The sequence below is a fragment of the Pinus tabuliformis genome, chromosome 7 (genome assembly GCF_031772625.1).
Source record: "Pinus tabuliformis cultivar Carrire ecotype Pingquan chromosome 7, CPIR1, whole genome shotgun sequence".
Classification (NCBI taxonomy): domain Eukaryota; kingdom Viridiplantae; phylum Streptophyta; class Pinopsida; order Pinales; family Pinaceae; genus Pinus; species Pinus tabuliformis.
The window spans coordinates 424,200,394-424,272,482 of record NC_142293.1 but is presented as its reverse complement, the minus strand read 5'-3'; the positions used below and the strand labels follow the sequence as shown (position 1 = coordinate 424,272,482).

General features: G+C 39.6%; 2 protein-coding genes across 2 annotated transcripts; one reads left to right on the top strand and one right to left on the bottom strand.

Annotated features, from left to right (window-relative positions):
* The first annotated feature begins 21,046 nt into the window (after positions 1-21,046).
* Positions 21,047-22,598, top strand: LOC149247766 (receptor-like serine/threonine-protein kinase At1g78530). Its single transcript, XM_089445480.1, has 4 exons — positions 21,047-21,383; positions 21,533-21,819; positions 21,901-22,141; positions 22,258-22,598. Exons 1-4 carry the CDS (start codon positions 21,047-21,049, stop codon positions 22,596-22,598), a joined length of 1,206 nt encoding a protein of 401 aa, XP_089301606.1.
* Positions 22,599-42,650: 20,052 nt separating this feature from the next.
* On the bottom strand, positions 42,651-43,259 carry LOC149247765 (polycomb group protein EMBRYONIC FLOWER 2-like). Its single transcript, XM_089445471.1, has one exon. It carries the CDS (start codon positions 43,257-43,259, stop codon positions 42,651-42,653), a length of 609 nt encoding a protein of 202 aa, XP_089301597.1.
* Between the last annotated feature and the right edge of the window lie 28,830 nt (positions 43,260-72,089).

Here is a 72,089-nt window from a genome sequence, read left to right as displayed (position 1 = left end):
CAGAATTACACGTGGATAAAATGAAAACCAGGTCCACAGGATTAGTGGTGCATGATCTCAGGGAGAGCTATGCATATGTGCTATTTAAGTAGTTCACAATTTATGATATTTCAAATGATTATTATTTTGGAGATGATTTTTGCTACTAATGTTGTATATGGTAGAGTAATTTTGTTTAGGAAAAGATATGACATGTTTAGGGGGAGCTATAGTTGATTTCGTCCAATTCAAAGTCAACATTTCACATTTTGCACATGCTTCTTATAAATGACAATTATGTATGTACACAGTTCCTAACTTAGACGGTCACGTATTATTCTTTGTGGTGAAAAAGGAGTGCAATAGATTCTGATATGAGATATGTACTTCATTGATGATTTCAGAATTTCATGAAAAGAACATGTAAAAACCATATGTGAAAATCCTTAAAGAAAATGAAACATAAAGGATACCCTAAAGACAATGCACAAAAAAGTTTGATAATGGATTTCATCCAATGTGGACTACATCTTCGGGCCTTACCTCAATAGTAGGGATGCCTCTTCATTCATATCAACAAAAATAAGGAGGACTACATGGAAAAATGCATCATTATACTTCCAATCCTAGGAGTGAGCTAAAAATACACCACTCAGATCTAGAAACATGTTTCATGAGTGAAATCCTCTCAAAATTTTGAGTAATTTAAATTTAAACTTGACTATATTCTATCACTTGCAAATTTGGCCCCTTAGATAATCTTTTAGATTCCACAACATATTCACCTATTGGGATATTTTTGAAATATACCATAAATTATTCATCTGCAATATTTTGTCTCAAAAGGAAGGCCCACAACAGGGTTGTGCCTCTTATTTAGGGTTGCGCCCATCTAAGTTCCTTCGATCACATGGTCCCATTGGTCTCTCCCTCTACCGAATGCATTAAGAATGGTTTAAATATTTGTTGGTTGCAGAGTTACCAAGGCATATGCCTTGCCATACTGGCAAGTGGTTGTGGCTTGTTGCTGGAAACTTGGGGTTAAACCCCATGCTCGGCCCACTCCATTTATTTTATGTAGTATTTGTTACAACAATTCTATTGTTTCATACCATATGCTTTATAACCATATGGTATATGGTATATATATGTTACACCGTTTCATAACCATTCGATGCATTGACCGTCCCATTTGATAATTAACCTGCCATATATCTATGGGTTGGCCTAACCCTTGTGGGCTGCAAATTGGTGCCACATGGTGCCCACCCATTGTCCCACATGTGCACCTAGTCTCCCATGTCCTGCCGACAGATATGCCTAGTCATATCCAAATAATTGACATGTGGCACTCCCTGATTAGCCTAGGAGATTTTGTACTTGCTAACAAGGCTAACACCACGGGGGCTTCACTGGGGGAGCAATATCATACCACGTGGGTTCATATTGGGGGATATATATTGAAGAAAAAATGATATAATATATTGGGGGATATATAGGGGGTAAAGGATTTTTATATTGGAAAATATAAAAAATGGAGCTTAAAGTTAATGAAAAAAATATAAAGGGGTATAAAAAATGTTAATGAAAAAATGGATACCTACAATATTTATTGAAAGTAACAGTTTTTTAAACTAGGAAGCTGTATTGGGTTCATATTGTAGGGGCTTAAATAATGTTATTTTTAGAGGGATTTCCCAATATGCAGTCAAATTAAGGGTATTGTTTAATATGCCATGAACACACGTGATATGTCAGAGGTTCACTGAGTGAATCCCCCATGGCTAACACATGGCATCCTATGAGAATGCCATGTGGCACCTTGTCAATGGCCTACAAGTTTTTTAGCTTTTTGACTTAAACTTCAAATGGTCATAAATTTTACATATGGTGTTAGATTGAGGTGTTGTTCACGTCGTTGGAAATCTCCTACCGAGCTCTACATTTTGATGTTGGTTTCACTATGATATGAGGACTTTGAAATTTTGGGCTCTTAGGATCCTCTTGGATCATTTCTCCCCATTGATAATATTTTCAGACCAAAAGCCTCATTATTCAAGAGGCAGGTGATGAAATTTCTCCCTCACTTTCTCCTTTTCATCCACCCTGCCTTATTAGGATGCATGCCTTTGAAACCCACTCGAAGGTACTCCACATCTCCCTGTCATGAAGTCTTGGTCCTTTTCTCTAAGATGATGCCTTCAGCTAACTTATACAATCACTCTGTTGCAAAATCATCCATGGATGGAACTTGACCACTCTCTTTAAGATCCATGATCATGGTTGGTTCACAGAGTTTCAAGTTTTCAACATTAACCACAAAATCTGTCTACATATGTGATAGAATATCAAGGTAATAAGGATTATTTCCAATCTTGTCCATGATGGTGAAAGGACCATATCTGATTGGTCTCAATTTCTTTCCTTCTCCCTTTATCTTGTCCTTGCTAATATGGATCCATACTCTATCTCCAACTAGGAACTGATGATCAACTTAGCCTTCGTCATGTTGAGATTTGTGTCAAGCCTAACTCTTCTCCAAGTGTTCCTGCATTTCTTGATGGATGATTTGGATCCATTGAATGAACTTCTGTGTGTTTTATTGATCACTTCATTCACTGGAATCCTCATCCTTCCCAAATACAAAATCTAAGGGATGTTTTGACAGGTATCCAAATCATGTCTCAAACAATGAGCTTTGAGTTGATGAGTGCATGGCCCTGTTTTATGCACGCTTCACATAATTAATCTGCTCATCCCACAACTTGGGATATTTTCTATAATAACCTCAAAGCAAGTGAACCACCATTCTATTGATAGCCTCTGTCCATTTGTTAGTTTGTCGATGGAATTCCATGCTCCTCTTTAGCATGGTGTCCATCTTATTATTAATGTTTTGGTTACTATTATAGTTTGTAAGGTTATATAGTATTTTTATTTATTTCTTTGGATATTTTTATCTTCTAGCCATAGCTAGAAATTTCCATTGGTACTTAAATTAGGTTAATGTAGTGAAGTATGCCTTTCATTTTTCACTTTTCTTCATCAATTCTTAGATAGTGCAATCTAATCTATGAATGCTTTGCGAGTCTTACACAAAGTTTCCATATTTCCATACATGTTTGTGTATTGGCTAATTGTATACAAATGTTGAGGATTGTGTTTTGGTTATTTATTTAATTCACAATTTTGTGGTTGCTTGTTTGCTTGATGTGTTTGTTATAGTAAGTTTTATGCTTTAATGTTTATTTAGCATAATTATATTAAAAAGGATCATAAATAGGTTATGTTTCATTGGTATTAATTTTATTTTTAATTGATGGTATTAATTTATATTATGAATTACTTTTATTTTTTATGTGTCTATGGTAATTGAGGTCCATGTGTATGGAAGGATTAATAATTTTTTTGAATAAAAATAGAAATTGTTTTGTTTTTTAATGCATAAAAAACATACTTATGCATCATGGATTTTTAAATTCAATTCTTATTTTTAATACATATTTTTGGATGGATGAAGACTTACTATGGCATTATTATGCAAGAATTTTTGTATGTATATTTTAATATCTTAGGTAATCTAATTAAATTTATGTCATATATCCTTGAAAGTATAAATAGTGCATTATTGTTCAGTGAGAAAGTAAAAATCTCTGATTTCAGAATTCAACTGCAAAATCCAATCTCAATTCTAGTTCTAGTACATATTTTTGGTTGGAAGAAGGGTGAGCATTTTCATGCCAAAAGTTTTGTGCTAGTCCTTTAAGTAATCCAATTAATTTCATGTCAGAACAAGATAGTCCACTAATGCATGTCCATGAATCTACTTGGCAACTTGTGTCAAGGCCCATGAAGGATATGTTAGGTAATTTGCAAACATGAAAGTTTTATTTTTTATTTTTTTAGAGAGAATGAGGTTGGGAATAGTTACCGCATTTTTTTATCCCACAAAAGAATGTAGGATCTTAAGCCCTATATAAGCCCCATGTTGGTCCTAAAACCCCTTATTGAACACTATATATTGAGTTATTACATTTCTACTATTATATTGGTAGGTTTGTATCCTTTCTATTCTATATGTATACTAAGGAGACCTAGTCATAGTTTTGCATTATACATTATATTAATTGTAAAAGGAGGTTTCCCCTCTGAAGTGAATTGTAATTGTTGGTTTCTTACCATTTTAAGGCACAAAATCATAACATTTGGCATCAACACATACAAAAATATGGTTTTGTTGCTATAAATAGGTCATCATTGAATTTTTTTTATCACTCTTTCCTATGATGTTTTATATGGTGAAATTTTCACGATATTGAGGAATGATCTCAAGGCACATTTAGTTAAAATTTTAGATTTTGGTTTTCTATATTTTCTTAGATATAGGTGATGGAAGTTAGGGTTATTGATTAATCTTGAAATCTATTTCAAATGAGACATCTCAACATTTTTCGGTATATAATTTTTTTGGGATGCCTTAGAATGTGAAATTTCTAGTGATTAAGAAGGGATCATAAGGTATGGCTAGTAAAAATTTTAGAATCTAGTTTTCCATAACTTATGAAATATACCGTATGGTATTTGAGGTTTGTTAATGGTCTTGAAATTAGTTTCAAATGGGTGATCATGGCATATTGTCTATAATTATTTTCTAGGGAACCTCAAACTGTAAAATTTTAACAAATTTTACAATACATATTGAAGTACCTTAGGTAAAAATTTGATAATCAGATTTGAAGGATTCAATAAATGGCTGGTCATCCAAGTTTTCTCTTGGGAAGGTGCCAAAAAGTAACAAGATTTTGGAAATTTACCATAACTTTCGCTTTTCACATTAAATTCTAGTCAGACCTATTGATTTGTAGAGGACATATTAGAGTATTACAAGCTTTTATTGTTCAATTCAGTTAATATACAACATATTTTCGAGTCATATGACAGGTTTTTAGTGATTCAAAATTTTTATCTCTTTTAAAGAAGACTTTTATATTTTGTGTTTTCAAGTCATATGACAGTTTTTTAGTGTTTCAAAATATTTTATCTCTTTTTAAAGAAGGTTTTTATATTTTGTGTCTTTTTGTCATGGGAACACAAGTTGACATATTTTCATTAAATTTTTGTATGTATTAGGTAAGTACATACCAATATCGAGGATTGTGTTTTGATTACTTATCTGCATTATAAGTTTGTGGCAGCTTACTTGATGTGTTAATTATACTAAATTTTATGGTTTATTTTTTAATTAGGATAATTATATTTAAAATGATCATTTCTTTTCCTTGGAAAAAGTCATGGTTGTATCCACTAGAACACATCCTTAATATTTTCCCTAATCAGGAGGCATGGTGTTGGGGTGATCGTTTTGGAGGATTTAGTCAATGAGGTCACCTTCATCAGGTTGCCTACCTCTTATAATAACATCAAGGATACAAATTGGATGGGATGTGGTATGATACACTTCATGTTCCTCCTCCTCTTCCGACCATACGGGTAAGTCATGCTCTAAGGATGGTTGAGAAGGAGGGTACAATACCAATTTTTTGGACAAATTCCCATTCTTAATGGTCATGTTCCTAGCTCTGCAACTTATGTAAGCATCATCATTGGCTAGCCATGGTCTTCCAAAGATGAGATGAATTTGGTCTTGGGCTGAAGAACTAGGAAGTTAGCAAGATTCTCCCAGGAATCAATAGAGACCATTACATCCTCAACAACTCCCTTAGGAGCCATTGTGGACCTATCTACAAGTTGCAACACTGTGGTGGTCTTTATCAAAGATCCTTGGAGGTTTAGTTTGAGCATGGTTTCCTTAGTCATCACATTGATGGCAGCCCCAAGATCAATCAAGGTCCGTGATGAGCCCCAAAAATGTACAATTATTTGGGCTCATTCAACCTTCTAATTTGGCTTAGTCCACCATTCTCATTTGTTTATTGCATGTTTTTGATTATTTTTATGTTAATAGAGTGGATTTGGTTAGTCATTATGCCAACAAGTCTAATGGGTGCTTTGTGTAGCCTTTTTGGTCAACTTGGAGACAAAATTGAAGGTCTTAATGAGCACTTGGCAGCCAAATTCGTGGGAGAACAAGCTAGAGGATTTGTAGGAAGGTGTCCCCCTCATTTATGGGCCCTTACCTCGAATTCTCCACCATCAGCTCGGAGTTCAAAGGCCACCAAATCAATGAGCACAAGGGCAGCCAAGCAAGTCAAGTAGAACTGCTGTTAACTACAAGTCTTGGGCAGCCAAGTCCCTAAACTTTAGGAGGACTGTTGGGTCCTCAAATTGTATAAATAAGAAGGCTTAGGGCCTCATTTGGGTTAGCTAGTGGGTAGTCATTTTGTAGCTAGTGGTTAGTCACTTGTCTCAACCAGTAGTTAGTCATTTTGTAGTTCGATTTTTAGGCCATGGATTAGCTTTGCTTTCAGCTCATGTTCAAGCTCTCCTTGTGGACAGTTTTGATGTAACTCTTCATTATTGTTTAATAAAGATGGATCCAGCTTGGCACCAGCTCTAAATCTATCTTGGGAGGCTGTAGCTCTTGGGGTTGGGCCCATCTCAAGCGCCCAGTACCTCCCTTGTTTATCTTTATATGTGTTTGCTGCGTTCTTCAATTGAAATCTGCTCTTTAGATCTTGCTTTGTTATTTTGGTTGTTTTTGATGGTTAAAGTAGATTTTTATGGTTAGAATTGATTGATAGGAGTTTGTCATGCATTTAGATATTTTTGAATGTTCTTACTCACGTGATGTACATGGTTCTCTTTCCAAACAAAGCTGTTGTTTATTCATTTCATTGACAGTTGGATTAAGTTAGCTAGGACTTGGTTTGTTTGCAAGGATTCATTGATTCGTTTGAATGAGCATTATGCAGGGCATCTCTATCACCTTCATCACTTCCTCTTTCATCTGAGCCTCGTCCAGATCAGCTCCTCCATCACCAAGTTTGTTTCCTCATCTCCCATCTGCTCTTTTGCCACGTAATCCTACCTTCTTGCTTTTCCATTGCCTAAACCTTCGTTGATGCAAGTCAGCCTTCCACATCATCTCACCACTCCATCCATCAGTTCCTGGGTCACTTCAGACCCCCATCCTACCTCCATAACCATCCATGCATCTTCCATCAACCATCCATCCTCAAACATCCCAATTCGAAACATCCTGTAGAAGAATTGCAGAACTTCCTGTAGAAATCCCTGAGTTTCCTGTAGAATCCCCTGCAGACATCCTGTAGAAGCCTGCAAACTCGGTTGCCGAGCACCTGAACGTTGTGGACTTCTATGGACTGATGCTAGGGATCCTCTGGGACCTCTCCTAGCCCCCCTGACCTTTCCCATGCTTTCCTTCCCTTCGAACCGCTCCTGCACAGTCAAACCCTAATCAAAAGCACCATCACAATAAATCCAACCACTTAATGAAAAAATACAAAAACATGTCTTTTCAGATGCAAGTAGCTTAGATTCATGCATTTCAACTCACTGCAAGTAATGGCATCATTGGTAGAAGTTTCATTCACATTTTTTGCATTGTAAGGGTCAAGCTAGTCAAATTAGGGTTTCTTAGGGTTTCCATGCTTTGTTGGCTTTCAGTTTCCTTTTTGCAAAGTAGGTTAGCTTCCTTCGAGATAGCTTTCGTCCATCACTCATAAAAGCTTCTTCTGAGAGCATATAGAAGTTGGCTTGAGCCCTAGCGGACTTGTGCCAGCTGACCAAGTGACAGCTGCGACAAGAGCTAGTACTTGTGCATACAACACCGTCGCTTCCAAGTTTGTACGAACTACCGGGTTGATAAAATTAGAGATAGGGAGCTCCAGGAATTGTAGCATTATTGCTACAATACTGGGGCCCACCATCTTTTTGGTGCCGTTGCCGGGGAAGTGGCAGAGTATTGGTGATTGTTGCTATTCTTCTATTTTCTACTACAACCTTCTACTAAGTAGTTTATTTCATTTCCATTATGCAATTTCATTTATGCAAAAGTAGATTAGCATTTCTTGCTTTCATAGATTAGCATTTCAATTCCGCAATTTCATTTTTGCAAGCGTAGATTAGAATTTCAATTTCGCAAGCGTAGCCTAGCATTTCATTCCTGCAATTTCATTTGAGCAAAATAGATTAGTCATTTCCTGCTTTCATTTCAATTCTGCATTTTCATTTTAGCAAGATAGTTAGTTGCAGTTCAATTTATTTCAATTTTGCAAGTAGAAGTAGAAAAAAAGCAAAAATCAACCAAAAAGATTTCATTTCATGCTTTGTAGGAGTAGAGATAAGTTAGAAAAATGATTGCACAACACCCCCACTGCTTCACACAGCCAACGTTCTTCTTCGATGGCTGTGATGAAAGAACCCCTGGGTGGACATTAAGACATATCTGAAGAACCTCTAGGGGAGAAGAAGAAGAAACATTCCTCTGAAGCAAATGGCTACAAGCAGAAATGTTGGGAGCAGTCCCTTGTCCAAAGATGAATTTGCAAATCAGATCGAATATTTCAAGAGTGATATGAGGCAGTTTCTTGCCATGCAACTGGATACCTTGCGGATCCAAAAGAAGCAAGAAGAAGCCAAGAGGGCTTTGGCCATTTTTTGTCCTAGGTGCACTAGAAAGCATCCTAGGAACGAATGTCCAATGCACCCTCTAGAAGTGTGTTTCATCTGTGAAGAATACCATCCTACAGATCAGTGCCCTTCCTTGCCCAGAATCAAAGCTACATATCAAAGAGCCAAGGGAACCACTGAATCACTCTGTTATATGAACCAAAGGAGGCCACATGGACCCATACCCTACCAGCAGGAACTACAAGGGACACCCGAGACATATTATGACCCTTACCAAGCCACATTCATGCCTTCTTGGGGTCCCCCTGCTCATCCTTCCTGGTTCACACCTCCTCCTTATTCCTTCACAGATCCATATTATGCCCAACCAGCTGCTCATTCGTTTCACTCTTATGCTCAGCCACAGCCTCAGTGGAATGCACCTTATTAGGAGTGGAGGCCCCAGTACAACTCTCATCCCGCTCATTTTCCTCCACCACCTGCTCATCCACAACCATCGCCTCCTCCTCCACCAAGGCAACCCCAAATGCCTACCCAACCACAATGCCATCCATCTCCATCTCAATTTCACACCTCCACTCAACTACCCGTACCATTTACAAAACCACACAATGGAGCAGCTCAACCCCATTGCAAATCTGAGGCACAACATGTGCAAATGACTCCTCTTGAGCTCAATGATGTTCACCAAACCTTAGGAAGAGTGTTGCAAAACAAAGATTCTATTGAAGGACCAAAGGAAAAAGAAGATTCCAAAGAGGAGATCAAGGAACCATGGGCTGCACTTGGTGAAGAGAAGAGATCAGAATCAGAGATCGAGAGAGTTCCCTCATGGTTGCCATCAAATCCTCCATGTACTCAAGAGAAAGATCAACAAAAAGAGGAAGATCAGAGGGTCATGATAGAAGGTGACATGAAGAATGATCCAAATCAGCAAGATGACCAAGGATATCAAATCTATATTGAGATATGGTTTCAGAAGGTCACTAAGTTGCAACAATACTCTCCTCCTCAGCTATGTTTTGTACTTTCAAAGTCAGATCATTTTGTCTCTGAAAGTTGGATAGTTGTCACAACATGCATTCCAAGCCTTTACATCATCTTGTCTCTAATCTCGATGTGCACATGGCTCCATTGGAAGTATTCTTATACTTGAAAATGATTTTGTTTTTCAAGTAGGGTAGGGTAGAAAAAAAAAGAAAAAAAAAAAAAAGAAAAAAAGACAAAAAATGAAAATAAGAGAAAAATAAAAATCTAAGGTGAAAACCTCCTTGGAGGCGCCTTAGATTGGCTCATTGATTGAAAACCTCCATGAGGCGGTCAATGGGTTGGAAAAAAGAGAAAATAAAAATGGAATAAGATCTTTGGGTGAAAACCTCCCTTGGAGGCGCCCAAGGCAGGCAATTAGGGTGAAAACCTCCATGAGGCGCCCTAGTTGTTTTTCAAAAAAAAAGAGAAAAAAGAAAAAGAAAAATAAAGCTAATCTCCATTGAATAATTTCATGTTGCAGCAATGACATTGCAGGTTAAAGAAGGACGTTTCATGACAAGAGGAGCACTCAAATCAAGGTCAAAGGACTTTTTCTTGTGCCTTCTACAGGAAGCTCTGTATTTCTACAAGAAACATCCTGTAGAACCTTTGGACGAACCAAATCCAATTTCAAAAGTGAATCTGATGGTGGGAATCTGTTGATCAGGCCTACAAGCACTTGTGTGTCCATCCCGTGCCTTTATCCATCATTTTTTTCACCTCCTTGTGCTTCTCATTGTGCTTCTACAGGAACTTCCTATAGAAATTGTGGGAAACTAGGCATGCATTTCAAAAGGTGGTTTGGCAAGCATGGTAGCTTCCTCAAGGGTTCAGAAGTCCTCATGCAGTCTTCCAACTCCTCCTCCATCATCTCTATACCTGCATCACAACCAAAATTCATTTTGTCATCCCATGCAACCAAAATGCAAAGTGCCTTGAAGCAAAAACACATAGAGCAGAATTTGTTTTTGCCATAACTTGAAAACCATGCATCCATTTGACAAACCATTTTATGGGGAATTGTACAAGGTTGATGACAACATGCCTGAGCAGTTTCATGCAATTCCGGTGCACGGTTTCCAAGAAATTAGCCTCCATCACCATCAGCTATTTTTGCATTTTCTCCATATCCGTGCATCTGTTTTAAAACCTGTTTCATGGGGAGATGCACATGGGTGATAGTAACCTACCCAAGCAGTTTCAGCCGATTCCGATTCACAGTTTCCGAGAAATTGAGCTCTAAAATCTTCAGCCATTTTCCATTTTTCTCGAAATCCGTGCATCCATTGATCACGAATTTGCTATGGGAGATGCATAATGATGGTAGGAACATGCTCACCAAGTTTCAGATCAAACCGATCTACCGTTTGGGAGAAATGGCAAAAAGAAGTTTTGGTTTTGTGACCATGCAGCAGCAACAGCTTGAACGGGCAAAGTTGAACATGGAAACGATTGCATGCAGCTCAGATCCGGCCAGAGGAAACCTGCACAAGGAAAAGAAATCAAAAATCATTAGCCAAGCCTCATGCAATCAAAGGATCAGAGCATGCAGCAGTAAGAAGCTTCACAGGCAGCCGTTTGACTTTAGGTACGTGACTAAACCTTGTTCATCTGTTTGCATAGATCTAATCTAAAGCATTGCATGAATGAATGAGATGGTGAGATTCAGTTAGAAAGGTAGCAAGTATGATTGCACTCATCCAGGGATCATCAACGCATCATGCATGGATCGGTCATTCACGTGGAAGTTAGAAAACACAGTTAATGGTAGACGTGTTGAACTCCAGTGAACATGATGTCAATTAATTAACAGAGAGAAGAAGACATGTATCATTGCAGTTTGAAAAATCTAGCGCACATGTTTTTGCCACCTCATCACAAATCACGGAGAAATTAAAGACGGCTTGGCTGAAACTCATGAACTGCTGTTCATCTGCACTTTCCACGTCCTCAACTAAAGTGTGCACAATCAGTTAATTGGTTCTCTATCATCAACTCATTTGATGATTGTTTTATTTCTCTCCGAAATTGTTGCAATGATCATGATGCGAACATTGAGCCGTGGAAGTTTAATGACAGCTATGCTACCATTATGGGTGTTTATGGGTTTCTTTGCAGGGTATGCATTGTCACGTCTATCTAAGATGTTCAAGAGCACAGAACAGAGGAGGAACACGCTGAAACCACATTCTTGATTCCAGGCATTGCCTTTTGCATTTTCTTTATTCTCAATGCACCACTATGGGGAAAGAATCAGCTGGTGTAGTTCCTTTTGAGACTATGTTTTCCTCAGTCCTTTTATGGTTTGGAATTTATGTGCCAGCAGTTACTTTGGCTACAATGAGCCTACAATTGAAGATCCAGTGAAGACCAATCAAATCCCCAGGCAGATTCTAGAGCAAGCTTGATATGCAGCCCATTTTTTCAATACCAATTGGAGGCATGCTGCCTTTTGGAGCTGTATTCATTGGACTGTTCTTCAGATTAACTTCAATATGGCTGCATCATTTCTACTGTATATTTGGGTTCCTGTTCATTGTCTTTGTGATCCTCATTGTTACATATGTAGAGATCACCATTATCTTGTGCTACTTCGAATTGTGCAGTGAAAATTACAACTGGTGGTGGAGATCTTATGTGACTGCAGGCTCCTCAGCATTTTACTTGTTTCTCTATGCCACATTCTATTTCTTCACCAAGCTGGAGATGACAAAACTTGTTTCTAGAATTTCATATTTTGGCTACATGCCCATCATGTCATACTCATTTTTTGTTCTGACCGGTATAATAGATTTCTATGCATGCCTTTGGTTTGTGCGGACAATATACTTATTAGTGAAGATTGACTGAGGCTCTGCATGCAGCTACCATTTTTCAGAGGGGTTGTTTAAATTTCAAGGTCTGGACATAATCTGATCACGGTTCAGCCTTCTACAGGAATATACTTGCACACTCATACCAAGGCCGAGAATTCACTAGGAAAAGGAACAGACAGTGAGGAAAAAGAAGCAGTGGCCGAGGGAAAGAAAGAAACAGGCCAGAAGACCCCGACCACAGTGCAGAAGAAAGAACAAAAGAGGAAGCATGAGAAAAAGGATGACAAAGAAGAAGGTGACACACCCATCATGTCAGCAAGAGAGAAGAGGCTGAAGAGCAGAACGGACAAAGCTGAGGTGGTCCACATCAGCCCAAGTACCTCATCAGCACCTGCAACCAAACCAAAAAGCAAAACCCATGCAGCAGAGCAAGCAAAGGTGGTGACACCCGTGTCTACAGGAAAGCAGAAACAGGCTTCTACAGGAAGCCCAAAAACTACCAAAACAGGGGCTTCTACAGGAAGCCCGAAATTGGCTAAAACAGGGTCTTCTACAGGAAGCCTTAAAAAGGCGAAACCCAAGGAGAAGAAGGCGAACATCCTAGCTAGGGAGGCAGCAGCTGTGCTGGCCGCCCTAAGTACCTCTCCCAAGCCGAAGGAGAAGTAATAGAGGGAGCTTCCACTACATTTTAAGGCGAGAAAAGGCATGCAGATAAGAACTGGCAGACCCCAAACCACAGTCAAAGAATCAAACTGTCATTGAGGGCACAAAAGCTAAACAAAAGGAGGAGTCTCCTTCAAGGATGTCCATCACCTATGAATGAGAAAGTCAAAAACCTTCACTGGAAGAGAGGGAATTCAGATAATGGACTTAAAAACAGTTCTACAGGAAGACAGGACTGTTTCTACAGGAAGCCAACGAACTGTTTCTACAGGAAGTTTGAAAAGAGGGAAGACAAAGGAGAAAACAGCCGAGATGTTAGCCAAAGAAGCCACCAGGTCCATCAAAGATGAGGAGAGAGATTGGTTGCTCAGAGGATGAGCAACACTTTTAGTAAGGGGGTGATGATGAGCCCCAAAAATGTACAATTATTTGGGCTCATTCAACCTTCTAATTTGGCTTAGTCCACCATTCTCATTTGTTTATTGCATGTTTTTGATTATTTTTATGTTAATAGAGTGGATTTGGTTAGTCATTATGCCAACAAGTCTAATGGGTGCTTTGTGTAGCCTTTTTGGTCAACTTGGAGACAAAATTGAAGGTCTTAATGAGCATTTGGCAGCCAAATTCGTGGGAGAACAAGCTAGAGGATTTGTAGGAAGGTGTCCCCCTCATTTATGGGCCCTTACCTCGAATTCTCCACCATCAGCTCGGAGTTCAAAGGCCACCAAATCAATGAGCACAAGGGCAGCCAAGCAAGTCAAGTAGAACTGCTGTTAACTACAAGTCTTGGGCAGCCAAGTCCCTAAACTTTAGGAGGATTGTTGGGTCCTCAAATTGTATAAATAAGAAGGCTTAGGGCCTCATTTGGGTTAGCTAGTGGGTAGTCATTTTGTAGCTAGTGGTTAGTCACGTGTCTCAACCAGTAGTTAGTCATTTTGTAGTTCGATTTTTAGGCCATGGATTAGCTTTGCTTTCAGCTCATGTTCAAGCTCTCCTTGTGGACAGTTTTGATGTAACTCTTCATTCTTGTTTAATAAAGATGGATCCAGCTTGGCACCAGTTCTAAATCTATCTTGGGAGGCTGTAGCTCTTGGGGTTGGGCCCATCTCAAGCGCCCAGTACCTCCCTTGTTTATCTTTATATGTGTTTGCTGCGTTCTTCAATTGAAATCTGCTCTTTAGATCTTGCTTTGTTATTTTGGTTGTTTTTTATGGTTAAAGTAGCTTTTTATGGTTAGAATCGATTGATAGGAGTTTGTCATGCATTTAGATCTTTTTGAATGTTCTTAGTCACGTGATGTGCATGGTTCTCTTTCCAAACAAAGCTGATGTTTATTCATTTCATTGACAGTTGGATTAAGTTAGCTAGGACTTGGTTTGTTTGCAAGGATTCATTGATTCGTTTGAATGAGCATTGTGCAGGGCATCTCTATCACCTTCATCACTTCCTCTTTCATCTGAGCCTCGTCCAGATCAGCTCCTCCATCACCAATTTTGTTTCCTCATCTCCCATCTGCTCTTTTGCCACGTAATCCTACCTTCTTGCTTTTCCATTGCCTAAACCTTCGTTGATGCAAGTCAGCCTTCCACATCATCTCACCACTCCATCCATCAGTTCCTGGGTCACTTCGGACCCTCATCCTACCTCCATAACCATCCATGCATCTTCCATCAGCCATCCATCCTCAAACATCCCAATTCGAAACATCCTGTAGAAGAATTGCAGAGCTTCCTGTAGAAATCCCTGAGTTTCCTGTAGAATCCCCTGCAGACATCCTGTAGAAGCCTGCAAACTCGGTTTCCGAGCACCTGAACGCTGTGGACTTCTATGGACTGATGCTAGGGATCCTCTGGGACCTCTCCTAGCCCCCCTGACCTTTCCCATGCTTTCCTTCCCTTCGAACTGCTCCTGCACAGTCAAACCCTAATCAAAAGCACCATCACAATAAATCCAACCACTTAATGAAAAAATACAAAAACATGTCTTTTCAGATGCAAGTAGCTTAGATTCATGCATTTCAACTCACTGCAAGTAATGGCATCATTGGTAGAAGTTTCATTCACATTTTTTGCATTGTAAGGGTCAAGCTAGTCAAATTAGGGTTTCTTAGGGTTTCCATGCTTTGTTGGCTTTCAGTTTCCTTTTTGCAAAGTAGGTTAGCTTCCTTCGAGATAGATTTCGTCCATCACTCATAAAAGCTTCTTCTGAGAGCATATAGAAGTTGGCTTGAGCCCTAGCGGACTTGTGCCAACTGACCAAGTGACAGCTGCGACAAGAGCTAGTACTTGTGCATACAGCACCATCGCTTCCAAGTTTGTACGAACTATCGGGTTGATAAAATTAGAGATAGGGAGCTCCAAGAATTGTAGCATTATTGCTACAATACTAGGGCCCACCAGTCCGAGGGAAAATGATTCCATCAATGTGTACATCTACCATAAGACTTCCAGGGTCTAGATACCTTGGGGAAATCACTCTCCCTAGCATTAGATCAGACAATTGACCAATGGAATTGATGATAGGAGTGTACTTATTTCTCCTCTCATGATGTTTGAATAATTTCTGTTTTATATGCATTTTGTAGATGGGAACATCCTTGATATATTGGAGGAATGGGATTTTAATACACAATTTTTTCAATTCTCTCAGAAGTTCAGTCTCTTCTGGGCTATGCTAGTTAGGATGGATCAATATTTCAGGAAAAGAAGGTGGGTTTTCTTGAGGGATGCTCTCTTCCTTTTCCTCTTCAATCTCCTTAGGTGGAATAGGGGTCAGTTATCTGGGAGCACTCTTCTAGACCTACGTTTGATTTCAGCTTGAATCTCCGCAGCATAGGCAGAGTAAGATGTCTGTCCACTATAGACTTATTATTCTTGCTTGTTGTCCAGGTTCGAATTTGGTTGAGTAGGCATCTGAGGTTGCCTGGGTGGAGAAGGATGAATGAGTTTTGTTTGAGATGGAGGTGGAGTAAATAAAGTAGGTTGTTGGTTGAATTAACACCTCCAACCTTGTGATGGGTTATTCCACTGAGGATCTGTAGAATCATATGGCTGAAATGTTTCATTGGAAGTTTGGGGATGATACTGAGGTGCATACGGCCAATGAGAAGGTGTGGAAAATTAAGGATGAGTAGGATAATACCAAGGGAGCAAGGGTGCATTCTGGTTGGGATGGTAATAGGAATAGGATGCACCTTGCATGCCCTGCTGGTATGGCCAAGGTCCTTGAGGCCTCCTTTGATTAATGTAACATAGTTGTTCAACCCCATCTTTGACCCATTGGTATACAAATTTCAATCCAGGCAAAGAAGTACACTTATCCCTGGAACAGTTTTCCTCACAGACCGAGTAAACCTCTATAACATTTAATGGACATTCATTCCTAAGGTGCCTTCTAGTGCATTTAGGGAAAAATATAGCTAAGGCTCTCTCTTCTTCCTCTTGAATCCTTTTGATATGCATGGTGTCCATTTGCAGAGCAAAGGTATCCATCATTTCACTTTTAAAGTCCTCCAACATTTTTCCAATTTCATTCTTGATAGATCTGGTGGAGGAAGAGGAACTAGCCAAAGCTTGACTAGACCTACCCTTCTTCCTAACAACCCTAAAATGGTTTTTGAATAATGTCTTGATGTTGTCATAGGGTCACTGATAAATGTATCCTCTAGACAACATGTTTAGGGTTTCTAGTATGTCTGCCTTGATTCCTCTAAGAAGGACTAACTTGAGTGATTCAAGATCAAGGGTGCATCTAGCCATTTTACAACTGAGTTGGAACCTTTCTTCATAGTCTTCCAGGGATTCATCTGATCCAAGAGTCATTCTAAAGATTTCCTCGTTGGTGTATTTCAACCTACAATAGTCCATGTAATTTTTGTTAAAGGATTGTTGCATTTGAGCCCAGGTAGTGATGTTATCCCTAGGTAGACCCATGAACTAGTGCAAGGTTTCATCCTTAAGGGTGGATGGGAAAAACTTCAATTTCTGGTCATCAGAGGTATAATCATAAGTTATACAGGCAACAACAAACTCAAGCAGAAAAGTATCTGAGGTTAAGCCATGGAAGTGATGAAGGGAAGAAGGGCTTATATTTTTCATCCTGGCATCTCCATTAGTCTCTCTGATGGGAGAAGTACCCTCATTTTTCTTTTTAGCCATGGTGTAGGTATGTGGAAGGGTTTCTTCTTCTTCTTCCCCAATAGGCTCTTAAAATATCTCAGTTTTTTAACCTAAGGGGTCCTCTAACGCCCCTCCAGTCAGAGAAGGAAGTTGACAGTCATCGAAGAACAGTGAAGGTTGACTGTTAGATGATGTGAGCGTATTTGGCAAGAATTTACCTAAAGTTTCTCTACTCCTACGATGCATGAAATAATTTTTTTCTTTTTAGGTGTTTCTTTTCAAAACCAAATGCAAAACAGAAGGGAAAGGAAGAATGGCATCTATCTACTAAATGAAAAATAGAAAGAAAAGTAGAAATTACATCTACCTAGGCACCTCCTTGGCAACAACACCAAAAAGTGATGAGCCTCAGTATTGCAACAAGAATGCTGCAACTCACAAGGCTACCAACTTTACCTTATTAACCCATGGTTTCGTACAAACTTATAGGTGACAATTCTATATACATAGTAGATGCATCATCCTACTGAGGCCATCCTCAACTAGGTCACTTGATCATTAGGGTTGCAAACCATTCCTTTACTAAACTGAAAGGAGTTTAACTACTGAAAGAAAAATGTAAGGGTTAGTCCTAGTTAGAGAATGTAAATTCTTTTCAACTCATAAAATGAAAGTTTTCAACCTATAAATGATTAGGAAAGTACACAAATCTTATGCTAATTTGCGGAAAGGAAACTATGTTAACTTACACTCAATCATCTAGCTATCAGGGTTGCTTGAAAATAGAATATTATTCTACCATTTCATAATTCAAGAATGCGTGCATTGACTATATAACTCACACTTGTAGAGTAAATAAGTTCTACTTGCTAAATTTAGAAATGAAAGAACTAATGCTATATGATCTTGCAGGAAAGGAAAAGGAGTGAAGGGATTGGTCTAGGTGCACTTTTGGTCATGGAATCCAAGCCAAGGTGTCAAACTACTCCTAAAATAAGCCAGGCTATCATTGCAGGTCAAAACGGGGTCAAAACAGACTACTACAGGTATTCTATAGGATGTGGTTACAAGATTCTTGTACTGCTACATGATGTCCTGAAATGATACAGGAAGTTGGCTGAGAAGTTTTGGAGGGTAAGGATGGTGAGATGAAGTGTTGGGAATTTTTATGAAGGTTGTGGGAAATGTGGGGAAGGTGATCAACACCCTTAGCAAACCCAGTACTTCAAGAAGGTTGGGTTTGGGCTAAGGTGGTTTCTCACGGTGACTGGAAAAACAGAGCTCTAGAACATGGGCTGGCAAGCATAAAAGGAAGGTGGAGAAGACCTCAATGGGGATGGTGAAAGGGTTCCTTGCCTGCAGATCCAACAACATTGCAATAACACATGCACCTATTTCTCTTTTCATTTGCAATTTGTTACAAGTCAATGTGGAAAAGATTAATTAAATTTGGAAAATCTTATCCAACTAATGCTAAGAACATGATCTATGAAATGAACTATCTTCTAAGCTACAACAATCATATGAATAAAAATAAAAAATGTAAATCTTTCCAAGAAACCATAAACAACTATCTAACGAATGCTAAAACTTGATCTATGCAATGAAGAGGAAACCACACTCTATTTTTGGGTTGTGATATTGGGGTCCTCTAATCATGATCCCATGAGGAAGATGAGATAGGGGTCGCTATCATAGGCTTTTTGATGGAATTTACTCTACGGAACTGGAATAACTAATTTACACTCTAAGATAAAGGAAACGTGCATGAGCAACAACCTAATCTATATTCTAACCTAAAAGAAACATGAATAAAATTTAGCAATTACTCAACATTCTAGACTAATAATATAGATACAAGAGAGGGAATTATGCTACTAGGGTTGGGCCTTGACCCAAGAGCTTCAACCTCTGAGTCAAATTAGTGCTGGATCAAAAAAAAACTTCTCATTATCATTCAAAAAGTGTCAAATACATCATCAAAATAATAGTAGAATGTGCTTCAGCTCAATGGCCTCTTGGCTATAATAAAACTTTGAATCCTAATGAGTCCCTTAGTTTGTTTAATTATAAAAAAGTGGAGCTACCAACAACTCCCTAGAAAATAGCGATATTTGACTCTGTAACTCGAGAATAGGTGAATCTAACTCTTCTTTGACTTCCACTGGCTCGACTGTCAATGAACTCGGCCTGCTTAGCTGCCATTGACACTAAGTTGATGAGATAGAGCGGAGGATATTCAATTGATTGGAGGAGTTAAGGAGGTGTACCACCTTCTAAAATCTCTCTTTCTTGTCTACTATGAATTCCTACACTCAAATCAAATCAAAATTGCTCCAATTTCTGGATTTAACACACATTAGGCCACAAGAAATAACAACACATATTTAACTCTTACACTAAGCATAATATAATGAAATTTGTAGATAAATGTGAGAAAAAGATAATTTAATAAGCTGGAGGATGGCATTGTGACCCATATAATATACCTATTGATGAGCCTCATCAAATAGTGAAGGTATGAGCAATGCAACCCAGGTTTGTAAAAATTAAATGAATTCATGTGTGATGGGTTTTCTCCATCTAGTGGCCTGACCAATTTTCTCTTATTATTTAGGAATTTCATCATGATTGAGTGACGAGAACATGAGAACCAGGAAAATGATATCCAAGCCCTCGCTCATCCCCTAATCCTTTAGGCTGAGAGAAACTATGGTTTGGTTAAATTCTTCAAAACTCAAAGCATGAAGAGCTAGATAGGGTTACTACAATGTTTGGTGGAGATGTCGGATTTCCAAAACCATCAACTATCATGTAACGGAGCATGAACCGTTTGAATTTAAATGAAAGTGAAAATAAATTTAAAGTTAATATAAAGAGTGTTGGTGGCGGTGACTTGAGCATGGTGATTTGTCTGTCCTGAATGACTTTATTGACGCGTCGAAAAGACAAGGTTTGTCTTGAGGTTGAATTTTTATTGCTCAAAAGCTTCACACAAACTTCCCTGATGCATGGAAAAGACCGCCTTTGTCTGTTGTAAGTGACTTTTGATGTGCAAAGCAAACTTTCGCTGAAAAGGACACTTTTGATGTGATTTTCTTGAGGTGTCTGAGCTGAGCTGGGCGATTTGTCTTGTTTACCTTTGCCCGTCATGAGTGACTTTCCATGCTGCACCACAAACTTTCTTGACAGGTTGAAAAGGTGACGTTTTGACTAGTCTTTGTTTCTTGACGGATTGAAAAGGTGATGTTTCTCTGTTTTGAGTGACTTTTCATGTGCATGCAAACTTGCTTAAGGGGTGGAAGAAAAGGATCTAAGCTGAAAGGGAAGAAAAGCAACTGTAGGTCTTTGATTCATCTTGCCATCTTCGATAACCAAATAGAGGGTAACATCACCAGCCTTCTACAAGACTACGTCTCACTGCAACGTGTCCGGCTGCAGAACAACCTCTTCACTGGCTTCATACCAAGTAATATTTCTATGCTCTCAGCCTTATATTACCTTGAGATTTCTTACAACAACATCCATGGAAGTATACCTTCTTCCATTGGATGGTTGCAGAACCATACAAATCTCCTCCTTGCCCACAACAATCTGAGTGGTTCCATTCCTCCCGAGATAGGAGAGTTGAGAAATCTGGGAAATCTCAATTTGAGCGCCAATAATCTCAGTGGAACCATTCCTCCAGAAGTAGGGAACTTAATTAATTTGGAGGTTTTAGATTTCAGCGGAAACTGGTTGGAAGGAAGCATACTGGCAGCCTTGGTCTATCTTATGAATCTGTTGACATTAAACTTGAGTGTAAATGCATTAACATGAAGAATCACCAGTTCCCTGGGGTATTGTAGACAATTAAGCGAATTATACCTGGCTAGAAATAAGGTGAGCATGACCATTCCTTTGGAGATGGGAAAGCTTGCAGCCAATCTTAGATATGGGTTGGATCTAAGCTGGAACAATCTATCTGGATCTCTTCCTCCTCAGATAGGAAAATTGCAGTTACTTGAATCCTTGGACCTCTCCCATAACTGCCTATCTAGTAATATTCCTCAATCTCTCACAGATATGGTAAGCCTAGATCATTTCAACTTCTCTTTCAACCTATTCACAGGGACCATTCCTTCATTAAGGGCATTTTTACAAGGCCTGCAGAATGCATTTGAGGGTAATCCAGGCCTTTGCAGACCATCAACAAGGAACCGTTGTTCAGATTCAGAAGTAGTAGGTAAAAAGGAAGAATTAAGCTCAGTCGAAGTGGCAGGGATTACCGTTGTCTATATTGGGACACTAACTATTCTCATGCTTGTGCTACTATACATTTTAAAAGCGTCAAAGCCGAACAGTAATAGACACAACAAATGTACTATTTTTCAGGAGATGGACAACTCGGAATAGTCAAATACAGAGATATAGTGGAAGCTACTAACAACTTCAGTGATGATTACGTCATTGGCTCTGGCACATCTGGCATGGTCTACAAGGTGATGATTCCAGGACAGGACAAAATCCTTGTTGCCAAATGCTTAAAATTAGCAAATCATCATCTGGACAATATTCAATATCGCAGTCTGAGGCATGAGATCGAATCATTGAAATACGCCCATCACAAAAACATCCTGTGTCATCGGAACCTGATAATAGAGCATGATGGAAGGAATGAGGTAATAGTTCTTTTGTGTGACTACATGGTCAATGGATTGTTGTGGGAATAACTAGGCGGAGCATCGAAACATCCTAATCAGAGGCTGGACTGGAGGACTCGGTATAACATTGCAGTGGGTGTGGCAGAGGTACTCAAATATCTACACCAAGACTACAAACCTCCAATAATTGATTGTGACATAAAGTCTGCCAACATATTGCTGGATAATGAATATGTAGCACACATCGCAGACTTTGGACTTGCAAGGCTAGTGAAGAATTCATCAATAGATTCTGAATCAAGTTCTCTTCTTGGAGGGACTCATGGCTACATTTCTCCTAGTACTAAATCTCCATGCGTTTACTCTTTGATCGTCACACATTTATTTTTGTTTTGAAATGCAATCGTAGAGATCATCATATTCTATGTCACACTAATACATTAATGTTATGTGCAGAATATGGGTATGGAGTGAAGGCATTGACGAAGAAAGATGTGTATAGCTTCGGAGTGGTATTGTTAGAAATGGTAAGCAGAAAACCTCCTGTGGTAGAAGAGGACAATCAGGAATTTGTACATCTAACTGCATGGGCTACGAAGAAGGCCAAGGAAGGGAGAATGGATGAAATAATTGATAAGGATTTGAGAAGGAGCGGTGATTATAATAACAACATGAAGGATGAAATATTGAAGATAATTGATATTGCCACATTTTGCACTGGATCTGCTCCCAATATCAGGCCGTCGATGAACATAGTTCTTGACATGTTTAATCGCCTACAGTCACATTCACGGTAATGACAGTGTGTCCTAACCAATTATACACCAAAGCTTTTGGTTCATCCTAATAGAATTGTACTAGCACGCACTGTTAGAATTATAATTACATTTTATGTGTAAACAAACATCCGAGTCTAGTGATGCATAACAATTTATTGTTCGAGTCAAGTCAAGTGTGGTTTATGAAATAGTTAGTCCCAGAAAAGTCAAAAGTCAAGTCTTGTTTGCATAATTTTATATTTAGTATGTTTGGTATTTATATTATTGTAATGAAAAGGATGACGATATTGCCAGCGCTTTCAAGGGTTTTCTTGTGAATTTGATAACAATTAATTGTGATAAGACACATTGGGATGCATTATGTTCTTGGAAATGGTTTTTTTACCAATATTATGAAAAATATTCACAAGGATTTTAACTATTATTTTTTTTTAATGCAATTTTAATTACTTCAAGACCTAAACTTTTTCTTAATAATAATGAAACACTTAGATTTTAACAAAGATAAAAATAATTGATATTTTGTTATAATAGATTTTGAATTGGAATATAGTTTAATAGTTTTGTATGATTGATAATGAATAGCTCAATTGGATAACTTGCCTCCATATGCAATCCAATTAACTTCATGTCAGAACGTGATAGTCCACCAATGCATGTCTTTGAATCCATTTGGATACTTGTGTCAAGGACATCTTATCCATTAAGAGAAATTTCAAGGGTTTTCACAGTGCATTTAATGATATGAGATGTTTATGCGGTCCAACAATGTTTTCTTGTGACCTTGATAACAATTAATTGTGATAAGACACATTGGGATGCATTATGGTCTTGGAAATGATTTTCTTACCAATATTATGAAAAACATTCACAAGGCTTCTAACATTATGATTATTTTTTTATGAAAATTTAATTACTTCAAGACCTAAACTTTTCCTAATAATAATGATAGAGCTAGATTTTAACCAAGACAAAAATAATTGATATTTTGTTACAATAGATTTTGAGTTGGAATATAGTTTAATGGTTTTGAATGATTGATAATGAATAGCTCGATTGGATAACTTGCCTCCATATAATGCTAGATCATTTTCATCCATCTAATTACATTTAAGAGTTCTTTAGCACACAATGGACCTCCATTTTGGCACTCTTGACCTCTTTATTATGGAGTCACAAACATAGGAGTTATTACCTCTTCAATAAACTGCAAATCAGTTTGGGGAGGACAGTGGACATGCCCATGATTAATTTTTAGAATTGCTGACTATTGAATAAATGGTTGGACACTACAAGAATTTTTTCATTAAAAGATTGTGCACAAACTTCCTCTCTAACTTCATTCATAGTATAATCAACTCCAAGCAAATCTATCATCATCTAGTCATCAAACAGAACTTGTCTTGATGAAACAACAATTGGAATAATGTGAATAATTACACTGTTGAAGCTATTGCTATGGTCCTCTTGGCTGCCTATTGAATATGCTATTTTGAGTTTGTTGCTAACAATGATATTGCATAGTGTGATAGTGGTTACATAAATGAGTCTGAGTTCAAATTTTGGGACTATTGATTAGCTAGAATTTGGTGTAGCATTGAATGAGTAAGAGGGTATTTGTTCATGAGCATTGCATGAAAAGGTCTTATGATGTTATGGATGAATGAACTCATAGTATCATGATGGTTGCATTGAGTTAATTAACGAGATCTTTAGAGTTGATTGGCTTGATGATGATAGATTGTGTTGGCAAAGAGTTTGACTTGATATTAGACAGTGTCTAGCTTGGTTGATGAGCAAAGAGTTTGAGTTGGTTAATGTTTATGAGATTTGGCTTAGTATATCAGTGATTTGGTTGCATAGGGATGACTGGTACCTTGGAATTCAGTGAGCATATCTATTTGACAATGTTTGGTTTCAGAAAGGTTATTGATATTCAGTGTTTGAGCACATTGTTGGTTATGGGTCCAATTTGAAAATTGGTTGAAACATGGCTTGCAGGTTTTGATGTGTGTTTGACTCAAGTTGATCCATATCTTGGGAGGAGGCCCCCAAGATATGAAAAATTGAAATGGAAGAAAGAAAATGAGAGAACACACAGTAAATAAAACCACAAAGAGTTTTTTTATTAAAATGGAGAATAATTGTAAAAGCTACATTATGGTGCACAATCTTTCCTTTTACAAAATGCGACTTATAGATTTTTTTGGTTACAATACCACGCATAAATTCAATGGGTGAATGAATACCATGGGTGGATGTCACAATACCATGGGAAAATACCATGGGTGAATGAATACCATGGGTGGATACCACTTACAATACCATGGGTGGATAAATACCATGGTTGAATAAATACAATGGGTAAATTCCATGGGTGGATGAATAACATGGGTGGATGAATACCATGGGTGGATGAATACCATGGGTTGATGCCATTTTATATTCGGATCATTCCTCCCTCCTTAAGAAGCAATGTTCCCCATTGCGTGAAGTTCCCTCCTATGAAGCCTTTCTTGAATATGAAGAGCCACTGAAGAGAAGGGTTTTATGTGGTTAACACATAACCATGATGAACGAAGATCAAAGGATAGAGATATCGTGTAATGCCTGTGATCAACTGTGATACTGACAATGTGCAGCCTAGAAAATGGACATCGATGAAGTGTGGATTTGTGGATGACCCATAACTAGATGAATGAAGATCCGAGGATAGAGATACCTTGTAATGGTTGTGACCAATTATGATACTAACAGTGTACAACCTAGAAAATGGACTTCAATGACAAGGATTTTGTGTGGTTGACCCATAACCATGATGTTGATTTTTGATGAAGTAGCAGGTGCCTACATAGCCTGGGGTGGGAGGGCACGTCTCCAAAGGGAACCCGCTCCGAATGCTGCTCCATATTTAAAATGGACATAAATCAGTGAATATAACTCAAAATCTTTATTATAACATATTTTTGGAAACATAATGACCATTTTGCATCTTCCCATGTGTTGGAAATCCTTATCTGGACACTTTGGAGTCCCAGATTCGTGTTGCAACTATTCCATCATCGCAAAAGTTCTAAAAAAATAACTGAATTTAAATCAGCGATATCTCCCACATTCGATCTCCGATTTGACCCTTTTTTTTTTTAAATTAGGTGACTTTTCAAGAGGAGCTCAGATCTTCAATCATTGTGCTAAAATTCTTCACAAAAACTACAAAAAATGATAGGAGAGTAGTCGTCCAACAGTTGCCGATAGAAAAAATTCTACAACATAACTGATTTTAAATCAATGATATCTCCTTCATCCAGACTCCGAATCAGCCGATTTTTTTTTTTAATTTTGATATTTTTCCACAAGTAGTCTAGATATTTTATTTTTTTTTTTTGCAAATTTTGCACCAAATGTTTCAGATATGATCTGAAAACTCCCCGCCCAAAAAAATTCCTTCAGCAAAAAAGAAAAATTCTTCCTGCTTGGCCCAAGAAAGTGCTTTGTGGAGGTCGCAACACGTTCCTAAAGTTTGTTGAATATTGTCACAAAAAATTGAAACTGAAATATGCATTAAACCCTCACTCCTGTGGAATCGTAACCTACTCCAATACCACGGATCTGGATCTGAGGAGGAAGCCCCGAAGATCTGAAAATCTGCAATGCCAGAATGAAAATGATAGAACACACAGTAAATAAAACCACAAATGAAATTTTTGTTAAAACGAAGAATAATTGTAAAAGCTACATTATGGTGGACAATATGTCCTTTTATGAAATTCAACTTGTTACTTATAACCTTTTTCAGTTACAATACCACAGGTAAATTCCATGGATGAATGAATACCATGGGTAGATGTCACAATACCATCGGTGAATGAATACCATGGTTGGATGCCAGTTACAATACCATGGGTGGATGCCACTTACAATACCATGGGTAAATTCCATGGGTGAATGAATACCATGGTTGGATGCCACTTACAATACCATGGAGGGATAAATACCATGGGTGGATGCCACTTACAATATTATGTGTAAATTCCATGGGTGGATGAATACCATGGGTTGATGCCATTTTCTATTTGGATCACAGGTGGATCCAATGTGAAATATTTTGAAATGTGGTCCATAGAGGTGTTGAAGGTTGGAGCCTTTAGTGAGGGAGCTTCCTTCTAGTAGGAGCCGATACTCTTGACTAGGGAGTAGTAGCTTCCTTTCAGTCAAAGATGGAGAATTTGAGGAGGTTGTAGCCTCTTGTAGGTAGGATCTTATGTACTTGTAAGAGTCTACACCAGTACAAGATGTAAAATATTTTTTTATAATAAGAAAAAGGACAAAGATGGAAACACTTGCAGTTTTCTCCCAAATTGGGTTTCCACCTAAAAATCCTCATGTCCCTATTTGTTGATGTGTTGATTATGTGTTATGGTTTATATATTCTTATGTTGAATACCACTCACGGTTACTGCATCATGTATAAGTAGTGAAATAATGATTGATTAAATTGATGAAAATAGGAAATTCTTATATACGCTATTTCTACTCATTAAAAGCATGTACACACCCAAGTTTCTTAAAGAGAATTCACATGTAAAAATTTCAATGTGAAATTGAGGATTAATTGAAATGAAATACTAATTCACCCCTCTCTTAGTATTTCTAACAATTGATATCGCAAGAAATCTCTCTAGTAAAGCTTAATTGCTTGAAAGTAGATTGGGGACCCTAGGAAGGAAGCACAAGAAGAACGCAACTCAAAGGACAAAGTTAGTTCAAGAAAAGTGTGACAGAGATAGCAATGTATCAAATATTATAGCAGTATCTACAACTATCAATAAAGGAAAACCAGTAGTAAATAAGGCAAGTCAGAAACTATGGATAATAAAAGTATGCTCATACTTAATGATGATAATTATTAGGATTTGAAAGAAAATATGAATCCTAGGATAATATCTCTCAGATTTAATGTTTAGATTTTAGTCTATAATGGTTATATTAAAACTCCACCATTAGGTCAAGAATTGAAGAAGAATGATGAGGATTTAAATGAAATCTTTTGTAACATAGTTGATTCAGAATTAGAGAAAATTATGAAATATGAATCTGTAAAGGAGGCATGGGATAGTTTGCAGGCCATCCATGGAGGAGAAGGAAAACTAGTAAAGAAGAAATTTTGTTCATTAGGTAAATTCAGAAGAAGAGAGGTTAGAGGAAGTGTTTAATCTTAGATGAAGAGAGGTTAGAGGAAGTTTTTAATCTTAGAGGATGATGAATATGTAGCACACATTGCAGACTTTGGACTTGCCAGACTAATGAAGAATTTATCAATAGTTTCTGAATCAAGTTCTCTCTTTGGAGGGACTCATGGCTACATTGGTCTCGGTACTAAATCATGTCCATGCGATTTCTCTTTTATTGTCATGCATTTGTTATTGCTATATATGAAATGTAGTTGCAGATATCATCATATTCTATCAAATGTAGTTGCAGAGATCATAATAATGTCATCCTAATGTTATGTATGTGTAGAATGTGGGTATGGAGTGAAGGAAACGATGAAGCAGGACGTGTATAGATTTGGTGTGGTGTTAATAGAAATGGTAAACGTAAAAACTCCAATGATAAAAGAGGACGATGAAGAATTTGTACATCTAACTGCATGGGCTGCAAAGAAGGCCAAGGAAGGGAGAATGGATGAAATAATTGATAATGATTTGAGAAGGAGCGGTGATTATAATAACAACATGAAGGATAAAATATTGAAGATAATTGATATTGCCGCATTTTGCACTCGATCGGCTCCCAATCTCAAGCTGTCCATGAATGTAGTTCTTGACATGTTTAATCACCTACAATCTGACTCCTAATTATTTCTCCCCTCAGAAAGCATGATGTTATATTTAAACTAGTCACATTCACGGTAATGACAGTGTGACATAACCTATTATACACCAAAGCTTTTGTTTCATCCGGTCTATCCCACCAAAATTGTATGAGCACGCACTGTTAGAAATAGTAATTACATGTTATGTATAAACATCCAAGGCTAGTGATGCATAATGATTTAATGTTCCAATCAAGTCAAGGGCTGTTGAGTTTGTATGAAATAGTTAGTCCTAGAAAAGTGAAAATTTAAGCCTTGTTTGCATAAATTTATATTTAGTAATTTTAGTATTTATATTGTAATGAAAAGTATGAAGAAATTTTATCTAGGTGGATCTCCAGACAGCAGTGGCATGGAAAGAGCTCAAAATTCAAAGTGGCAGAAAGGAAATTAACTTGACATTAGATCGAAGTGCTCGTCACCCTAATTCTAATGGTGTGAATGATACTCCAATCTGAGTCTGAATGAAGGAGATAGAGGCAGTCAAAGTTGGGTTGACTTTTTGATGACTGGGCAGGATTAATGAAGGCACAATTTGGAATTTTTCCAGTAGACAGAATCCGGCCAAATCTGGCCAGATTCCATGTGAAATTATTCCTTGGTTAAAATTCCCCTTCGGTCAAAATCCCAATTTTAAAAAATGTGCAATTTGTTTTATTTAAATAAAAAAATATAAAAAAATGTGGCGGGCCACAAACCTCGCCACCCTAATCCTATTCACACATATGTATTAGTGGATGTGTAGGCCACTACCCTCGCCCCCTCCCACGGAACCACCATTAACTAGCACAGAGTTGGGTGGGCTGGCCCTTGGGGCACAAACCCAACCCATTTAAACACAAACAACACTACATTAAACGTGGGTTAGCCCTTGGGGCGCAGACCCAACACCTAACCCCGACTACAATTCAAATAGCATTCATTAATGAGAATACGACCTGACAGTAAGTGGAGTGGGCGAGTCGCCCAAGGCGGGCGCAGCCTGATCCATTCTTTTAAAATAACATTATGTGTGTAAAAAAAAGGAGGCAGGGTTTGACCACCCGACTTCCTCCATAATAACCAGATATTTAAACCAACATAGCTCAACTGATTTCTTGAGAAATCTACCACCACATTTTTTATTTAAACGTAGTTCATCAGTGCGCTCAGGCAGAGGAGGGAGCGCACACAGTTTGAGGCAGATTTTTGCTGGAGGGCCGAATTTTCACTTTGTCAGATTTTGACAAATTTTATATGGTTTCAGCATTTCTTTATGCCACGAACGCAATGGAATTGTTTGTTTCTCCATCAGAGTTATGCATTTTTCAGCCATTTTTCGATATGGAGGTATAAAACTCCTTTTTTGTAACTGATGCTTGTAATCTTCTTTCTCATGCCACTTAATGAATGAAGACCTCCACATTGATTGAGTAGGGCCCAGAGACGTAGTCCAAGTCGAACAAACTTTGTTATCAATTCTTGTTGTCTTCTTTCATGCTTTATGTGTTTCTCCTCTTCTCTCATGTGCACATTAAATTTCTATGTTAAGCTACAATTTATGCATGTAATTCTTTAACACATCTATAAGAAAAAGATTTTGGAACAAGTGGTATCAAAGCAGATCTTTTTTTATGTGAATTGCATGTTTGTATTCTAACAAGAAACAGGCTCCAAAGAGGCGAAGGGAAACTAAAGTCTTTCGATCCTGAAGTGGGGTGTGCACAATGAAGGAGAAACATGGCAGATGAAGAGGCTCGTCATGAAGAGGAGCTCAATTTCTGAAAAACCTTCTATGCAATGGCAGAAAATGTAGGCCAGTTTCTTTCAAGATTGGAGAAAGCATAAGGGAAAAGGTAGAAGAACAAGGTTCAGTGCATGGAAATGGTGAAGAAGAACCCCATCCGTCTCCTTCCATGAGTGAAATTTCTTCTTCCTCTCATCACCATCATCATATAAATTCAAGGGATGCATCTAAGAAACCTTTCTTTAAATTAGAAGTCAAATTTGATCTTCCCATGTTTAACAGTGAAAGTAATGCATAAAATCTTAATAACTGGATTATGTAGATTGAAATCTAATGCAGGATTTAGTGGATTGAAGAGGACAAGGCAAAGATTCAGCTGGCCTCTCTTTGACTGAGTAGCACCACTCTCGTTTGGTGGGAGAGAAAATTGCAAAGCAGTAAGAGTGTGGGTAATCTTCTTTTCTCATGGCCTAGTTTCATTTCTGCATTAAAGGAACAATTTTATCCCTTGTTTTATAAAAAAAATCCTTGATGGATTGCGAATACTTAAGGCAAGGCAGAGGTCAAGATGTTCAAAGCTTTACAGAGGAATTTAGAAAACAAGCACAAAATTTGGGCATTGCACTTGAATCACCTAAAGTAGTAACTAAGTATATTGGATCATTACATAGTTACCTTAGACATTCATTATTATTGTTTGACCAACTACTATTGACTCGGCCACTGTAAAGGCCATTCATCTTTGGAACATGGTCAAAAATGAAAGAGACGATCATTTCAAGAAACCACCTTTCAAACCTCCAAATGGAAAACCCAAAGTGAAAGCAAAAGGAAACGAGAAGAGGACGACATGAACCAAGAAATATGAAGGATAAATACCTTATTGCACTCACTACAAAAAGGAAGCTCATGACAACGATCATTGTTGGAAATTGTACCAGGAAAAGAGACCAAAGAAGTATGGAGGAAAAGGCAAGCAGAAGACAGTGGCAACTGTGCAGTAAGACCTTGGATCTGATTCAGGAGATGAAACATTGATCACAATAGTAGGAACAAAAGGTACTCTTACACCTCATGTTAATTCTGAAGGTACTAGTTCAATACATGAGTCTATTCCTAATGAACGAAAGATAATTGAGCTATTTCATATTAGCGTTATCATAAATCATACAAAAGTGGAAACTCTATTTGATACCGGATCCCAAGCAAACTTAATTTCAGAGTCCTTGGTAAATAAGTTAGGCTTAGAAACCAAACCACATCCAAAACCTTACCCACTTGGATGGATACATGATAAAGCAAAACTGAATTTAACTAAGCAATGCCAGGTTAAATATGTGATCGCTTCTAAGTTAGTGGATGAGGTAAAACTTGATGTGATACCATTGGATATTTGTGGCATGGTGTTAAGGAGTCCATATCTATATGATAGAAAGGCAATCTTCTTCCTTCATGAAAACAAATACCAAATCACAAAATATGGGGTAGAATATATTGTAAAGGCTTATCAAACTAAAACCAATACGAAGCTTGTAAGTGTAGGACAAATGAAGAGGTTGGTGAATTCCAGTAAGGGTTGTGTTAGAGCCTAGATTTGCCTCAGGCTGAAAATGCAAGGTTCTAGGTCCAACACCAAACCACGCTCAGCCTCGTAGCTAGCCCTACGAGGACAGGAGAGGGCTCTCTCCAGGTCAATCTCAGCGAAAAGTGTTTCAATGGGGCTTGAGATGACTTAAAATGGGAACTGATTTTAGGCTAGTAAATAAATATGAAAGAGGTAATTTATTGAATGACTGAATTTTCTGGGCTGTATGGGACAAAGGACAGCATGAGCTGGGAAATTAAATCAAAGACACAGAGTATTTCATGAGGCAAGATAGGCAGGAGGTTTAGCAATCAAATTTAAATAATATGGAGTGGAAAGACTGTTGAGAGGTTGAAAAGGGCATAATAAATGAATCCTTTTCAAACAAAAGAAGGGACACAAAGCATGAATGCCTTCCCAAGGCAGAGCAGCAAACTGGATTCTACCTTTCTTACTTAAAAGCATTCAACTGGAAATGATTATGAATGAACTGTAAAACATAACAAGATACATATGAAATAGAAAGAAGAAACATGTGCTAAACTCATACCACATGAATCTCATGAATCAGAGCTGCATCATTTCATTAATTTCCTTGCCAAACTGTACAGTGAAGCGCTGAGCTTTTCTTCCACACCTTTCCCAGAACTTAGACCTTTTACAAATAATTTTCAATACAATAAATAAACTCAACTATGAGAAAACAGATCGACCAAAAATAGGGGATTGTTTAATCATTATTAACAAAAGATGAAAAGCCAACCATCTATAAAAGGAGCAGCGTTACATTTTCTACTCGAATTTGTTGATGACCAATGAAGAGGTGAAATCTATAGGTGTAAATCCCTTTGAATCACAACTGAAGACAAAAATAGGCCTCCAATCCTATTTCTCTACTATGGCTGATATCTTCATTTTAAATTTAGGCTTCGGTCTTTGATTTTACTTTCCATCATTAGAAGTTAATATTCTATCCCTGCCATTTTTAGCCCTTAATCGAATAATACGGGACAACAAAGATGAAGGAATGTTGTTGAAGGAATAAGAATTATATGAAGACTTTTCTTTTGGTCCCAACTCTTCGGCAGAGATTTCCACTCGTAACCGCATTGCCGAAGTCAAATTATTCAACTTATTGGGTGCCTTGAATACTAGATGGTGACTTCCATCATCCAAAAAAGCATGCTCAAAGGATGCTGCCATGTAATTCCACAGCAGAACGCATATCAGCTCTGTGACCCAGTTTCAAATGTAAAGATCTCTCCCAAGTACTACAAAGTGAACCCATATCTAATTTTCCCCACAGAACTTGCCCACTAGAGTTTACTAATGAGCATAATTGCAGATCCCTCTCATTGCAAACATTCCTAGGGTCCACACAACTAATGAATAAAATTGTAAGATTATCAGTAACTACATCCTCTGAAAGCTTCGAAATCTTAGGTAAAATAAAACTAACTGAAGATTGCCCATTAGACCCTGTTTGAGTTGGTGCTTTGAGTAAACCTGTGTGACTTGAGCAGAAGATAGCAGAATCCTCTAAAAAATCAGTTTGACTTGACACTGTTATGCTCTTAACCTGCAAAATGATACCCAAATACAGAATATACGAAGAAAAGATACCCAGAACACAGAATAGCAATGATTTTATTATTCAGAGAGAAATGTTCACTTGCCTCTTCGAGGGGGCAACCTCCAATAGAGCAGAGCTCGATTACAAAATAAGACACGATGCTCCTCGCAGGGAGTCTCTATCCTTTATATATGACTCATACATGCAATACCACGGGCCAATACCATGGGTTTTATTAATACCGTCTATCTAATACTACAGCCCATTTGCAACTAACTGTGGTTCCTTCATTAATTTCGGATTAACCACTTACAAATATTAATATGGGCTTTATTGACTCTTGACTATGATGTGATCCCATGACATAAATAAGGGGGTTAGGGTGGGACCCTAACATGCCCTCCCCCTTAAGACTAGCCTTGTCCTCAAGGCTGAAGCTGCGGAAACTGCTGAAGAATAGTGGCTGGTTCCCAAGTTGCATCTTCCGGAGAGGTGTCTTTCCATTTGATGAGGACTTCCTTAATCATTCGGCCACGCAGGTGCTTATCTCGTGTGTCTAGAACCTGTTCGGGTTGAAGCCAGATTGACCCTTCTTCATCCAATTCAGGTAGACTGGTTTGAACTCAGCAATTGTTCCCAATCACTTTCTTGAGGCATGATACATGGAAAACTGGATGGATTTTTGCAGTAGGTGGCAAAGCCAACTTGTAAGCCACTTCTCCAATGCGCTGAAGTACTTGGTATGGTCCGTAGAATTTTGGAGAGAGCTTCTGACAACCCTTGTCTTTGAGTGATGTTTGCTTATATGGTTGCAACCTCAAAAAGACCTGATCCCCTTCTTGAAATTGGCGCTCTGAGCGATGTTGGTCGACCTGTTGCTTCATGCGGTTCTGAGCTTGATGAAGATTCTCTCTAAGATGGGCGAGCATGGTTGTGTGGTGTTGTAGGAGTTGATCCACTGCTTGTACTTTGGAGCACCCCTTGAGATAAGAAGTAGGGGAAGGTGGAAGTTGACCATATACTGCTTCATAGGGAGTCATTTTGGTGGTGGCATGATAGTTGGTGTTATACCACCATTCAGCCAGAGGTAACCACTGTACCCAAAGGTGTTTCTTTTCTGAAGTGAAACACCTAAGGTAGGTTTCTAGACATTTGTTGACGGCTTCAGTTTGACCATCCATTTGCGGATGATAGGAAGTACTGAGTTTTAGTTGAGTGCCTTGTATCTTGAAGAGTTCCTGCCAAAAATTACTGGTGAAGATCGGGTCGCGATCGGACACAATAGAAGTGGGCATGCCATGCAATTTGAAAATCTGATCCATGAAAGATTGAGCGACCAAAGTTGGTGTAAATAGATGGGGTAGGGCACAGAAATAAGCATACTTCGACAGTCGGTCCACAACCACCATGATGACTGACTTGTTCCTGGACTTTGGAAGACCTGTAATGAAATCCATAGAAACCTCCGTCCAAATTGATGTCGGAATGGGCAATGGTTGTAATGTGCCTGGTGTGTTGACGGTTTCCCCTTTGTAGCGTTGACAGACATCGCATTCCGCTACGAAAGTAAGGATGTCCTTTTTCATTCCTGTCCAAAAGAATGATCTTCTGGTGCGAGCATACGTCTTCTAAAAGCCCGAATGTCCTGCAATGGGAGATGAGTGCAATTCTTCCAGAATGCGACTTTTGAGGGTGGATGTTGGTGCTATTACGACTCTGTCCTTGTAGTGAAGAATATCATCTTGCCACGAGTAGCCCTTGGTGGAATTTGGATCTACCTGCAATTGAGAAATGAGTTGGGATAGCCCGGGGTGTGAAAACCATTCCTTGCGAGCCTCTTCAATCCATTCTGGAATGGGGAGGGAAATTGCTAGCAGAGTACTTTCTTCCTCAAATTGGCGAGATAATGCATCTGCTACACTATTGTCTTTCCCTTTCTTGTAAATGATCTCATAATCATATCCCAGCATTTTGGCGAGCCATTTATTTTTTTGTGGGGAGGATAGGTGTTGCTCCAAAAAATATTTAAGACTGTGATGATCTGTGCGGATTTGGAAACGTCGCCCCAATAGGTAAGGTCGCCAGGTCTCGACTACATGTAAGATGGCCATCATTTCTTTTTCGTAGGTAGATTGGCCCAGATTCCTCCCACTTAGTTGTTGGCTTGTGAAGGCCAAAGGTCGCCCTTCCCGCATTAAGACCGCCCCAATACCTATCCCCGAAGCATCACATTCAATGACAAAGGATTTGGTGAAGTCAGGTAGTGCTAAGACTGGAGTGGAACACATGGCGTTTTTGAGAGCGGTAAATGCCTGTTGTGCTTCCTCATTCCAGAAGAAGGAATTTTTCTTTAAGAGTTGAGTGAGGGGCTTCGCTATGCGGCCATAGTTGCGGAAAAATTTACGATAATAGCCTGTGAGACCCAAAAATCCTCTCAAGCTCTTCAAGGTCTTAGGTTGAGGCCATTCTTGCATTGCCTGGATCTTTTTGGGGTCCACCTTGACACCTTCACGCCCCACAATGTGGCCCAAATACTCAACTTCTTCCATGCCAAACGAACACTTGGACATCTTGACAAATAATTTATGCTTGCGGAGCAGTTGCAAGAGTAGATCTACATGCTGAAGATGTGCAGCCCAAGTGCCACTATAGATGAGGATGTCATCGAAGAAGACAAGGACAAATTTCCTGAGATATGGTTTGAGAATGTGATTCATAAGGCTCTGAAAAGTAGAGGGGGCATTACAAAGACCAAATGGCATGACCAAGAACTCATAATGGCCTTCATGAGTTCTGAAAGCAGTCTTGGGAATGTCGACTTCCTTCATGCGAATTTGGTGGTAGCCTGAGCGAAGATCCAACTTAGTGAAGAATTGAGCCCCATTGAGTTCGTCCAGAAAATCGTCAACCACCGGGATGGGAAATTTATCTTTGACTATCAACTTATTGAGGGCCCTGAAGTCGGGACACATCCGCCACTCCCCATCTTTCTTAAGCACCATGACCACTGGGGATGAATAAGGACTAATGCTGGGACGAATGACACCTGCTTCCAAAAGTTCCTTGATTATTTTTTCTATTTCATTCTTTTGGGTGAACGGATATCTGTATGGCTGCACATTTGGGGGTTGGGCCCCTGGAACCAAGGTGATGCTATGATCATGTTCCCCTCGCGAGGGTGGAAGCTCATGAGGCTTGTCAAAGACCGGCAGATGGTTATTTAAAATCTGTTGCATCTCAGGATGAATTGGCAGAGACTTGGTTTCGACTATCTGGATGGCATTAAATTGAGCTACCACTCCATGATGGCCCTTTTTTAACAATTTTTCCATCCTATGCGAGCTGATGATAGAGGGGGCTCCCGCCTGGAGTCCACAGAGGGTATGTGTGTAGTTGTTTTGCTTAAAACTCATATATAATTCCTGGAAATCCATTGTGATTGGCCCAAGAGTGCGGAGCCATTCACCGCCTAGGACAATGTCACAACCCCCCATGTGTATGGCAAACATGTGGGTTTTCAAATGATAATCCCCCATTTGAAGTTTGACATTTTCACAGCGGCCTTCACATTTCATTGTGCCCCCATCCGCAATTTGGACTTGGAAGTTAGAGACTGCTCGTACAAAACAATGCGCTGCTTCTGCGATTTTTTGATGGATGAAATTATGGGTACTTCCACTATCAATCAAGACTACTACTTGGCGATGTTTAAGAAAACCTCTGATTTTGAGAGTTTGAGGGGAAGAAATTCCTGCCAACGCATGCAGCGAAATAACTGGTTCGTCAGAGAAATTCTCCTTTTGGTTGTCTTCTTCTAGCGCCTCATGTTCCTCAAGTGGTGGATCTTCCTCTGTTGAGCTGTAGTCAGTGGCATCTATTTGAAAAAATTTGGGCTCCTTGCATTTATGACCCGGGGAGTATTTTTCATCACAGTAGTAACATAGTTCTTGCTTTCTTTGTTCGGCCATTTCCGCAGGTGACACCTTTTGGACCTTAAGTGTTTGAGTCGTGTTGTGAGCCTGTGGGGGGCGACCTTTAGCGGAGAAATTTGGGCGACTGTATTGGGCTGCTAATGCACGCTCCATGTTACAAGCTACCTTGCATGCCTCTGTCCATGTGGGAGGGTGGTGCAGTAGGACTTGAGCTTTGATGGCTTCTTTAAGACCGCTGATAAAACATTCCATGTAGAACGCATCTGAGAGACCCCAAGTGCGGAAGGCTAAGGCTTCAAAAGCTGTAATATATTCATCCACTGTACCAGTCTGTCGGAGCTTAGTAAGACGACCCAAAAAAGATTCCTCCTGTTCAAAGCGGTCTCGAAGAGCTTTGGTAAATTGGGTCCAGGTCCTAAAAGGTCCATTGCAACGTTGATGCCATTCCCACCATTGCCACCATTCACTGTCCAAGTACATGCTCCCCAACATAAGCTGAGTCGCATCATCTGAGATACGATTCAGTTTGAAATACTGCTCCATTTGTGCTATCCATGCGGACGGGTGAGAACCGTCAAATTTATGCATATCCAACTTGGGAGGTCGCTGACTGGGTGGTTGGTGGGTGTGCCAGACGTGAGGAGAGTGGCTAGACTCACCCTCATGGTATCCATTGCCATTATACGCCTCCTCGTGGGCTGGCTCCTTGTCCTTCGGGGTGAGTTGCGCGACCTGGATACATAGTCCTTCAAGCTGACGGCTGAGGTTTTGCAGGGAGTCTTCAAGTTTGTCCATCCTTTCATTGGCCATCGCTTGAGCTCTAGTTTCAACCATACACCAACCTGATGAAAATTTGGGACTGCCTAAAAATTTTCACTAATAATTGAATGGTACCACTGTGCTCAGCTTTTCGTCCTGATTCTGATGGATTAGATCACCAATAAGCGCCCCGGAAGATCTCAGACCATTTTTATTTTTATTTTTTATTTTTATTTTTTCTGAAAACTCCTAACGGAGTTTTACTCCTTCCTGATCAATACTGCAGTCACCAATTCTTCAAAAGGTCAATGCTGCCAAAAGACCTGCGAAAATTATACCCCGGTATAGGAACCCTTCACAACAACTCCGATCTAGTGGATCTGAGAGATCTGAATGGCGGAACAAACTGCTGCTGCGGATCTGATGGATCTGCGGGACTGATGTCTGCTGCTGCTGCACCTCTTTGCACAAGCGGATCGGGAATAGATGATGTGTGATCCCCCGATAGAAAAGGGAACTATGGACTTGAGGAGTGTCAGGTGCTACAGATCGCAATATACATAAGGGTCTGGCAGTAGTACTCAGCCCAATGTTTTAGGGCTCTAACTAAGGAGGATCGACCGTACCCTTAGCCGTACAACCCGACTACCCTATCGTACGGGCGAGTAATCTCTCCAAGTGCTGTTCTCGGTGTACTATAGCCACAAGACGGCCGATGGTTTATCTATGGCGAGGTTTCAAGGGAGCCTAGGGGGCTTCCGATATACCCAGAAGGTACGTGGAAGACAGTTCGTGCGCGGTTCTGTCTAATGTGCTACTACTCGAAGGGGTACCCACAGGGGTTACAAGGGAGTCCAACAGACGTGACCACCTCTTGTATTTCCTGCGTGCATGCCTCCCCAAATCCGCAGGTTTATGCGCTCAACGACAGATCCCATGGTTTAAAGACGCCGAAACACGTCTCTAGCCAAAAAAAAAAATTGCTAAGAATTGGAGATCCCACCGTCCCTGGAAAGTGCTCTGATACCACTTGTTATGCTCTTAACCTGCAAAATGATACTCAAATACAGAATATGCGAAGAAAAGATACCCAAAACACAGAATAGCAATGATTTTATTATTCAGAGAGAAATGTTCACTTGCCTCTTCGAGGGGGCAACCTCCAATAGAGCAGAGCTCGATTACAAAATAAGACACAATGCTCCTCGCAGGGAGTCTCTATCCTTTATATATGACTCATACATGCAATACCACGGGCTAATACCGCGGGTTTTATTAATACCATCTATCTAATACTACAGCCCATTTGCAACTAACGGTGGTTCCGTCATTAATTGCGGATTAACCACTTACAAATATTAATATGGGCTTTATTGACTCTTGACTATGACGTGATCCCATGACATAAATAAGGGGGTTAGGGTGGGACCCTAATAGACACCAATACATACAATGGCCTGATGTTTTGCCTCTACCCATTTCTACACATTAGAAGAGAAAACAAAGTCCAACGAAGCTAGTGTCTGACATCACTTGGCATATCCTAGGGAAAAAATCGTTCAGCCTAGCCATATTTCTTGGAACGAGGCAAAACCGTGTGTTTGTTGAGTGATTTAAACGAGTTTTGACCATTTTTTAGGCCTCCGGCTGTATACACCGCGCCTCCTGGATGCGCCACGCCAGAGGAAAAATGCACTGTATGTTGAGGCCCAGTGCGCCACGCCTCACCAGTGCACTGCGCCTCCTGCTCAATGCGCTGCGCCTAGTGCTTGCAGCAAATTTTTGCCCAAATTTTCCTCTGACTTACCAAAATCACTTGGCTCTGCTTATATTTTTCAAATGAGCTTATCCAATGAAGGAATAGCTCATAAACCAAGAAGTTTTGAAATTTTGGCCCATGAAACCCGCTATCATAATATTTGCAGAACGTTGGTGCCTTCACCTTTTAATACAAACTCTGATTTTGTTTCAATTTGCTTTGTTAAACTAATGATGAAACTTTGGTCTTTTTGTGCAGGGATGAATGGCCTGGAACTTTGCAAATGATGACCAGGGCTGCTCCTGAAGACTTTCACAACTGAAAAGCTTTGACAATTACACGAAAATTTTCTTCAAAACAGAGTTTTGAAGAAAAGTCATGATCAAGCGATATAACGATGAAATTTTGCGATGAAAACTTATTTGGAAACCTCCCTCATATGCTTGCTAATGTTATTAGTCATTCTGAAGACTAAACCGTAGACCTAGTGACTGAAATGACTCTTGCTGATCAAGAGACTAAAACAGGACTGTAAGTGACTTTAAAACTTGATTTTGATGAATAGACCTGAGCCAGCATGGCAAGGCATGAGGGGTAATGAATGACAAGACCCTTCCGTCAGATTATGGCATGCCCCTAGCGGAATGCAACTGAGTGAATCGAGCGAGACACCTAAAAATGAAATGCAATAAGAGAAATGATCTTTGATGGAGGGATGTAAAGACTGGCTCTAACATTGGCTCCAATGGGGATGGTAGCTCCTAGGAGGTGCCAAGAACAGCAGATCTTTGGAAGAGCTAGACAGTGCCTTCGTCCATTGGGCTATGGAGTCATTATTTTGACAAACAACACAAGACTTTGACTCATTTATTGACTGAAACTTGATTTAAACCGACTCAATTATGAAACTGAAATGACTGAAACACTGACTCGACAAACTGAAACCAAAACTGCAATGAAACTGGAACGAAGTGCTGCCTTTGGCTACTTATTTATTTACAAAATCTACCCTACTTTGCTGCAGAGCCAATAGATCAAGTAATGTTGTAATGCCAGATCAACCATTCAAGTAACTGTGACAAGGATGCTGCTTGAGAGTGTTTCCACCAGGACACAGATGTAATTGCTGGCAGCCATACATGCACGTAATGAGTCTGGTTATGTAAAAAATAATTTGATCTATCATTTAAACTGAAAAACATTTCCATGTATGTTGCAATAGGATCGCAAAAGCCAGACTCTGTTTGCTGCCCCAACTCTGCAATACATACTTCCAGCTGCACACTATCAATGCAAATATCCACGGGCAGCTCTATTGTTTCTTGTCTTGAAGGAGGGAGAGTTTCCAAGAACTTTTTGGGATCTCGGAATTCATATGATTGGATCTGATCATTTAAATACTGAATATCCTTCTCAAATTGTTCAACAACTAACTCATGGAAACTAGTTTTAGCTTTAGGAGGAAACTTCAGAGATTTCAAACATTGAAACACGTCAATGGAAAATGGTTCATCAATTTCAAAATCCACTAACTGTTCTTTAACTTCTTTTACAACTTCATAAAGTGCAGGGTCTGCCACATACCCTACCATTGCATGAATGGATCAGTGAGCACTGGAATCTCTGGGTTGAGTTGGAGTCGCCAGGTGAATGTTTCAGCCTTCATATGTCTGATCGTTGTCCACCATCAACGATCAGATCTGAACTTGATACATGTACTGGGGCGATTTATAAGTTAAATGTTATGATTACAACCTAACTGGAGATTGACTGAAGCAGCGTTTATCTACTTCGCTGATGCATAGCAAAAGCATTTCGAAGGCTACCTGGCATGACTTCAGGCTTCGTCTGTAGCTATAAATCAAATAACACTAACAAGCAAACCATTTCTTCCCCAGTATGGTCACCACTATGTTAGAGCCTAGATTTGCCTCAGGCTGAAAAGGCAAGGTTCTAGGTCCAACACCAAACCATGCTCAGCCTCGTAGCTAGCCCTACGAGGACAGGAGAGGGCTCTCTCTGGGTCAATCTCAGCAAAAAGTGTTTCAATGGGGCTTGAGATGACTTAAAATTGGAACTGATTTTAGGCTAGTAAATAAATATGAAAGAGGTAATTTATTGGATGACTGAATTTTCTGGGCTATATGGGACAAAGGACAGCACGAGCTGGGAAATTAAATCAAAGACACAAAGTATTTCTTGAGGCAAGATAGGCAGGAGGTTTAGCAATCAAATTTAAATAATATGGAGTGGAAAGACTGTTGAGAGGTTGAAAAGCGCATAATAAATGAATCCTTTTCAAATAGAAGAAGGGACACAAAGCATGAATGCCTTCCCAAGGTAGAGCAGCAAACTGGATTCTACCTTTCTTACTTAAAAGCATTCAACTGGAAATGATTATGAATGAACTGTAAAACATAACAAGATACATATGAAACAGAAAGAAGAAACATGTGCTAAACTCATACCACATGAATCTCATGAATCAGAGCTGCATCATTTCATTAATTTCCTTGCCAAACTGTACAGTGAAGCGCTGAGTTTTTCTTCCACACCTTTTCCCAGAACTCAGACCTTTTACAAATGATTTTCAATACAATAAATAAACTCAACTATGAGAAAACAGATCGACCAAAAATAGGGGATTGTTTAATCATTATTAACAAAAGATGAAAAGCCAACCATCTGTAAAAGGAGCAGCGTTACATTTTCTACTCGAATCTGTTGATGACCAATGAAGAGGTGAAATCTGTAGGTGTAAATCCCTTTGAATCGCAACTGAAGACAAAAATAGGCCTCCAATCCTATTTCTCTGCTATGGTTGATATCTTCATTTTAAATTTAGGCTTCGGTCTTTGATTTTACTTTCCATCATTAGAAGTTAATATTCTATCCCTGCCATTTTTAGCCCTTAATCGAATAATACGGGACAACAAAGATGAAGGAATGTCATTGAAGGAATAAGAATTATATGAAGACTTTTCTTTTGGTCCCAACTCTTTGGCTGAGATTTCCACTCGTAACCGCACTACCGAGTTCAAATTATTCAACTTATTGGGTCCCTTGAATACCAGATGGTGACTTCCATCATCCGAAAAAGCATGCTCAAGGATGCTGTCATGTAATTCCATAGCAGAACGCATATCAACTCTGTGACCCGATTTCAAATGTAAAGATCTCTCCCAAGTACTACAAAGTGAACCCATATCTAATTTTGCCCACAGAACTTGCCCACTGGAGTTTACTAATGAGCATAATTGCAGATCCCTCTCATTGCAAACATTCCTAGGGTCCACACAACTAACGAATAAAATTGTAAGATTATCAGTAACTACATCCTCTAAAAGCTTCGCAATCTCATGTAAAATAAAACTAACTGAAGATTGCCCATTAGACCTTGTTTGAGTTGGTGCTTTGAGTAAGCCTGTGCGACTTGAGCGGAAGATAGCAGAATCCTCTAAAAAATCCATTTGACTTGACACCAATACATACAACGGCCTGATGTTTTGCCTCTGCCCATTTCTACACATTAGAAGAGAAAACAAAGTCCAACGAAGCTGGTGTCTGACATCACTTGGCATATCCTGGGGAAAAAATCGTTCAGCCTAGCCATATTTCTTGGAACGAGGCAAAACCGTGTGTTTGTTGAGCGATTTAAACGAGTTTTGATCGCTTTTTAGGCCTCTGGCTGTATGCGCCGCGTGGTAGGTCCAATGTGTCGCGCCTCCTAGATGCGCTGCGCTAGAGGAAAAATACACTGTATGTTGAGGCCCAGTGCGCCGCGCCTCACCAGTGCGCCGTGCCTCTTGCTCAGTGTGCCGCGCCTAGTGCTTGCAGCAAATTTTCGCCCAAATTTTCCTCTGACTCACCAAAATCGCTTGGCTCTGCTTGTCTTTTGCAAATGAGCTTATCCAATGAAGGAATAGCTCATAAACCAAGAGCTTTTGAAATTTTGGCCCATGAAACCCGCTTTCATAATATTTGCAGAACTTTGGCACCTTCACCTTTTAATACAAACTCTGATTTTGTTTCCATTTGCTTTGTTAAACTGATGATGAAACTCTGGTATTTTTGTGCAGGGATGAATGGCCTAGAACTTTGTAAATGATGACTAGGGCTGCTCCTGAAGGCTTTGACAACTGAAAAACTTTGACAATTACATGACAATTTTCTTCAAAACAGAGTTTTGAAGAAAAGTCATGATCAAGCAATATAACGATGAAATTTTGCGATGAAAACTTATTTGGAAACCTCCCTCATATGCCTGCTGATGTTATTAGTCATTCTAAAGACTAAACCCTAGACCTAGTGACTGAATTGACTCTTGCTGGTCAAGAGACTAAAACAGGACTGTAAGTGACTTTAAAACTTGATTTTAATGAACAGACCTGAACCAGCAGGGCAAGGCATGAGGGGTGATGAATGACAAGACCCTTCCGTCAGATTATGGCATGCCCCTAGCGGAATGCAACTGAGTGAATCGAACGAGACACCTAAAAATGAAATCCAATAAGAGAAATGATCTCTGACGAAGGGATGTAAAGACCGACTCTAACAGGTTGCATGCTTATGGTTGTAAGGGGGAAAGATGCAAAATTATCCGATGCTTTCCAGGGTTGTGATCATGTGCATGAAAAGGGATTATGTGAATTAATTTCTAACTATGATGAGATGTTTTAAGAACCAAGGGGATTACCTCCGAAGAGGGAAATCCAATGTGAGATCCATTTGCAGCATGATGCTCCTTTACCGAATATTGGCATGTATAGGATGTCGACCATTGAGATGGAGGCGATCAAAAAGCAAGTGCAGGAACTATTGAACCAAGGGGTCATCAAACCGAGCACTTCTCCATGCATCTCACTGATTGTCTTAGTGCCGAAGAAAGATGGCACATGGAGGATGTGCATGGATTATCGAGCACTAAACAAAATCATGGTGAAAAATCATTACCCTCTTCCCCGCATTGATGGCTTATTAGATCAATTAAAGAACGCTATCTATTTCACCAAATTGGATTTGCATAGTGGTTATCACCAAGTCTGAATTGCATAGCAGGATGTGTGGAAAACCACCTTCAAGACCAAACAAGGGTTGTTTGAATGGATGGTGATGCCATTCAAACTTTGCAATGCTCTAGTCACTTTCATGAGGGTCATGAATGATCTCTTTAGGCCTTTCATTGATGAATTTTTTCTTATATATCTAGATGATATTCTTATCTTTAGTAAAAGTTGGAATGAACATGTATGCCATGTGAAGAAAGTGCTTGAAGTATTGAAAAAAGAAAAGCTCTATGTAAAATTGTCAAAGTGTGAGTTTGGGAAAACCTTTTTGGTTTACCTAGGTCATATTGTTGGTCATGGTTGACTAAAAATTAATCCTTCTAAAGTTGAAGCAATTGTAAATTGGCCTAAGCCTGCTAGTGTAACCGAGGTTCGCAGCTTTCTGGGTGCAGTACAATATTGGAGGAGATTTATTGCCAATTTCTCTATTATTGCAACACCTTTACATGCATTGACAAGTGTAAAGCAAGTCTTTCAATGGGGAGGAAAGCAGAAGAAGTCCTTTGTAGAAAATCTGTGATAGGTTAACCTGATAATGCAATATAAATCAAAGCATAATACTATAACCTAGTTCTAATATCAATTTGCAGAAGCTTAAAGATTGAGTTGAACAATATAACCAGAAGAAGAAGAATCAATGGCACAATACACATGAAAATACTTTGGCGAAATTCTCAGATAAAACCCCATAGTATTGTACTATAATACATGGTGGAAATACATAAGAATTATACAAAGCCTTAGCTCTCACAACTAGCCAGCTATCAGTAAAATCCTCACATATTCTCACGGGCAATCTTAGCTTCTCGTTAGCCTTCCTCTCTACCCTCCGAGCTCCTATTTCCTTGTGCTGTTCCTTGTGTATGAATAGCCTATTACCAAGTGGAAAAACTAGCCTACAAAACTGCGCAATCCTCAAGGATGAATCCTTGACTACATGCATGAGTTTTCTCCATGAGAAAACACATGCAACTGATAGTACACTGTCCTTGAACATTAATCTCAACTAGGTCTTTCTCAGAATAGACATGCATGAGTTTCTAATGAGGGAATCTTCAGTTAACTGGAGTAGCAATAGTTGAGCACATTTATGCATCAATTGACTATTAAATCACTATTAGTTCCTAAAATAGTTTGGAACTAATTTAACTGGACTTAACTCAATAAACTGAGTTAACTAATTACAACTCAAATATAACTCAATCCTATCTCTTTAATTTAAGGGATAACTCTTGCATGACTTCATAAAGACTTCTAACTTGAGTTTCTCCAAGTAATTAATTCAAAATAAATTAATTAATTATTTCGAGGTAGTTGTTAAGACTAAATTCAATTTTAATTCACAATTTAATTCAAGTACAAATTAAATTGGAATATTCTTGTTGCCATATCTCAATACTCCCTCTCAACAAGAAAGGGATTATCTGCCACCCCGATCTTGTCTCTATGGAACTCGAATTTACACTTTGATAATGCCTTTGTCAAAATGTTGGCATCTTGCTCCTTTGTCGAAATATACTGCAGCAACATGATACTCTTGACCTATGAAAAGCAAATGACAACAAATCTTGGCTTATGCTTCTCCACACTACCATCAACAGCTTGCTTTACCTTGTAAAGCCAACGGGAACTCACAACTAAATTATTCTCCGGTCTTGGAACCACGTCCCAAACACTGTTACGAACTATGGAGTCAAACTCCTCCACCATAGCATCAACCCAAATCGCCTGCTGCACTACTTCCTTAAAGGAATATGGCTCGGTCTCAACACATTACCCAGCAAGGGCGATGTGTCCAGTGTACCTCTCAGGTGACCTCCTCTTTCTTCTCTTAGAAGATGGTGCTCCCACATTCTCTCTCGCATCCTCCAACAATCTATCATCTTCTCTTGTGCGCTTCCATCCATCTCTAGAAAACTCTTCTTGAGTGGATGTCTCCACTCCTGGAACCTTTGCATGTGGCTACTCCACATCAGTCCGAGGCTCCTCCTCCTTAGGAACCAACAGTTCCTCTATAGCCTATAGTTGGAGCTCCCTCTCAAGGGAAACTCGCATCGCCTTCTGCTCATCAAACTTGAGATCTATGTGAACCACTGTCCTCCGACTGGTAGGCAAGTACACCCAATAGTTGTTAGCTGTATCATTGTATCCCACAAATATCCCCAACTCTGTTGACAGCTCAAGCTTCTTCCGTGTATCCTTTGTCACACGGCAATATACCGATGAGACAAAGATCCTAAAGTGACCCACATCTGGTCTCTTACCGCAGAAATCTTCCTCTAGTGTCTTCATCCCAAGTATGTGATGCGGGCTTCTATTCTGCAAATAGACCACTATGTTGCATGCCTCAGCCCACAAGTGAAGTGGTAGGCCTTGGTCATGCAACATTTCCTGTGCTGCCCCTACAATAGTTCTGTTCTTCATCTCGGCCACCTTATTCTGTTGTGGGTTATTAGGTGCCATCAACTCTTGTTTAATTCCTTCCACTGCACAGAATTCCTTAAACTCTTGAGATACATATTCTCCACCATTTTCGCTTCTCAAGGCCTTGATCTTCTTCCCTGACTCTTTCTCGACCAAAGCTTTGAACTCACAAAACTTTGTGAAAGTTTGGTCATTCTTCTGCATGAAATAAATCCAACATTTACGAGAATAGTCATCAATGGAAATCACATAATAAATTTGCTTTGTTGTGGATGCCATCGAGATTGGTCCACACAAATCAATATGAAATCGCTCTAAGATAGCCTCTGCTCAACTATCTCGATCATGAAAGGAAGACTTGGTGTACTTTCCCAAGATACAACCTTTGCATGTGTCAACTTTCTCAAGTTTACCTTTGGTAAGTCCTGTAAATATTTGATGCATTATCTTCAAAGCCCCATGATGCAAATGGCCCAACCACCTATGCCACAACTCACCAATGTCTTGGCTTTTCACCAATTCTTCTTTCATACTCAATGCTACATAATCATCTACCTCTAGTTTATAGAGATTCTTCACCTGAATCCCTATCCTCTTGGTCTGACCCATGGCTATGTGTCCTAGGAATGCCTTTCCTTTACTGAAGAAAACGTTGTAGCCTCTGTCCTCCAACATCACGATCAATACCAAGTTCTTCTTCAATTTAGGCACATACATCACATCTATCAAGGTGAGAGGAGCTCCATGCTCACTCTCAAAAGAAACCGTCCCCACTCCTGAAACACTATACCTTCCGTCATCACCCATCTCTATGCACAGCTTGTGGTCTTTCTCCTCCAAGGCACTAAATAAATTTTTATCACTGGTCATGTGGAATGAGGCTCCACTGTCAAGATACCAGACACAACCCATCATCGATGACACCATGCATGCGATGAGGGTAAAGTCCATTTGGAACTAAGAGGCTAATGCCTCACCTTCCAATCCTTCCAAGGATCCCTTCTTGGACTTCTTCGATGGGCAATTAATCGCATAATGCCCCATCTTCTGACAATTAAACCATCTTACTTTAGACATGTCACCGTTCTTCCCTCCATGAGAAAAATTTGATTTGAAATGGGAAGCCTTCCCCTTCCCTTTCCTTTCCTTACTTGTCAAGGCCATATTTTCTTCATCATCATTCTTGGATGAAGAACCATCTTGTGTGCTCCTCCTAATGTCCTCTTGCATAAGATCCAACCACAGTCCTTCCCAGTCTGACAGTTTCTGCCTTCCATTCACAAAGTCTTGGTATCTATTCCAACTCTTTAGAAGGCCAAGGAGAGCGAGGCTCACCATATCATCATCGGCAATATTTATTCCCACACTGCCAAGATCATCTCTACAGGTGGTGAGCTTGTTCATATATGTGGAAATAGCATCACCCTTCTCCATCTTGATTCTTCAAAGCTTATCCTTGAGCGCCAATTTCCTCTGTTCGCTACTATTCTGGTAGAGGTCCTGCAATGTCTTCCACATTGAAAATGAGGTATCCTTTCCATGGAGCCTTGAGACAATATGGTCTCGAAATTCCTCAAGGATGATCAATCATGCCTTCGCCACACACTTCTTCCACTCAGCCAACTCTTATGCATTAGTTGAAGCTGGCTTTGGGATTTCTTGATCAATGAATTCCTTCAAGCCATTGTCTTCTAATACAACCTCCATTCTATCTTTCAATGCTATGCAATTTGAGCTCCCTTCCAAGGCATACTCGAGTCTCAAGCCATAGAACACCATTGGCCAACTGTGAAGTATGATATGAATTCGATTTGCACCTGCAACCTCGAACTTCAAACTTCAAATTCTCTTCTCAGTATACTGTTCACAGCTCTGATACCATGTAGAAAGTCTATGATAAGTAATCCTGATAATGCAATATAAATCAAAGCATAATACTATAACCTACTTCTGCTATCAATTTGCAGAAGCTTAAAGATCGAACTGAACAATATAACTAGAAGAAGAAGAATCAATGGCACAATACACATGAAAATACTTTGGGGAAGTCTTAGGTAAAACCCCTCACTATTGTATTATCATACATGGTGGAAATACATAGGAATTATAAAAATCCTTAGCTCTCATAGCTAGCCAGCTCTCAATACAATCCTCACAGATTCTCATAGGAAATCTTTGCTTCTCCAACCTTCCTCTCTGCCCTCCAAGCTCCTATTTCCTTGTGTTGTTCCTTGTGGATGATTAGCCTATTACCAAGTGGAAAAACTAGCCTTCAAAACTGTGCAATCCTCAAGGATGAATCCTTGAATGCATGCATGAGTTTTCTCCATGAGAAAACACATGCAACTGATAGTACACTATCCTTGAACATCAATCTCAACTGGGTCTTTCTTAGAATAGACATGCATGAGTTTCTGATGGGGGAATATTCAGTTAACTAGAGTAGCACTAGTTGAGTGCATTAATGCATCAACTGACTATTAACTCACTATTAGTTCCTCAAACAATTTGGAACTAATTTAACTGGACTTAACTCTAAACTGAGTTAACTAATTACAACTCAAATAAATCAATCTTATCACCTTAATTTAATGGATAACTCTTGCATGACTTCAGAAAGACTTCTAACTTGAATTTCTCCAACTAATTAATTAATTATTTCCAAGTAGTTATTAATACTAAATTTGATTTTAATTCACAATTTAATTCAAGGACAAATAAAATTGGAATATTCGTGTTGCCATATTTCAACATCCTTCGAAACATTGAAAGAAAAGATCAGCACCGCACTGGTCTTGGCCTTAATAGATCTCCAATAACCATTCAAGATCGAGACAGACACCAGTGGATATGCCATGGGAGATGAACTGATGCAACAAAAGAAGCCAATATGTTACCATTAAGAGAAGTTCTCTCAGTCTATGATAAACTATCCCACTTATGATAAGGATTTATATGCCTTGGTCCAGAGTGTGAAAAAGTGGAAACACTACCTGATCGGCAAGGAGACCATCATCCATACAGATCATTAGCCCTTACAGTATCTTCAGTCACAAACCAAGTTGCAGCAATCTCGTCATTTCAGGTGGATGGGTTATCCTCAGCAGTTTCATCTGGTAATAAAGTATAAGAAGGGAACTAGCAACAAAGTGGCCGATATGCTATCTCGCCCTCCTAATTCTACTTCTATTATTTTTCATAATGCTTCGTTATCTTTTGAAAGTTATGCTGAACAATATGCTAATGATGATGACTTTGTTAGGTTCCTATACCAATATGTTTCATTTTTCATGATTGGCCTGGGAAGTGCCAAATATGTTCATCTTTTTATGCTGCAAAGGTTCCATATTTTGTAAAAGAAATTAGAGAAAAATTAAAAAATGTAAAGAGGGTATGCCCTAAAAGAAAAATTAGAGGGCAAGAAAAATCAATTGGTCAGAAAAAATAGTAGAAATGAACCCCAAAGAAAGACCAGGAAAGTGGCTAGCCAAAATGCCACTGCTAGCTTGATGGATGGCCCAACCGCTCAATCTAGACCACGCCATGTTTTAAGTTGCTTGTTCTAGACTAGAGAATGAATATCTGCCCAAATAGTTCAAGTTTGGCAGATGAGTAGATAGGCAGAGAAATGAAGGAGCCCAACTGCCTAATCTGGGCCTTTGCAAGAAATAAGGGTAGATTTAGATAGGAGGACAGTCAAAAGAAAAGAGGACAATCAAGGTTTGCTAGTTCAAATGCACCCAATCAAATGGAAGAAAAAATGCTAGGTCTATTAGGTTGGGTAGGTAATTTGAGGTTGCAGAAGCAAGTGGGTGCTCACTATTGACTTGTCAAGAGAGACTCATATCAGCAGTGACATAAGCATTAAGGCAATTTTTGAACTGTGGGACAGTGGATGCATGACTAACCTCCCTTTCTTCCCTCACAACAAACACTCACTAACATCCCTTAAAGAGATTGAGATCTACTCAAAAACTCTTAAACTTCATTCCATTTCCATGAAAAACTTAAGTAAAACTTCTGGTTTGCTTAAGGGCTCAAAGCCACATTTCTTGTGTAAAATCATCATTCCAACTTCCTCTCATGCCTAAGTTCACCTTATAAGCTTGGCATTCATCCATACAATTTCAATCCATAAGGTCGTATTAACTTCTAACCCTATTATTTAACTCCATAAATCATTTTCCCTACCCCTAGTTCTACAAAAACTATATAAAAACCCAAAAACAGTAAATATCCTACCCCTTGGCACTATAGCCATATGACCTAAGTTCGGGGAAATGCTAAGTTCATTTGGGGCTTAGATTAACCCCTCTGCGTCCACTTGCTTTGGGATTAGTTTAACCTTTGGTTAAATTAATAACCGTCTTAACCCTCCCTCCTAAACCATACTTTATCTCACCCCGCGCTCATATTTCGTGTTGGATTAATTTAATACAATGTTTTAAACCAATAAACATGCCTATGCTGTATATAACACATATAACCCACTTTCCAAAGGTTTGAACCCCCGCCATATAAATAAATAAATATAATATGCAGCGGGCCCCCGTACATTAACATGCCGCCAGCTTCGCGCTCCGTCAACCCTCCGATCCGCCCTCCCAGATCCGACGACCTAGGTTGATTTCGGAGCGCCCCCGACGTACGGGAGTTAGCGCCCGATAGCACGGCGATTTTTCCATCGTACAAAAGACGCATGTCCTGTTTTGATTGCGTCGGGCCTCCTCTGACACATACCGCCCCCGTACCAAAGGCGGTCCGATAAAACCGTTTACCGCCTTCTGTCCCCGCTGCCAGCGTCATATGCCACGCCAGCCCCCATGCCACTATTCTGTCCTACTTATCCGCCGAATCATCCGGCCATGTCATCATCCTAGTCAATTGCCACGTCATCATGCCGTACCCGCTACCCGCCAAATGACGCCATGCTGACGTCATGCCGAAAAAGTGCCAAAAGCGCCAAAAGTTCCAAATTTTCATAAAATATGCCAAATCGACCGTTTTTATTCATTTTTCATTGGATAATTTGGAAGCTCTGTGCATGCTTTTTTACGTCGTTTGTCTGCCCAAGTGCAAATTCAATCATCCGAGCCTCTACCGCCTGCAATTCCGACTACATTGTTCACCATTGAACCAGCTCAACACCCTCGGCGCCATAAAGACCAGGTATTTTCCCAAATTCTACTTGTTAACCCTGTTTTTCGCTATTTTTCTCCGTTTTAGCTGTGTAAGCACCTGCAAATATCCAAACCAAGGTCATTTCTGCACCTGAATTCTGCCCAAAATTCACTAATAAATCCCCGTTCAAAAGAAACCCTTTGAACCCACGACCATTTGCAAAATTCACCGTCAAAAAATCATTTCTAACTAAATTTAGCCAAGAGAATCTTCATACTGCCCCTGCATTGACTCCTTTCGCCAATATCCCCTACACGAACTTCCCTCAGTTGGCCAAAATCGTCCTCTTTTCCCTCTGCAAATTGCCCACAGTCTCTTAATGCAGGGAATTCATTAACAAAAGATAAGTCTGTCTAGACTCTAAACTCTCTAAATTGCCTCTTTATCATAACTACAGACAGTAAAGACCATTGCCTCATTTAAACTCAGTCTGCAGCTCTTTTGCAAATCCTCAGCAGCTCTTTCATTAGTCTATTGTTGTACTAATCCTGGTTCCAAGGATAAACACAGATAAACCTCAAAATGGCCACTCCCACAGCTTTAAATATTGCCCCCTTGAATGCACCACATAGGAACTTGGAATGGTTGCCCCTTGCTGACAGGGATTACCAAATGAAGGAAACAGTGGAACTGACCAACAAATATCACATTGAAACCTTTTGTGAGATAAGGAAAAGATACAGAAGCAATGCTGATATCCTTGGTATCTGGGAGTCCAATCTGCCAATTTATTATCTCCCACAAGTAAATGTATTCCCTGACCTTATCCATCAATGTTGTGAGAATTATGAGCCCACTCAAAGAGCAGTTTTGGCTCCATCTGGGACTGTTTTGTTTCACATCACCCCTCAAGCCATAAACAGGATGCTGAACTTTGAGCCAACAAAGCCTTTGGTTCCTCTCTCCATGAAACTTCTGCTTGACCAAGGTGCCAAGGTGCCTAGCTCAGAGATCACAAGAATTGCCCAGTTGTTCATGCAACCAAATTTTCAGCCCCGGTAGCCTCCTCCTTATCTACATGTGTGGTTTAATGAAACAGGGAGAATGTTGGTAGACATCATATCCTGCATCTTAGGATTCAATACCAGTGAGTACATTGATGAGACAGTCTTGATAATGCTGTCCATGTTTGCTCCAGGACAGCCCCCTGTTGTCCAGTATGATTATGCCACCTTCATAGCTGACAAGATTCATGAGCAATTCATGAGTGTGGAGAGAGAAAGAGTGTTCAAACACAGCTCCTACATATATCATTTTTTGCTGTACTATCAGCCTGATAGTTTCCCAGTTTTCCTCAGAAAATTGGATGGTAAAGGGGAGCGAAGGTCTGTAATATTTTGGTCATCAGTCTACCACCATGTTTACTACACTCCATATACCTACTGCGAGTTTATTGACCTATTTATACACCCAGCTTCCTCCTTACTGGTGAGCACTCCTCTTCCCAGACTCACAGATGAGATGCAAAAGATTCTACAGCTTTCCAAAAGCTACAGCATTGGTGACTGGTATTTTTACCAAAACCATACAATAATCAGGATTTATGGCTGTGAATTGGCCCCTTACAGACTGCCCAAATATGTCCCCATGAGACTTTTTTCCTTGGAATACTTCAGGCAATTTGGTAATGCAAATATGATTCATTTACATGGCAAAAGAAAAAAGGCACAGCTCAAGATTAGACATCAATTGGGCCCATTCATTTTCAATAAGAGAGAAGAAGCCTGGGAAGAGGCAGACAAGATTTTGAGAGATTTTCTGTTGCTAAAAACAAGCTTTTATTGGGCACCATATGACCCCAATCACTTGATAAGCCTTAGAAGAGTCAAATACAGGCTTGCAGCATATGAACACTATAATATCCCTCAAATTGAACAATATGCTAATCAACAAGAATGGGTAAAGGGCACACTAGTTGAAGAATTTTCTGAGGAAGAGATAGCAGAAAAAGAAATCAAAGACCTTGAAAAGGCAGTTGACTTGGAATCTTTTGGATAGGTGTTTTTCACAGCCCCTCGGCACCTTGGAGAAGGCACCTCATCTACCACAGCCTCCCAGCAACCTGCCCAAGTAAGTGCTCCACCAGCAGCAACAGATAAAGGTAAAGGGGTGCAGCATTCAGAAGAGCAAGTAGACAATTTGGAACAACAAGAAACAATGGTAGATTGGCCTACTTCTACAGATGAACAAAGTCAAGGGCAAGACCCTTTTACTGAGGCAAAGGTGACAGAAATCCCATTGTTACAGACACCTCTTAATGAGGAAAGGGCAAAGAAAAGGGATAGACAAGAAGAAACCCCTCCAGGGACATCCACCGAGCAACAAGGAGAAAAGAGACAAAGATTAAATCCTTTTTCAGAGGAAGAAATACAAGAGGGGCTAACAGAACAGCAAGTTCCCCATAGCATGGAGACATCATCTAGCTCCTTCCAACAGGAGCAAGAAAGACAAAAGGGGGTAGAAGTAACATCCACCAGGCAACAGGGCCGACAGAGCTTTGACATCAAAAAAGCATTCATTGATATCAAAGCTAGGAATGAGCCAGTGAGATTACACCTGTACAACCAGTTAATAAGGATGGCTCCCACCAATCAGCAAAGGATAATGGCGGCCTATAACATCCAAGAGGGGAAAATGACCCTCGGTCATTTCAGACCTACAACTCAGCAACCACAATCACCTGCCGACTACATCAGAACCAATCTGGAAGTTTTCGCTAGGAATATCCATCCGATGGACCAGATTGAATTACACAAGTAGACTAGGGAAATGGTATATTCTACCTTGGCAGATAAGACATTGTTAGCCCATAGATTTCAAAACTCTTTGCACAATACTGTTGCCCAACTAGAACTAGAGAAAGCTTCATCACATGCCAAGGACAATAGAATCAAGTCCTTGGAGGAGATCATTATAGAGCTGGGACATGATCCCACTGATCCCAAAGGCGTGCAAGCTTTGATAAAAAAGAAGGACGAAGACATAGCCGCCCTTAGAAGACAAATCAAGCTGTCATCTACAATGCATCCTCAAACTACAGAGGTAGCACAACAAAAACAAGAGCATGATGTGGTAGCTTTGCTTATGACCTTGCATAAAAGGTTGATAGAGACAGAGAGTGCCTTGGAGGCATCATTACAAAGAAAACAGGGAGAGATGGCCTCTCAGCCAATTCAAACAGCTCAGATCCTTAAAGCTTCTCCTCCTACGGCCACCACAACAGTCCCTCCCATTACTCCAGCATCAGAAGCAGGTACCTCAAGTTCAGCACCAATTTTAGCAACTACTATAGCACTTGTAGAGCAAGAGACCAGCCTGAGAATGGACAATATGATGAAAGAAATAGAAGCTCTGGAATTGCAAATGGTGGAATTGAAAGAGACCAAAGAAAAGCTAGCTAAAATTGAGGAAAAATATGACAAATCAAAGCAGTATGTAGCTGAGAAGACAAGGGAAGTGAAAGCTCTATAAAAAAGGATAAAGGAACTGGAGAAAGAGCTCACTTTTGATAGAACTCTAGCTGATATCAAGAAAATTCTGTTGGCCAAGATTGGCCAATCCATTACAGACCAATGGCAATCCATTGAAACCATGCATGAGCAAATGGATTTGATAGGCATAGCTCAATTTGAAAATCAAAAGGCTAGAGCATCTTTAGGAAATATGCCTGAGCAAGCTAATAGGATGACCCAATTCCTAAATACTCGCACCAAAGGGCAGTTGGCAGCAATAGGAATCAGGAACAGGATTGATACTATCTTGCTAATAAAAAGGGTGTTAACCCTAAGGAATTTTGTGCAGACATTGGAAAGAAAATGCCAAGAAATGCAAGCAGAGGTGGATGAGTTTAAGATAAAGATCACGGCATTACAGAGCAGAGGGCTACCAAGTTTATTAACTAGCACTGGAATACTGCTGTCACACGAGCATTATTCCAACAGAGTAAACAACTATGCTTCCAATCAAATCATGGCGTCCTCAAGCACATTAGAAGAAACAGGGCCTCCATCTGGACAGAGTGTCTTTGATAAACTAGAAAATCTATTCTACATTGCACACGAGATAAACCATCTCTTTGAAGCCCAGCCAAACTTTTATAGATACACTGAAGCTGATGAGACACTGATCAAAATACAAAGGCATCAGCTACCTACAGAAGATTGGTGGAGAGGAATGATGGAGACATTCCTCAGGTGATTTCGATTATTAATTCTTTTTGTAAGCTACAGGTCAGCACATACAGATGGCACGCTCCGCCTGTAAGAAGGGAAGAAAAGGCAGTACAAGGCAGAAACAGAGTGATCACTACAGCTCAATGGATGCAAAGAAGCTAAGCACCGATGATGAAGACAAAGACAAAGACAACAACATGCAGCATAAGGACAGCACACATAGAATAAATGCGCAGCAAGCAGCCGACTCATTCAACCCAGAAAGTCAAAACTCCTCTGACAAATTGGACAGCTAGCGCATCCATATTTAGTACAGCATTTATTCCTTCACTTACTATTTCTTAAATAGTTGGTAAAGAAAGTTATGAGTTAAAAGCTTATCCTCATGATATTTTGTATCCTCCTTTTGTATAAATACCCCCCCATAATATGTATTTGGGGTTGGTAATTTCATTTTTGAACTGCGTTGTAAGTTATCAAAGCTATATATTACAAATGGTTGTTGGAGTTTCACTGTGCAGAACCATCTGAATGTGGAACTGAAGCTCTGGGAATGCTATAGAATTCTTGCGTCTTTTATGGATCAATAAGTCCTTCTTCTCTGTGTTTTTATGTTTTCTATGTGTGCAATTTCATGTATGTTCCATAAACTTGGTAGCAGAGAAGAAGAATAGCACAAAATTTGCTTAAGGGTACTCTATGTTCAATCTCAGTTACTGTATATGTTTTCTTCAGAATTAATCATAAATAGGAATTCTTGATTGCTCCTATTTACATTAGCTCTTTCATTCTGAATATTGCTTAGGAATTCTTCATTGCTCCTTAGTAATCTTCATACTCTTTCCTTCTGCCAGCATAATGAAAGATTCTTGAGTGCCTTTCATTCTCTGACTTAATTTCGCAATTTCAGATATCAAAATTGCTCCTAAATTGACTACCCTGCTTTGTAGCAAATTCCTTTTACCGAATGAACACTTCAACATTTTACCAGTTCACTCACTTTGACTCCATCTACCCAATGGAAGAGATTGTTCCCTACTTACATTCCTATTCCACCTTAAATTACCCTCCAATAGAATCAAAACAAAACTCGTGCATAATAGCTAGCCTAAAATACTCCAAAAACAAAGCTAAAACTACAAAGAGAGAGCCCTCTCTGGTTGTAGGTAGGCTAGGACCTGCAGCTAAAAGATTGGTTAGTGGTTACCTCGGCCGTATTCCCTTCAGGAGGCAGGGAACAACCTGAGAGATAACATCATTGGCGACTCCACTAGGGACAAAATGTTTATTTGTAACTACTGTCTATTTTCTAAAAACTATAGATGGAGCCTGAAGTTAGCCAGGTAGCCTCCGAAACTGTTCTTGCCATGCATTTACAAGAGTAAGTAAAAGCTGCTTCAGTCAATCTCCAGCATAGTTCTAGACTGTAAACAGTTGTTCCGAACATCTGATCAGTTTCCCTATTGTAACATATTCAAAGGGAAAACCCAAAGCCTCCCATATTTCAAAGAAAATACCAAAACACATTTAGAAGCTGGCTCCAAAGAAGAAAACTCGGTACACCAGGTCAAATCCTGACCCAGATCCTCCAGCTGTTTTTGAAAATCCCAATTTGATCCCCAAGACCCTTAGGAAACGAGAGGAACAAGAAGATTTTGCTGATTCAAGCCCTGAAATAGTTCACCAAAACTATATTCCAACCCCTGCTAAAGCTTCAGTCTGTCCTCACATTTCTCCTACTTCTCCTTCTTCCTCATCCACCTCTCAAAGCACTGTCCCTACTCCTCTATCCACTGCACATATTTCAACTCCATTCCCTGCAGTTCTAGCTATCCCATTTCTTCCCGTTGTCCCATTTGTCCCTGTAAATATGGCAAATAGATATGCTCCTTTACAGTTACCTGGAAATCCTGGGGCTATGCCTCAAGATTATCAAAGTAAGATTACTTATTTTGATGGTACTGGTACATATACAGTCCAACAGCATACAAAGAAAATGCAAGACTATTTTGAGAACTATGAGATAGACGATGATGATGTGAGAATGAAATTTTTTGTCCAAAGTTTAACAGGTGAAGTAAGAACCTGGTTTAGAGCACTTGCTGCAAATTCCATAGCCAATCGAGAAGCTCTTTACCAAACATTTCTCAACAGATGGGAAAAGAAAAAAGATCCATTGCATATTCTATCAGAGTACGACAGTATAAAAAGAGGCCCACAATAAACTGTCCTAGACTATTGTGCAAGATTCAACAATGTTTACAATGTCGTTCCTCAAAACCTAAGACCTCCACCTGATTTAGCTTTGATCAAATTCCCTGATGGATTTGATTCCGAAATGGCATATCAACTGAGGGAAAGAGACCCTCCAACCTTAGTAGACATGCAGAATATAGCTGTTAGTGTAGAGGCAAATCTCATTGCCAAATGAAACTGAGAAAGAGCTGAAAGAAGAACCACTTTTAAAGAAGAACCTTCAGCTTTTGAGCAAAAACTTGATGCAATCATCAAAGGCATGGACAGACTAGGAGATAGAGCAGAAACGATTGAAAGAAAATCATCATGGGAAGGTCAACCAAGTACTGCAAGAAACCCAAATTTTAGAAAAAACCAAAATCCAAATGTTGGAAGGGCTAGCCTCGACCAGAACATCAGACCTCCCTTTCAAGAAAACTATGCCGAAGTCTCAACATCTGGTGAACCAACAGAGGACCCTCATATCAACTTGATGGGTTTGGACAATGAACACCAAGTCTTTCTAACACAAGAAGATCAAGAGGCCCATAATCTCAATCAATTTCAAACCAGATCAGGAGAGTCATTCGATTTTAGAGAAGGATATGATGCAGCAGTCTATGAGGTTCATAAACAATGAAAATTAATAAGTAGAACCATAGATGTGCCTGAACCTACCAAGCTCAAGGATACTAAGCAGCCAAAGAAAGTAAAAGATAAAGTTGCGCTCACAGAATCCTCTGATAAAACAGACCCAAACCCAAGAGAAGTTACTGTGGAAGATATATTCGATGTACAACCCACAAAAAATCAGACATTTACATGTCCTCCCACAAAAGCAAATTCAAACAGTGTTCCTAAAAATATTTCTAAAACAAAGGTAGTTCAAAACAACATTCAAAATCAAGAGAAGATCATTGAAAATCCAGCTGAAAAAGAAAAGTTTGCTGTCCACAACACAAAGCTACACACAGAAAAAACCCTTTAATTTAGAAATAGAAATTGGCAAGCTAAAAATAGCTATTCCTCTTTCTGAATTGGCCAAACATGAAGTATATAGATAGAAAATCAATAGGTCACTCCAAATACCAGACAGTAGGGATGCTGTAAATATTTTAGATGATCAACCTGAACTAATCTTTGGTCCTGAGGTCAATGGTAAAACAACAGATGGAGGAGTTCCTCCATTCTATGTGAGTTTAAACATTCATCACAAAGTGCTCCATAATGCAATGTTTGATTCAGGAGCTTCCCATAACCTAATGCCTAAATCTGTGATGGAAAGACTACACCTAGACATCACAAGACCCTACAAAGATTTGTTCTCATTTGATTCCAGCCAGGTTAGGTGTCTAGGCCTAATCAAAGACCTTTGTGTATCCTTAGTCCAATATCCAGCTAAAACAATCTTGATGGATGTGGTGGTAGCTGACATTCCACCCAAGTATGGCATGCTTTTATCCAGATCTTGGGGTGCAAAACTCCAAGGATCTTTGCAGCTAGACATGTCCTATGCCACTATTTCAGTCTTTGGACAGCCAAAGAGATTATACCGAGAAACATTAATGAAATATGTGGTTAGCAGTCAAGAAAAGCCCCAAAACTTCCCCATATACTCTATGCATTCCGATATGGACTCATTCATTTTATATAATGCTGGCATGTGCCCCAAAACTGATGCCAAACTCCTAATAGTAGCACAACCAGGAAGCATGAATGAACAATCTGCTGATCCAGATCAAAAAATTGTCAATGTGACTAATGCAATAAGGAAAACGATATATCATATGATATACATGACCCAAATCTGCCCATTGAACAAGCTTCCAAAACTCCTAAAGCTAATCATGACCAAGAAATCTTATGGAACTTAGAGTTTGATGGCTCAGTAAACAAATTAGGAGCAGGGGCGGGGGTTTGGATACACAACATGCAAAATGACCATGCTGAAGGTCACGCATACAGATTAAACTTCAGATGCACAAACAATATGGCCAAGTATGAAGCCCTTATGCTAGGGCTTAAGCTGATCAAAGGACTAGGTGCGACAAAAATTTCAATACTAGGGGATTCTGAATTGATCATACAGCAGATAAAGGGAAATTTTGTTACTAATGATCTTAGGTTGAGGGCTTACAGAGGGGCAGCCAATGAAATTCTTAACACTTTCTTAGAATTTCAACTCACCAAAATCTCAAGAAAGCACAATTTACATGCAAATAGCTTGGCAACCTTTGCTAGCACATGCAAGCTGCCATTTGAACCCAACCACGATTTCACTGCTGAAATCAGACATAGGCTTGCGGTCCCTGATAATATCAAAAATTGGCAGATCTTTGAAAATGACACACAGATAAATAACTTCCTGACTCTGAAGGAGGAATTTTCTAACATCAACATTGATACCAACACTGTAGATGACCGACAACAGATAGACAGAATTGAACAAAATATATCAGCTGAAATAGCAAATCTGATCTTGCACCCAACCATTTTTGATGTCAAAAATGTATGAGAACTGAAGCAAACAGATTGTGATGAAATAGCTGAGGCAGAAGCTGAAGTAATTGAACTAAAAGACAATTTTCTGCCCACAGGTTTAACCCCTTTGGAGGATTTATTCGATTCAAATGACATTTCAAGGAAGCCAAAAATGCAACCACTGAATGCTAAAATTGAGGACTGTAACATTGGAACCACACAAAATCCCAGAATGATAAAACTATCCAAAGCATTGCCTGCTGATCAGAAATTGAAATACATTGACTTGTTTAAGGAATTCCAAGATGTGTTTGCTTGGGGTTATGAAGACCTCAAATCCTATGATACTTCAGTCATCCAACATACTATACTTTGAAAGAAAATCAAAAACCGTTTAAACAAAATCTTAGAAGGGTAAACCCTGTCCTTCTTCCCTTGATTGAAAAGGAAGTTAAACGAATGTATGAAGCAGGAATCATTGCTCCAATTAGGTTCTCAGAGTGGATTTCAAATCTAGTGCCTATTAGGAAGAAAACGGGAGAGATAAGAATGTGTGTTGACTTGAGAAATTTGAACAAAGTCTCTCTCAAAGACCATTACCCCTTGCCTAAAATGGATCATATCCTACAAAGGGTAGTGGGAGCCTCTAGGATTTCATTGTTAGATGGATTCTCAGGATTCAATCAAATTCTAGTCCACCCAGATGATCAAGACAAAACTACCTTTACAACACCATGGGGAACCTTCAAATATGTGAAAATGCCTTTCGGACTCAAAAATGCAGGGGCCACTTTTCAAAGAGCAATGGACATAGCCTTTGCCAAAGAAATCCATGATTTCCTAGTAATCTACCTTGATGACCTCACTGCCTTTTCAAAATCAGACCAAGAACACTTAGAACATTTGAGACAAGTGTTCATAATTTGCAGAAAATATGGCATATCATTGAACCCAAAGAAATCATTGTTTGGCCTAGAGGAAAACAAGCTCCTAGGCCATATAATCTCAAAATATGGCATTAGAATTGACCCGGATAGAATTCAAGCTATCCTTCAAGTGCCTCATCCAAGAAACATCAAAGAACTGCAAGCTTTTCTCGGAAAGATTAATTTCCTAAGAAGGTTTATTGCCAATTTGGCTGAGCTAATAAGACTGTTAAATAATATGCTGAAAAAGGACTCTAAGGTCAAGTGGACCATAGAAGCTAAACAAGCCTTCGAGGACATCAAAAGAGCTTTGACAAACACACCAGTCCTCACAAGTCCCATGTTTGATAGAGATTTCATCATTTTTTCCTTTGCATTTGAGCATACAATTGCTGCTGTCCTATTGCAAAAGGATGACCAAGGGTGTGAGAAGCCCATTGCTTTCTTCAGCAAAGCTCTTAGAGATGCTCCCTTAAAATATCAGATCATGGAAAAGCAAGCTTATGCCCTTGTAAAGGCCATCAAGGATTTTAGAATTTACATTTTATACTCACATGTGATTGCCTATGTCCCAAATGCTGTGGTTAAAGACATTTTAACTCAAGAAGGAATTGAAGGCAAAAGGGGCAAATGCATTGCCAATATCTTAGAATATGACATGGAAATCAAGCCTACAAAACTGATAAAAGGACAAGGGCTAGCCAAACTAATGACTGAAACCAATTTCCAAGCCCTTGATATCAATGAACTGGACAACGAACAAGAGATGGTGACTCCATAGATCAATCAAGCCTTTTTACAATCCCCTTGGTATGCTGATATATGTTTTGTATTGTTAAACCTGCAAGCTCCTCCAGGGTTGTCCAGGACTAAAAAGAGATTCTTGAAAATGAAGGCATCAAAATTCTGTATCTTAGACAATGTTTTGTTTTGGAAAAATCAGGAAGGTGTTTTGCTTAATTGCCTAACATTGGATGAAACTGACAATGTCCTCAAGGAATTTCATGCAGGTGACTGTGGAGGACACTTATACTGGAAATCAACAGCTGATAAAATCCTAAGGGCTGGATTTTATTGGCCCTCCCTGTTTGCTGATGTAAAAAAATTTGTAATGTCTTGCCATAAATGCCAAATCTTTGAAGGCAAAAGAAAGCTGTTACCTTTACCCCTCAAACCTATTTCAACAGAAAGACCATTCCAACAATGGGGTTTAGACTTCATTGGTGAAATTCACCCCTCCTCTTCTGGCCAGCATAGGTGGATTTTGAATGCCACCGACTATTTCACCAAATGGATAGAAGCCATCCCTTGTAGGCAAGCCAATGACTCCATTATTATGAAATTTTTAGAAACCAACATCTTGTCCAGATTTCGCTGTCCAGATAAAATTATTACAGACAATGCCGCTGCTTTCAAATCCAAAAAAATGATCAACTTTTGCCACAAATACCACATGACCTTGGGCCATTCCACAACCTATTACCCTCAAGGAAATGGCCTAGCTGAGTCCTCCAACAAAAGCTCATCAACATCATCAAAAAGGTCTTGGAGGAGAACAAAACGAATTGGCATAAGAAGCTGGTAAATGCACTATGGGCAGACAGATTGACCACTAAAAGATCTATTGGTACGAGTCCATATGAATTGGTTTATGGAATGGAAGCAAGATTCCCTTCATCTTTGGGAATCCCTGTGATCAAGTTACTACAAGAAATACAAGCAGAACCTAATGATATGCAGAGAAGGATTAATCAAACTATTCACTTGCAGCAGACAAGAGAAGAAGTATATCAGAGAACCCAGGTCCTACAAGATAAACTCAAGAAGATCTTTGATAAAAGAACAAAAGCTAAAGATTTCTTCATAGGAAACAAAGTGCTGAGATGGGATTCCAGGAGGGAAGATATAGGGAAACATGGCAAGTTTGATTTCCTATGGAAGGGGCCATATATTATTCAAGCTATACAAGGTAATAACACTTATTTTTTGAGAAGTTTGGATGGCACAAATACTTAAGAAGGCCCAGTCAATGGGAGAATGCTCAAACATTATTTTGATCCCCTTTGATGAACACAACACAGCTATATATTGTACATAAATATTTGTGTTTCCAGCATTTTTATTTACAGCAACTAGATAAGGAACAAAATACAACAGATTTTGAGGAAAAGAGTCAAAGAATTATTCTCCTTTTGATTTATATTTTGAGTTTACCACAAAAAATCAAGGGGAAGACTTGGGAAGCCTAAAAATGTTCACAAGCAGTCAGAAAAATCAGCAAAGACAGAGCTGTGATTTTGCACAGAGCAGCTCATAAGCACTGCATATAGGGTAGAAATGGTTCAGATCATTGGTCTTTAAGAAAATCAAGTTTCAGACTATAGCAAGAGTTGAAAAATAAGGCAATCTGACCTGCTGTTCTTGACCTTTCACAAGGAAAGGCCATCCCCAAGTGGAGCCACTGTTAGGTTCCTATACCAATAGGTTTCATTTTTCATGATTGACCTGGGAAGTGCCAAATATGTTCATCTTTTTATGCTGCAAAGGTTCCATATTTTGTAAAAGAAATTAGAGAAAAATTAAAAAATGTAAAGAGGGTATGCCCTAAAAGAAAAATCAGAGGGCAAGAAAAATCAATTGGTCAGAAAAAATAGTATAAATGAACCCCAAAGAAAGACCAGGAAAGTGGCTAGCCAAAATGCCACTGCTAGCTTGATGGATGGCCCAACAGCTCAATCTGGACCACACCATGTTTTAAATTGCTTGTTCTAGACTAGAGAATGAATATCTGCCCAAACAGTTCAAGTTTGGCAGATGAGTAGATAGGCAAAGAAATGAAGGAGCCCAACTACCTAATCTGGGCCTTTGGAAGAAATAAGGGTAGATTTAGATAGGAGGATAGTCAAAAGAAAAGAGGACAATCAGGGTTTGCTAGTTCAAATTCACCCAATCAAATGGAAGAAAAAATGCATGTATATTAGGTTGGGTAGGTAATTTGAGGTTGCAGAAGCAAGTGGGTGCTCACTATTGACTTTCAAGAGAGACTCATATCAGCAGTGACATAAGCACTAAGGCAATTTTTGAATTGTGGGACAGTGGATGCATGACTAACCTCCCTTTCTTCCCTCACAACAAACGCTCACTAACATCCCTTAAAGAGATTGAGATCTGCTCAAAATCTCTTAAACTTCATTCCATCTCCATGAAAAACTTAAGTAAAACTTCTGGTTTGCTTAAGGGCTCAAAGCCACATTTCTTGTGTAAAATCATCATTCCAACTTCCTCTCATGCCTAAGTTCACCTTATAAGCTTGGAATTCATCCATACAATTTCAATCTATAAGGACATATTAACTTCTAACCCTATTATTTAACTCCCTAAATCATTTTCCCTACCCCTAGTTATACAAAAACTATATAAAAACCAAAAAATAGTAAATATCCCGCCCCTTGGCACTATAGCCATATGACCTAAGTTCGGGGAAATGCTAAGTTCATTCGGGGCTTACATTAACCCCTCCGCGTCCACTTGCTTTGGGATTAGTTTAACCTTTGGTTAAATTAATAACTGTCTTAACCCTCCCTCCTAAACCATACTTTATCTCACCCCACGCTCATATTTCATGTTGGATTAATTTAATACAATGTTTTAAACCAATAAACATGCCTATGCTGTATATAACACATATAACCCGCTTTCCAAAGGTTTTAACCCCCGCCATATAAATAAATAAATATAATATGCAGCTGGCCCCCGTACATTAACATGTTGCCAACTTCGCGCTCCGTCAACCCTCCGATCCGCCCTCCCAGATCCGACAACCCAGGTTGATTTCGGAGCGCCCCCGACGTACGGGAGTTAGCGCCCGATAGCACGGCGGTTTTTCTGTTGTACAAAAGACGCGTGTCCTGTTTTGATTGCGTCGGGCCTCCTCTGACACATACCGCCCCCATACCAAAGGCGGTCCGATAAAACCATTTACCGCCTTCTGTCCCCGCTGCCAGTGTCATATGCCATGCCAGCACCCAAGCCACTGTTCCGTCCTACCTATCCGCCGAGTCATCTGGCCACGTCATCATCCTAGTCAACTGCCACGTCATCATGCCGTACCCGCTACCTGCCAAATGATGCCATGCTGACGTCATGCCAAAAAAATGCCAAAAGTGCCAAAAGTTCCGAATTTTCATAAAATATGCCAAATCGACCGTTTTTATTCATTTTTCATTGGACAATTTGGAAGCTCTGTGCCTGCTCTTTTACGTCGTTTGTCTGCCCAAGGGCAAATTCGATCATCCGAGCCTCTACCGCCTGCAATTCCGACTCCATTGTTCGCCATTGAACCAGCTTAACACCCTTAGTGCCATAAAGACCAGGTATTTGCCAAAATTCTACCTGTTAACCTTGTTTTTCGCCATTTTTCTCCATTTTAGCTGTGTAAACACCTGCAAATATCCAAACCAAGGTCATTTCTGCACCTGAATTCTGCCAAAAATTCACTAATAAATCCCCGTTCAAAAGAAACCCTGTGAACCCGCGACCATTTGCAAAATTCATTGTCAAAAAATCATTTCTAACTAAATTTTGCTGAGAGAATCTTCATACTGCCCCTGCATTGACTCCTTTTGCCAATATCCCCTACAGGAACTTCCCTCATTTGGCCAAAATCATCCTCTTTTCCCTCTGCAAATTGCCCATAGTCTCTTAATGCAGGGAATTCATTAACAAAAGATAAGTTTGTCTAGACTCTAAACTCTCTGAATTTCCTCTTTATCATAACTACAGATAGAAGAGACAATTGCCTCATTTAAACTCAGTCTGTAGCTCTTGTGCAAATCCTCAGCAGCTCTTTCATTAGTCTGTTGTTCTACTAATCCTGGTTCCAAGGATAAACATAGACAAAACTCAAAATGGCCACTCCCACAGCTTTAAATATTGCCCCCTTGAATGCACCACATAGGAACTTGGAATGGCTGCCCCTTGCTGACAGGGATTACCAAATGAAGGAAACAGTGGAACTGACCAACAAATATCACATTGAAATCTTTTGTGAGATAAGGAAAAGATACAGAAGCAATGCTGATATCCTTGGTATTTGGGAGTCCAATCTGCCAATTTATTATCTCCCACAAGTAAATGTATTCCCTGACCTTATCCATCAATGTTGTGAGAATTATGAGCCCACTCAAAGAGCAGTTTTGGCTCCATCTGGGACTGTTTTGTTTCACATCACCCCTCAAGCCATAAACAGGATGCTGAACTTTGAGCCAACAAAGCCTCTGGTTCCTCTCTCCATGAAACTTCTGCTTGACCAAGGTGCCAAGCTGCCCAGCTCAGAGATCACAAGAATTGCCCAGCTGTTCATGCAACCAGATTTTCAGCCCCAGCAGCCTCCTCCTTATCTACATGTGTGGTTTAATGAAACAGGGAGAATGCTGGTAGACATCATATCCTGCATCTCAGGATTCAATACCAGTGAGTACATTGATGAGATAGTCTTGGTAATGCTGTCCATGTTTGCTCCAGGATAGCCCCCTGTTGTCAAGTATGATTATGCCACCTTCATAGCTGACAAGATTCATGAGCAATTCATGAGCCTGGAGAGAGAAAGAGTGTTCAAACACACCTCCTACATATATCATTTGTTGCTGTACTATCAGCCTAATAGTTTCCTAGTTTTCCTCAAAAAATTGGATGCTAAAGGGGAGCGAAGGTCTATAATATTTTGGTCATCAGTCTGCCACCATGTTTACTACTCTCCATATACCTACTGCGAGTTTATTGACCTATTTATACACCCAGCTTCCTCCTTACTGGTGAGAACTCCTCTTCCCAGTCTCACAGATGAGATGCAAAAGATTCTACAGCTTTCCAAAAGCTACAGCATTGGTGACTGGTATTTTTACCAAAACCATACAATAATCAGGATTTATGGCTGTGAATTGGCCCCTTACAGACTGCCCAAATATGTCCCCATGAGACTTTTTGCCTTGGAATAATTCAGGCAATTTGGTAATGTAGATATGATTCATTTCCATGGCAAAAGCAAAAGGCACAGCTCAAGATTAGACATCAATTGGGCCCATTCATTTTCAATAAGAGAGAAGAAGCCTGGGAAGAGGCAGACAAGATTTTGAGAGATTTTTTGTTGCTAAAAACAAGCTTTTTTTGGGCACCATATGACCCCAATCACTTTATAAGCCTTAGAAGAGTCAAATACAGGCTTGCAGCATATGAACATTGTAATATCCCTCAAATTGAACAATATGCTAATCAACAAGAATTGGTAAAGGGCACACTAGTTGAAGAATTTTCTGAGGAAGAGATAGCAGAAAAAGCAATCAAAGACCTTGAAAAAGTAGTTGACTTGGAATCTTTTGGACAGGTGTTTTTCACAGCCCCTTGGCACCTTGGAGAAGGCACCTCATCTGCCATGGCCTCCCAGCAACCTGCCCAAGTAAGTGCTCCACCAGCAGCAACAGATAAAGGTAAAGGGGTGCAGCATTCAGAAGAGCAAGTAGACAATTTGGAACAGCAAGAAACAATGGAAGATCGACCTACTTCTACAGATGAACAAATTCAAGGGCAAGACCCTTCTACTCAGGCAAAGGTGACAAAAATCCCATTGTTACAGACACCTCTTAATGAGGAAAGGGCAAAGAAAAGGGATAGACAAGAAGAAACCCCTCCAGGGACATCCACCGAGCAGCAAGGAGAAAAGAGACAAAGATTAAATCCTTTTTCAGAGGAAGAAATACCAGAGGGGCCAACAGAACAGCAAGTTCCCCCAAGCATGGAGACATCAGCTAGCTCCTTCCAGTAGGAGCAAGAAATACAACAGGGGGTAGAAGTAACATCCACCAGGCAACAGGGCCGACAGAGCTCTGACATCAGAAAAGCATTCACTGATATCAAAGCTAGGAATGAGCCAGTGAGATTACAACTGTACAACCAGTTAATAAAGATGGCCCCCACCAATCAGCAAAGGCTAATGGCAGCCTATGACATCCAAGAAGGGAAAATGACCCTCAGTCATTTCAGACCTACAACTCAGCAACCACAATCAGCTGCCGACTACATCAGAACCAATCTGGAAGTTTTCGCCAGGGATATCCATCTGATGGACCAGATTGAATTACACAAGCAGACTGGGGAAATGGTATATTCTACCTTGGCAGATAAGACATTGTTAGCCCATAGATTGCAAAACTCTTTGCACAATACTACTGCCCAACTAGAACTGGAGAAAGCTTCATCATAGGCCAAGGACAATAGAATCAAGTCCTTGGAGGAGATCATTATAGAGCTGGGACATGATCCCACTGATCCCAAAGGCATGCAAGCTTTGATAAAAAAGAAGGACGAAGACATAGCCGCCCTTAGAAGACAAATCAAGCTGTCATCTACATTGCATCCTCAAACTACAGAGGTAGCACAACAAAAAGAAGAGCAGGATGTGGTAGCTTTGCTTAGGACCTTGCATAAAAGGTTGATAGAGACAGAGAGTGCCTTGGAGGCATCATTACAGAGAAAACAGGGAGAGATGGCCTCTCAGCCAATTCAAACAACTCAGATCCTTACAGCTGCTCCTCCTACAGCCACCAGAACAGTCCCTCCCATTACTCTAGCATCAGAAGTAGGTACCTCAAGTTCAGCACCAATTTCAGCAACTACTACAGCACCTGCAGAGCAAGAGACCAGCCTGAGAATGGACAATATGATGAAAGAAATAGAAGCCCTGGAATTGCAAATGGCGGAATTGAAAGAGACCAAAGAAAAGCTGGCTAAAATTGAGGAAAAATATGACAAATCAAAGTAGGATGTAGCTGAGAAGACAAGGGAAGTGAAAGCTCTAGAAAAAAGGATAAAGGAACTGGAGAAAGAGCTCACTTTTGATAGAACTCTGGCTGATATCAAGAAAATTTTGTGGGCCAAGATTGGCCAATCCATTACAGACCAATGGCAATCCATTGAAACCATGCATGAGAAAATGGATTTGATAGGCATAGCTCAATTTGAAAATCAAAAGGCTAGAGCATCTTTAGGAAATATGCCTGAGCAAGCTAATAGGATGATCCAATTCCTGAATACTTGCACCAAAGGGCAGTTGGCAGCAATAGGAATCAGAAACATGACTGATACTATCTTGCTAATAAAAAGGGTGTTAACCCTAAGGAATTTTGTGCAGACATTGGAAAGAAAATGCCAAGAAATGCAAGCAGAGGTGGATGAGTTTAAGATAAAGATCACGGCATTACAGAGTAGAGGGCTACCAAGTTTATTAACTAGCGTTGGAAGACTGCTGTCACACGAGCATTATGCCAATAGAGTAAACACTATGCTTCCAATCAAATCACAGCGTCCTCAAGCAAATCAGAAGAAACATGACCTCCATCTGGACAGAGTGTCTTTGATAAACTAGAAAATCTATTCTAAATTGCACACGAGATAAACCATCTCTTTGAAGCCCAACCAAACTTTTATAGATACACTGAAGCTAATGAGACACTGATCGAAATACAAAGGCATCAACTACCTACATAAGATTGGTGGAGAGGAATGATGGAGACATTGCTCAGGTGATTTCAATTATTAATTCTTTTTGTAAGCTACAGGTCATCACATACAGATGGCACGCTCGGCCTGTAAGAAGGGAAGAAAAGGCAGTACAAGGCAGAAACAGAGTGATCACTACAGCTCAATGGATGCAAAGAAGCCAAGCACCGATGATGAAGACAAAGACAATGACAGCAACAAGAAGCATAAGGACAGCACACGCAGAATAAATGTGCAGCAAGCAACCGACTCATTCAGCCCAAAAAGTCAAAACTCCTCTGACAAATTGGACAGCTAGCGCATCCATATTTACTATAGCATTTATTCCTTCACTTACTATTTCTTAAATAGTTGGTAAAGAAAGTTATGAGTTAAAAGCTTATCCTCATGATATTTTGTATCCTCCTTTTGTATAAATACCCCCCCATAATATGTATTTGGGGTTGGTAATTTCATTTCTGAACTACGTTGTAAGTTATCAAAGCTATATAATACAAAGGTTGCTGGAATTTCACTGTGCTGAACCATCTGAATGTGGAACTGAAGCTCTGGGAATGCTACAGAATTCTTGCGTCTTTTATGGATCAATAAGTCCCTCTTCTCTGTGTTTTTATGTTTTCTATGTGTGCAATTTCATGTATGTTCCATAAACTTGGTAGCAGAGAAGAAGAATAGCACAGAATTTGCTTAAGGGTACTCTGTGTTCAATCTCAGTTACTGTATATGTTTTCTTCAGAATTAATCATAAATAGGAATTCTTAATTGCTCCTATTTACATTAGTTCTTTCATTCTGAATATTGCTTAGGAATTATTCATTGCTCCTTAGTAATCTTCATACTCTTTCCTTCTGCCAGCATAGTGAAAGATTCTCGAGTGCCTTTCATTCTCTGACTTAATTTCACAATTTCAAATATCAAAATTGCTCCTAAATTGACTACCCTGCTCTATAGCAAATTCCTTTTACCAAATGAACACTTCAACATTTTACCAGTTCACTCACTTTGACTCCATCTACCCAATGGAAGAAACTGTTCCCTACTTACATTACTATTCCACCTGAAATTACCCTCCAATAGAATCAAAACAAAACTCATGCATAATAGCTAGCCTAAAATACTCCAAAAACAAAGCTAAAAACTACAAAGAGAGAGCCCTCTCTGGTTGCAGGTAGGCTAGGACCTACAGCTAAAAGATTGGTTAGTGGTTACCTCAGCCGTATTCCCTTCAGGAGGCTGGGAACAACCTGAGAGATAACAGACTT

Bases quoted from the DNA above. Each gene is read 5' to 3' on its own strand.
- LOC149247765 (XM_089445471.1), bottom strand. From the start codon at position 43,259: ATGGATTTTTTAGAGGATTCTGCTATCTTCCGCTCAAGTCGCACAGGC.
- LOC149247766 (XM_089445480.1), top strand. From the start codon at position 21,047: ATGACCATTCCTTTGGAGATGGGAAAGCTTGCAGCCAATCTTAGATAT. The intron at 21,820-21,900 runs GTAATAGTTCTT...CATCCTAATCAG, and splicing joins AGCATGATGGAAGGAATGAG to AGGCTGGACTGGAGGACTCG. The intron at 22,142-22,257 runs GTACTAAATCTC...TGTTATGTGCAG, and splicing joins TCATGGCTACATTTCTCCTA to AATATGGGTATGGAGTGAAG.